The following is a 72089-nucleotide window of genomic DNA, read 5'->3' as shown; positions in this document are numbered from 1 at the left end:
GTTACAGGAAACAGGAGTAACTATAAAATGTCTGTGAGTGACCGTCAAGAGTGACATTTCATAGAATTACCTCGTGAAACCAGCTCACGTGAAACCAGATGCCACACTCAGATTTAGTGGAAGAATTGTGAGGAAATATCACTCACCCTCAAAAGAAGCAGCTTACAAAACTTATAGTCATTGATTCTTGAGACCGTGACCAGGCAGGATTAATAGAGGAGACCAATGAAAAATTGCACATTCCGTCATGAGTTTCTTTGGCGTGAATGAGCATCACAGAGACACTCATCAAACTATGGTGGCAAGTGCAACATAAACAAGCTTATTGTTAAAATACAACATAGTTTCACCTGAAATTACTGTGACAGTGAATTAATGGAAATTGGAGTTGATAAGGAGTCTTGCTGCAGTCATACTTACCGCAATCAATACACAACCTGAATAGGAAAGGGGGTCAATCACAGTGGTCAATCACAGTGCTCCCAGAACTGGTTTGTGAAGTATATACACTGCTGAACCAAAATATTGTGACTGCAGTCCACTCTGAGACCAGATGCTGCCTGGAGAAAGATCTCCCATATTTCAGAAGGTAGTTACAAGCAGACAACGAAAGAAACAGAGAAAATACTTTTGTGAACAACAAATACTATGCCATTTTAAATTAGTTAGTTTTAATAATTATTTTAAATAAACTAATTATTTTAATAATTGAATAATTATCAGTTTTAATAATTATGATCGACTGTTTGCATGCTACTGTCATCAGCCTCTACAGGTTGTTGAAGACTGGTAAAAGTACAAGGTACTTCATATCCACATCTCGTCACAGAACATGGAGGTAGGAGGCTTGCCTAGTCAGTAAAGCAGAATAGGCAGGTGATCTATGGTAGCTCTGATGACAGAATGCAGTACTGAAGCAGGCACAAGCATTTCGAAGAACAGTGTTCAGCACACATAGTTGAACATGTGGCTCTGCAGCAGATGACTCCTACGTGCTCCTATGTTGACTCAATGACATCTTCAATTACGATTACACTGGGCATGGGATCTTCGAGATTGGATCATGGAGTGATGGAAATGTGTCATCTAATTGGCTGCATCACCTTTCTTGTTACATCAGTTCAACAGCCATGCAATCACACAGGCCAGTGGGGCCAATACTACATTACAGTGGACATAGATAACTGTCCTTATCAAAAGACCAGAATCGTGCTACAGTGGTTTGAGGAGTGTGATAGTGAACAGAAGTTGATATCTGCACAAACACAAGTGCCTGAACTGAACCCGATGGAACACGTCTGCAATGTTATTGAGCGGTAGTTCCCTATTCAAAGACCAGCAGCCAGTAACTTCTGGGAATTATGTGAAGTTATTAGACATTTTGTGCCAAATACCTCAGGAAATCTATCAGGGACTTGTAGAAGCCTTGCCATGCACAATCACTGCTATATTCCAGATGTGGGTACTGTTAAGCAGGTCATCATAATGTTTAACTTCTATACTTGATGTATTATTTCATCTAGTATAAAATGTGGACACTGTGTGACCTCATTGACATTGCTCCTCAGATGGAAAGACTGTTCTAAAGGTACTAGCAGTGATACAAACAGCTCAGTTTCCTCATCACCTAAAAGACTGTAGCTCAATGCATTACTCTTTTTGGTAAGAAATGATTTTGCCATTATCTGATTATATGCAGCACAGCTGTGTTACATTTATCTTCATATACAAAGATGAGTCATGTTACTCTCTTTACATGTGAGCTGAAAGCTATCAATGTAATTGAAACTGTGAAGACCTTCATAGCCATCTAGCCAGAACTGATTTAAGGGTCAAGCAACTCAAATGACCCAAGGGGCTGCTTGTGGCTCTAAGCTGGGAGGGGTGCCAGTGGTGCCCATGAGCAAATCTTTTATTCAGTATGTATCATAATTAGTAGCGAAAACTGATAGGGGTGACAGTATATGACAACAGAAACAAAATGAGCTTTTGTGAGATAACTATGAATGTGTGGTTATGACTTCAATAGCGAATATTGTCTAGGTGATATTTATGTAAGTGAAAGATAAACTCTCCATTTAAGTTTTCAGACAATTGGGATCAAATTTCACCTATGGTCTTTCTTGACAAGAAGTACAATATTACTTCCACACATTATAGGTTACAATTTATCTTATATTTGTACCTGTTAAAAGAGGTGTTCCACGTGCCATTCTCACACTTGGAGGCAATAATGCATTCATCTATAGTATAGGAGCAGGGTACTCTCTGGGAGAGTGTCTCAAGGTCACAGTGTAACCTGATGCGCTACCCTCACCTGTTGGGCAATCACGTAAGGTACTTTCAAGTTCAGTATGTAACCTGATATGTGTCAGATGTCCTGCCCTTCTGCCACCCATAGCTCTCACGCAACTGTGTAGTACAATCAAGGTTAGGATGTAACCTGATACCCCAAATGAGACATCATTAACTTCAGGCAGCACTGGGAGTTATTCTTCAGCTGACACCTCACAAGATCTTACTGGTGAGCATGTTTGGAAACTCTCATGTTTCTCAGGGCTAACTTTAACCAAGGATGGGTCATTTCTGAGTGGTGACTACCTCTCAGTGTTGTCTGTTCTTAATGTCCCTTTAGTTGCAGTAGAAACCTATTTTTTGTCATTATTCTGTGACTTAGCTTAGTGAGGTAGCATCACCTCCCAGTTTGTGTTTCAGTTCAGCCTCCTGAATTTTATTCTTTTCCTGTTTACATATGTTTTATGTATTATTACTGCAGTGTTGCAGTGATTCCCAACCAGGACTGACATGTGCGTTGAAAATTAATTCTCACAGTGTTCTATAATAATTTTCATGAACCATTAATTACTACCACCTGCAAATAACAGCTTTCTGGCCCTGCTTGGAGGAAGTTCTCTAGCCAACCTTTCAATAGTATTTACACATGTGAGCTGAGTTCTGTGATGAATGATGGCACATAGATTTGTTTCCATTCTGTGCCATGGGCATGATATTTGAATTTGATTAATAGTAGGCATTTTTTATTCTGGTTTATAGGGACCAAGTGGGTGGTGTCCTTTCCAGCTTGTTAAATTTGTTACCTCAATTTGATAGTTTTTCTTATTATAATTTCTCCGAGCTCATTGCTTTCAGTTTATTTATTGTTATTATTCTGTTGGTGGTGTTCACTGACTGTACAGTCCACGAGTGGTCTCTTGCAATGATTCTATAACTGGTGCATGAATTTTGCAATTATAATTTCAGTCTCCAAACATAATTTTCTTGGTCATACAGTGCTACCTGATGCAGCCTCTTCTGTCCTCACCCTGTTTTCAGCTTGTCTAATTGTAATTATACACCCCTGGAAATGGAAAAAAGAACACATTGACACCGGTGTGTCAGACCCACCATACTTGCTCCAGACACTGCGACAGGGCTGTACAAGCAATTATCACACGCACGGCACAGCGGACACACCAGAAACCACGGTGTTGGCCGTCGAATGGCGCTAGCTGCGCAGCATTTGTGCACCGCCGCCGTCAGTGTCAGCCAGTTTGCCGTGGCATACGGAGCTCCATCGCAGTCTTTAACACTGGTAGCATGCCGCGACAGCGTGGACGTGAACCGTATGTGCAGTTGACGGACTTTGAGCGAGGGCGTATAGTGGGCATGCGGGAGGCCGGGTGGACGTACCGCCAAATTGCTCAACACGTGGGGCATGAGGTCTCCACAGTACATCGATGTTGTCGCCAGTGGTCGGTGGAAGGTGCACGTGCCCGTCGACCTGGGACTGGACCGCAGCGACGCACGGATGCACGCCAAGACCGTAGGTGCCTACGCAGTGCCGTAGGGGACCGCACCGCCACTTCCCAGCAAATTAGGGACACTGTTGCTCCTGGGGTATTGGCGAGGACCATTCGCAACCGACTCCATGAAGCTGGGCTACAGTCCCGCACACCGTTAGGCCGTCTTCCGCTCACGCCCCAACATCGTGCAGCCAGCCTCCAGTGGTGTCGCGACAGGCGTGAATGGAGGGACGAATGGAGATGTGTCGTCTTCAGCGATGAGAGTCGCTTCTGCCTTGGTGCCAATGATGGTCGTATGCGTGTTTGGCGCCGTGCAGGTGAGCGCCACAATCAGGACTGCATACGACCGAGGCACACAGGGCCAACACCCGGCATCATGGTGTGGGGAGCGATCTCCTACACTGGCTGTACACCTCTGGTGATTGACGAGGGGACACTGAATAGTGCACGGTACATCCAAACCGTCATCGAACCCATCGTTCTACCATTCCTAGACCGGCAAGGGAACTTGCTGTTCCAACAGGACAAGGCACGTCCGCATGTATCCCGTGCCACCCAACGTGCTCTAGAAGGTGTAAGTCAACTACCCTGGCCAGCAAGATCTCCGGATCTGTCCCCCATTGAGCATGTTTGGGACTGGATGAAGCGTCGTCTCACGCGGTCTGCACGTCCAGCACGAACGCTGGTCCAACTGAGGCGCCAGGTGGAAATGGCATGGCAAGCCGTTCCACAGGACTACATCCAGCATCTCTACGATCGTCTCCATGGGAGAATAGCAGCCTGCATTGCTGCGAAAGGTGGATATACACTGTACTAGTGCCAACATTGTGCATGCTCTGTTGCCTGTGTCTATGTGCCTGTGGTTCTGTCAGTGTGACCAGGTGATGTATCTGACCCCCTTCCTGGGACCATGAATTCAGGGTGTTCTTATTTCAATTTCCAGGAGTGTATTATGGACCTACATATAGTTAGTTACATGTGTTTCCTATATTTTCTAGAAGGCAACAGCTGGAATTTTGATACAATCAGTTTGTTAAATATCCTGAGCTTGGGCCAGTGGTGGGATGCACTGTGGATCAGTTGTCTTTATTTTGTCATTTCAATGGCATCTGACAAAATTCTATCGATCAGACCTTGATTAAATTGCACTCTGGAGACCTTTGCTATTGTCATTTATAGCTTTGGTAATGATGTTATTAATTCTCAGGTTTTAATGTAATTAAATGTTTTTTTGGACTCCCTAGTGAAGTTATTGGCACTAAGGCTTTTATACTATTAAATGTTATTAATCTTGCCAAGTCAATTTCACATTTTAATAAGAAATGACACGTTTCCTTTTTAAATAAACTGGCTGAAACACTTTAGTTAAATTACTTTCATGTTTCAGTATTGGTAAAGGTTAAACTGTTCTATTCAGCTACCATACCCTGAGTATTAACCACAGTATTTGTGATTCACACTATTTAGGTGACTGAAATTCGTCAGTAGGAAAAGGGAGAGAAGGAAACATAGTAGGTAAATATGGACTGGGGGGAAGAAATGAAAGAGGAAGCCATCTGGCAGAATTTTGCACAGAGCATAACTTAATCATAGCTAATACTTGGTTCAAGAATCATAAAAGAAGGTTGTATACATGGAAGAATCCTGGAGATACTAAAAGGTATAAGATAGATTACATAATGGTAAGACAGAGATTTAGGAACCAAGTTTTAAATTGTAAGACATTTCCAGGGGCAGATGTGGACTCTGACCACAAGCTATTGGTTATGAACTGTAGATTAAAACTGAAGAAACTACAAAAAGGTGCTAAATTAAGGAGATGGAACCTGGATAGGCTGAAAGAACCAGAGGTTGTAGAGTGTTGCAGGGAGAGCATAAGGGAACAATTGACAGGAATGGGGGAAAGAAATACAGTAGAAGAAGAACGGGTAGTTTTGAGGGATGAAGTAGTGAAGGCAGCAGACGATCAAGTAGGTAAAAAGATGAGGGCTAATAGAAATCCTTGGGTAACAGAAGAAATATTGAATTTAATTGATGAAAGTAGAAAATATAAAAACGCACTAAACGATGCAGGCAAAAAGGAATACAAACGTCTTAAAAATGAGATTGACAGGAAGTGCAAAATGGCTAAGCAGGGATGGCTAGAGGACAAATGTAAGGATGTAGAGGCTTATCTGACTAGGGGTAAGATAGATACTGCCTACAGGAAAATTAAAGAGACCTTTGGAGAGAAGAGAACCACTTGCATGAATATCAAGAACTCAGATGGAAACCCAGTTCTAAGCAAAGAAGGGGAGGCGGAAAGGTGGAAGAAGTATATAGAGGGTTTATACATGGGCGATGTACTTGAGGACAATATTATGGAAATGGAAGAGGATGTAGATTAAGACAAAATGGGAGATACGATACTGCGTGAAGAGTTTGACAGAGCACTGAAAGACCTGAGTCGAAACAAGGCCCCCGGAGTAGACAACATTCCATTAGAACTACTGACAGCCTTGGGAGAGCCAGTCATGACAAAACTCTACCATCTGGTGAGCAAGATGTATGAGACAGGCGAAATACCCTCAGACTTCAAGAAGAATATAATAATTCCAATCCCAAAGAAAGCAGGTGTTGACAGATGTGAAAATTACCGAACTATCAGTTTAATAAGTCACAGCTGCAAAATACTAACGTGAATTCTTTGCAGGCGAATGGAAAAACTGGTAGAAGTGGACCTTGGGGAAGATCAGTTTGGAATCCGTAGAAATGTTGGAACACGTGGGGCAATACTAACCTTACGACTTACCTTAGAACAAAGATTAAGAAAAGGCAAAACTACATTTCTAGCATTTGTAGACTTAGAGAAAGCTTTTGACAATGTTAACTGGAATACTCTCTTTCAAATTCTGAAGGTGGCAGGGGTAAAATACAGGGAGCATAAGGCTATTTACAATTTGTACAGAAAGCAGATGGCAGTTATAAGAGTCGAGGGGCATGAAAGGGAAGCAGTGGTTGGGAAGGGAGTGAGACAGGGTTGTAGCCTCTCCCCGGTGTTATTCAATCTGTATGTTGAACAAGCACTAAAGGAAACAAAAGAAAAATTTGGCGTAGGTATTAAAATTCATGGAGAAGAAATAAAAACTTTGAGGTTCGCCGATGACATTGTAATTCTGTCAGAGACAGCAATGGACTTGGAAGAGCAGTTGAACGGAATGGACAGTGTCTTGACAGGAGGATATAAGATGAACATCAACAAAAGCAAAACGAGGATAATGGAATGCAGTCGAATTAAGTCTGGTGATGCTGAGGGAATTATATTAGGAAATGAGACACTTGAAGTAGTAAAGGAGTTTTGCTATTTAGGGAGTAAAATAACTGAGGATGGTCGAAGTAGAGAGGATATAAAATCTAGACTGGCAATGGCAAGGAAAGCGTTTCTGAAGAATAGACATTTGTTAACATCGAGTATAGATTTAAGTGTCAGGAAGTCGTTTCTGAAAGTATTTGTATGGAGTGTAGCCTTGTATGGAAGTGAAACATGGACGATAACTAGTTTGGACAAGAAGAGAATAGAAGCTTTTGAAATGTGGTGCTACAGAAGAATGCTGAAGATTAGATGGGTAGATCACATAAGTAATGAGGAGGTATTGAATAGAATTGGGGAGAAGAGGAGTTTGTGGCACAACTTGACAAAAAGAAGGGACCGGTTGGTAGGACATGTTCTGAGGCATCAAGGGATCACAAATTTAGCATTGGAGGGCAGCATGGAGGGTAAAAATCATAGAGGGAGACCAAGAGATGAATACACTATGCAGATTCAGAAGGATGTAGGTTGCAGTAAGTACTGGGGGATGAAGAAGCTTGCACAGGATAGAGTAGCATGGAGAGGTGCATCAAACCAGTCTCAGGACTGAAGACCACAACAACTATTTAGGTATAAATAAATGTTGTTTTGGAAACTTATCAATGTTGCAGATGATGTTTGATCCCACCCTTTGTCAGTCCTTCCACTTGCAAGCAACTGTGGATGGAACTTAGCATAACACTGAGTATGTATCATGGGCTATTGGGTACCATATAAATGGTGGGAAACTGAAGGTCTCCATCCAATGTGCTGGTTCTAGGCCAGATACTGATCTGAAAACGGGGTCACAATCACCACTGGCCTAGGCCAATAGAATGGTGTACAAGAGGTGGTAAACCCAACCCCTCCCCCTTTCTCTCTCTTGACCACCAGAAAGATGTGCAAATCCCTCCCCACTCCTCTTACCTCACTAAAGCTTTGCATGAGCCTCATCATTTGTTCTCTGTTCATAGTAGTGAAAGGAACAGGTTTGGTTAGGAGCAGGGTGTTTTTTTTTTTTTTTTTTTTTTTTTTTTTTTTTTTTTTTTAAGAATAACAGGTGTGTAACATATTAATTTATGGTTTATAAACAATTTTCATTCTGATAGCAATTATCTTTCAATAGATTCTTTAGTTTTCTCCAATTAGTGTTCAATTAAAAAATATTTCCTTTGCCTGCAAAGTTTTTGCAGTATGTCATTTTTTGGTACTTTGATTAGAGAACCTATATACACTCAAAAAGATGCATCTTGAAGGAATTATCCAAAAGGGGCAGAAATCTGTAGATGTGATGTAAATGCACAGACAGTCAAAAAGGCTACAACTTCAGAAAAAAATTTATGAATTATTAAGAGAAACAGCTTCACAAAGTTAGCAACTCAATTGAGTGTTGGTCCTTCTCTGGCCCTTATACAAGCAGTTATTTGGTTTGGCATTAAGTGACAGAGTTGGTGGATGTCTTCCTGAGATATAGCATGACAAATTCTGTGCAACTGCCTTGTTAGATCATCAAATTCCCAAGCTGGTTGGAGAGCCCTGCCCATAATGCTCCAAATCTTCTCAGTTCTTAGTGATCTTGTTTGTCAATGTAGGATTTGATGAGCATGAAGACAAGTAGTGGAAACTCTCACCATGTGTGGGCAGGCATTATCTTACTGAAATGTGAGCCCAGGATGGCTTGTCATGAAGGACCTGCTATGAAAATAAATGGCACCCCAGAGCATCACCCCTGGTTGCAACCAGGCTTTGAATCTCACTGACTGGAGTAGGATTGTCTTCAGTGATGAGTCCCACTTTGAACTGAGCCCCGACGAGCAGCACAGCATAGCATGGCATGCCTGTACAGGTTGTTTACATCCAAGTATAAGAAGCAAATCAAAACATCAGATGCCTTGTACTCTGCCTCAGTCATTTGCTGGTTATTTGTCTTGGCATACCTATGCACACAGTGGCAGAATCTCCTGCAAATCTATCATTCGATAAAGAGCTCCATATTGACGTCGATCATAGTTGAATGTTGGTACATCTTTAACATGGCACCCACAAGAGCCCTGGTGCAGTGTAATAGAAGGCAGAATCCAGCATTATGTGCCCATCCATTCTCCCTAGCATTTCTAAAAAATGTCCACAAGGAAGCAAATGAGATACTCTCCTAAAACAGGGACAATGAACTTCTGCCAAGTATTCATCACACGTATGCCCATACTCCACATCTGTTTTGACAGTGTCTGTAAGTGAATGCAGCTGTACACAAATCGTGTACTGTGCTGTGGAACTTCCTGTTGATGACAGTGGTCTTTACTTATAGTTTCTGCTGTCCGCAAATATGACAGTCAACTGTTGCTCATGTACGGATCATTTCCTGTGACTTTGTTATATTGTTGGAATAAATTGCATCAACACACAATGCAAGTTGTTCAAACTCAGGAAGAAATCATCTTGCAGGATTACCCCTAACCTATGAATTCAAATGGTTAACACTAGATTCACATGAGTGTGCAACTTCAAATACCACTGCATATGGTACATGCCACTCTGAAATGGTAATATGGGAGCCAGTGAAGTCACTTCCCTGTGTAATGCAGGAGCTAGGACACACAAAAAACCCATATGAACTATCAAGGGGCAATGCTCCTGTTGGTGGGCATTCTTAAACTTTAAGAACTTGTTTGTCCCAGAAGGCATTTCCACATGTACTCATTCCTGGCTAGCACAACTAATAAGATGTTTTTCTAGACATTCGCTTGTAGAAAACAGGTTGAGGCATCTATGACAAAAAATTCAGCGTGCTTTTTAATCAACAGGTTGGAAATCGAGAAACTGACACAGTCACACACAAAAAAAGCAAAATTGTGCTGTGTGTTTTTATAATAGGGTAAAGTCATTTCCTCAAATATCATTATCATTTCCATCTCCTACTTGCCTACACCCTGGACCTTTAGAGAAACAGCTTCTGTATTGAACTACACAATAGACTGTGCTACACAATCAAGTGGTCACTTTTTGAAACCAAGTAATTTTCTCCTATTGCAACACAGAAGTTCAAAATTTGGCTAACTGTCCCTGCAACCTTCCTCCCTGATGGTGCAAAAGCATTGAATCCTGTGACTTCACCCTCTCACTCATCGATTCTTGAAATAGCAAAATCTAGAGCTCAGAAGTTCATGTGAGGTGTAAGGTGACTTAATGATGTCATATTGACGCCAAATTTCTCCACTGTTCTGCCCAGCTTTGCCATGGGCGTGTCACACATTGGGAAGGTCGTTAAACCCCCTTCTCTTGACACTTCTATGAGGGAAGTCAAAGCCATGATGCCCAGTGTTGGGATCTCACAGTTTTCTTATGGGTGGCCAAGGAAGACAATTCAAACACACTGCTGCTTATAATCAACACAAGAAGGTCTCAAGAAGTGTCAGATAATGTCAACAAAACCATCCCTTCCCTTTGGGCAATCATTTACACACATTTTGTGGTCAAACTGACAATTTACAGAATGATGTGCAACAGAATGACTTTTTGAGGAGGCTGGGAACCCCTGGTGTTTCGTCAGGATGGAAGCTGGGGAACGTGTGTTGTGTCACCAGATGCAATAAAACGAGATTAAATAATACTTCTTTTATTCTCCAAAATACTTCTTGTTGCCATGTCTTCTTTGGTAGCTGGTGGCTTCATAAGTCAGAGTGGATTCTGCTGAACCTAGAGGCAAACTAAATGCTGCCAAAGACTGATGCATCAGCCCTGAGTGCAAGCTGGTGACTCGGAGTGTGTTGGATAGCTCACCAGTTGGTTTGGAGGACACTTCCTGTTGGCTAGTCTGCTATGGATCAGGCTGTGGCCGTAACACCTGTATGTTTAGCTCACATGCAGTTCTCTGAGTACTATGTCCCTCCCAGCTCACTGCACATGTCATCCCATCATATGGACACCATGCTGAATGCAGATCCCAGGCCGCTGATTTGATAGGTCATCTGACCCGAACAATACTGAAGTTTCAGAGCTGTTAGTGCCCTGAACTAAAACAGTGTTGGTAGATTTGTGTACCGCATGTCAGTGGCAGTTTCAGTACTGGATGCTGATTCATAGTCATCCATGGTCATCATGTCAGGCAGCAAGAGCATGGCGAATATGGGAACAGTCTCCCACAAGATGTTACATGTAATAACCAGAGAATTGAATGTGAGTGACTTGAATGCCATCGATCCTCACTGACTAACTCTAGACTAGTGGGGTGGAGTATTTATAGTGCTGAGGAGTTGCTTTGCTGTATGATGTCATTTGTAATGACCAAATCGGTCTTGTTCATTGCAAATCATCAGTGGTCTCCAGCTTCGCTGTATTGGCTTAATCAATTTGTTTTATAACTGTTTCACCAAACCCCTGAAAGTTGTGTTCTGCCTGGTGCATCTAACATAATGTTATGAGAGTAACAGAGGCAGGTTGGTCAGCACTTGTCTTACACTTTTATGCTCAGGTCACACTCACACACAGAAGTGTTGATATCAGACTATTGATGATGGACTAGGTGTGTCAAAGTGTTTATGCCTGAAAGCTGGATTTTATTGATACTTCAATGAGCTTGAATAATAATGGGCTGTAGGGACACAGAAAAATTCTCTCTCCCCCCTCTCCTTACTATCTTGGTGTATAACTCTGCTAACACCCCCTGAATGATTCAACCCTTCTCTAAGGACATCATGGGGCTGCCCCACTGAATATGATCTGACCCCTTTGGAATGTACTCTAGCCACAATTTTTGTTCTGGTATGCTAGATGGAACCATTAGGAACAGTCAAAACTATGATGCAAAGTAGAAAAGGGCATTTATACATTCTCAGGCCCTTGTGTTTCACACCCTCTTATGGCACAATTGTGGAGGAGTGCAACATGGACAAGCACATGAATAAAAGAGCAAAGAGTTCATCTAATATCCCCCAGTTTGGCAACACTCTTAGTGTCACACCTATACCTTTGACAGGCATTTGAAAAATGTTCCTGTACAAAACAGGCATTCACCAATGACTGTGTGCCAGCACAGTGAGTGTCACTATATCACTGCATTGGTGCTTGTCAGCCACACACGAAATCTGCGGGGTTTCAAACGTATTGCCTATCCAACTAACATTAGTCTTCAGTGAATGCTTATCTCTCTATATGGACATTTTTAAAGTGCTCAAACAAGGTGCATGGGTGGCTGCGTGTTACCAAGGATGTTGCCAAACAGGTAGAGAGAACCTTTGCTCTTTTATTCCTGTGCTTGTCAATGTCACACTCCTCTGTGATCATGCCACAGAGTGTGAAACAGGAGGAGCTGAAAAAGCATAAATATCTTCACTGTCAGGTCATATTCAAATTTCATAAAATGGTTTTAAATGGTCCCTAGTGGTTCCACCTTGTATACCACAAAGAAACTTGTGATCACGCTACACTCCAACAGGATCGGTCAGATCTCATTCAATGGGGTTGCAAGCCAATGATGATCTTCTAAAGGGTTGAATCGAGTGTGTGTGTGTGTGGGGGGGGGGGGGGGGTGTCAGTAGTGGATAAGGTTGTCAAAAGTGGCATTCTGTTGAACGTAATACTGCAAGCTGTCATTTTTTACTGCAAAAAGCATGCAAATTAATGCCCTCTATGATGTCTCCTAACCCTTTAAAAAAAGCTTGGTTTCATATTGGTTTGATACAGCACACAATATAGATGCATCTGGTTTTTCAGCTATAAAAAGAAGCATTTTACTGTGAGTAATTACTTCAGTTCTAGCCCGAGCTGTGATAATAGCATCAGTTCCAGTCTTATAGCAGACATGAAACACCAGTCTGGGAAAGAAGTTGATTCCACTGCAAGGGCTACCCAAGTGTTCTCAACCTGATGCTAGAGATACTGCAGGTATACAGCTACAGCTGTTTTTTTTTTTTTTTTTTTTTTTTTTTTTTTTTTTTTTTTTTATGCATGTTTAGTGTGTGTCTGTAATCTGATGAATTTCATTTTGTTGCAGCTGGGAGTACACAGTCGCCTCTCATGTAGGAGAGTACATTACAAAAGCTAATGAAAGTAATAGGAACTTCAGAAGACGTCAGATGGCTCGGAATTGGTGAACCAGCAGCTTTAACATGCAAATTTTGTGGTTTTAAGTACACTCTTTTTATGTTTTTCTCTTTTTGGGTATGTTCATAAGTATAATATGGCACTCTTTTAAGTATCCGGACAGCTGGCTGAAAATGACTTACAAATTCATGGTGCCCTTCATCAGCAATGCTGGAATTCAATATGGTGTTGGTGCACCCTTAGCCTTGATGACAGCTTCCACTCTCGTAGGAATATGTTGGATCAGGTGCTGGCATGTTTCTTGGAGAATGGCAGCCCATTCTTGATGGAGTGCTGCACTGATGAGAGGTATCAATGTTGGTCGGTGGTGCTTGCAACAAGACAGCATTCGAAAACATTCCAAAGGTGTTCTATAGGATTCAGGTCAGGACTCAGTGCAGGGCAGTCCATTACAGGGATGTTATTGTTGTGTAACCACTCTGTCACAGGCTGTGCATTATGAACAGGTTCTCAGTCATGTTGAAAGATGCAGTCACCATCCCCAAATTGCTCTTCAACAGTTGGAACCAAGGAGGTACTTAAAACATCAAGGTGGGCCTGTGCTTTGATAGTGCCACACAAAACAACAAGAGGTGGAAGCCCCTCCCATGAAAAAATGACCACACCATAACACCATCACCTCTGAATTTTAGTGTTAGCACTACACACACTCGCAGACAACGTTTGCCCTACCCACACCCTGCCAACGGATCGCCATGTTGTGTACCATGATTCATCACTCAACATAACATTTTTCCACTGTTCAACCATCCAATGTTTACGCTCCTTTCACCAAGTGAGGCGTCGTTTGGCATTTACCGGTGTGATGTGTGGCTTATGAGCAGCCGCTCGACCATGAAACCCCAGTTTTCTCACCTCCCACCTAACTGTCATAGTACTTGCAATGGATCCTGATGCACTTTGGAATTCCTGTGTGATGGGCTGGATAGATGTCTGCCTATTAAACATTATGACCCTCTTCAACTGTCGGCAGTTTCTGTCAATCAACAGACGAAGTCGGCCTGTACACTTTTGTGCTGTACATGTCCCTTCACGTTTCCACTTCACTAGCACATTGAAAACAGTGGACCTAAGGATGTTTAGGAGTGTGGAAATCTCATGTACAGGCATATGACTCAAGTGGCACCCAATCACCTGACCACTTTGGAAGTCCGCGAGTTCTGCAGAGTTCCCCATTCTTCTCTATCACGATGTCTAATAACTACTGAGGTCACTGATATGGAGTACCTGGCAGCACAAAGCACCTAATATGAAAAATGTATGTTTTTGGGGGCGTCCGGATACTTTTGATCACAGTACGACCACTCCACAACCTATAACTGAAGTTGACTCAACGCCCAGTCCACCTGCAACAGCATGTCAAGGTGAGTAAAAAAGGAATATATAATTATCTCTCTCTTGATGCTTGATTCAAACTGTAGACAATCAAATGCATCAATGTTATTAGTAAATCACATAAGAGTGTTATATATAATATTTACACATGCATTCAGTGTTTGTGAAATGTTAGTTTCCCTACAAGATTTGGGCAGATACTGTGGTAACTGACATTTCACAACTGCAACCCATGACACAGATCTCTTAAGCCCAGCAATGGGCTCCTGTTATTGACGAGTGCATACGTATGTAATAATTCATATTTGTTCTTCTTACAGAAATAATCATTATAATTTATACTTGCATGCATTGCCTTTTTTTCTTTCCCCCTAGGTGATACCAATGACAATGCAACTATGGGGGGAGGGAATGAGATAATGCTGCAGCTGCTGAGAGCTAGTTGAATGAGCCATTCTTCACCCCATCCCAAGCCATGATGCCTTTTTTCCCTTCCTTCATTGTGAGTTATGCTGAATGATGCCACCTGTTAAGGGACTGATAATTATCTAATAATAATTCATTCTTCTCATCTACCATCTATTATTATTATTATTATTATTATTATTATTATTATTATTATTATTATTATTATGTATTTTTTGTTTCTAGTTGCACTTGTAAACAATACTGCAATGAGGGAGGAGGACAGTGATCTGTGTATGCTGCTAGGAGGCAATAAAGCAGTAGACAAGGAAATGAGGTCCTTGTATTTTAACAATATGGACTCCTATGATTTTTTTTATGTAAGTACCTATTATCATTATCATCATTATTGTAGATGTCTGCACATGTCTATTGCGTGTTTCTTTCTGGAATTGTTACATATGATACTCATCAATGTTATTTCATTGTCTTCTGTTGCTGGAATATTGGAACCATTCAGATGAAGGCTTGCATATGCAACTCCATGCCCTAGTCCATTTATTATGCACTTGAAGTGCCCACCAACACCATGTGATGGCCAGTTTATGTGCATTTACTGCCATCACACCCGCTCGGTCCATCAACGGTATGTCCGCCACGCCTGTAACTTTCTTAGCATCGACAATCACCTCAGCATCAACCGGCATCTTGTTCTGGATCTAACAGCAGCCCCGTCCCATCCTGTTAAATAGCATCATGTTAGCCATATGCTTGCTTTGAACAGTTATGTGGTTGCAGATGCTTTTGGAAACTCGTTAGGTAACTACTGCAGACTACCAATATATTGCTGCTTTACTTAATAAATGTCAACCAATTTTGCAAACGGAGCTTTCCAAGATCATTGCCAACCCATGGTATCCTGCCATTAAGTGCAGTGGAATTTTTGCTGTGAATTTACACTCGTTGTGTTTAAGAGAACAACTAAGTCAAAACATCAGTGATTCACTAGTTTTACCACTATCCTCACATTGCAATTACACTTACTTGCAAAATTGTCTTGTAGTTGATAAGAGAAGGTAGTCTGCACACACAACTGAGCATGATTGTGGTACTGGGGATAGTTAAAAACAAGCACCAAGAATTTCAAAAGTTTGTGTCGCAAGTGAAGTTATTCAATAGCCAAGGAAAGACTCACATGCACAGGGAGTCTTATCTTAGTACCAGCCAACCAACACCAGACTGTACTGAGAAACAAACTACCAAGAGAACTCCACATGTCAAGACAGAATGAATGTCGGAAGGCTATGGAGTGTAAAATTCCAACCTATTACTGGTGAAAGCACTGTAGGACATTGCATAATGTGTCACACACTTTATACGACATACCATATGAACAACAAGCAAAATCTGGTCAACAGTCAACACCTTAGCATAGACCATCAGAGAATAGGGAACTGTTTTGAAGAATACATACATTACTTCACATGCTAATAGCTTTTTATTTTTATTTATTTATTTATTTATTAAACCTGATCTGGTCAGGGCCATCAGGCCAACTTTAACATCGAATCACACATAATACCTTTTTATATCATAGTTACTTAAAAATATCAATTTCAACATAACAATGTAAGGTGAACAGGGGTTTTATATCCTTGGTTGAGGGTATCCATTGACGTTTGTCAGGATTATGCAGGCACTGGGTCCATGAGATACAGAAATACGACAACACAGAGTTTTTTACCATCACCACTTTATTTCCATAAGAACACCATAATAACATGCTTACTATGCCAGACCATCATAACTGAGTCTGATTTTCTACCAAGAATAAATATGGATTTGTCAAGACTTCATTGTGAATCGAAAAAGATATTCCACATCAAAACCACGTATCGCGAAAACAGTTCCGTTCATACCAGTGGTCAGTGACACAACTCAACTACTGCGTACATGGGGATGCATGTGTCAGGTGTACACTGGCACAGCAGTTTGTCAGCATTTCAAGATAACACCAACTCTCACTCGTGTACTTACGAGACAGTTGTGTCCACACCTGTAGCCCTTTCATCAACCCCCCCCCCCCCCCCCCCCCCCAAAGAAGATGAACAACCAAATATGGCTCAAAACTGAGCACCAGGAATCTGTTTTATATCAGTTGTCCACATCAGAAAGCATTCCATTGTTTATCTCACTTGCAGCAAAGTAACGACTGGTACCGACAAGCAAGCTTTTAAATTCACAATGCGGCACATGACATATGCTGTAGACACAAGACAAATTAATAAAAGTATGAAGAATCAATACTGATAATTATGTCTTGATTAACATTACTTGAAGATTCAGAAGACTTAATCCTATTTTCTGCTTGAATGGAATTTAACTCAGTGATCGTAGTCATTACATTTTTACATTTTCTTTCATATCCATATCAAATCTTTATACTTGGTAAAACTGGACAAGGAATGCTATGTGTCTGTTAATATGTATGATTTGTTATAGTAAACTGATAACAGTCTCATTAATGAAAGCTTTCCAGCTGCATAAAAAGTAGTTGGTGATGCAGAAGTTGTATCAAAAAGATCGCGTGATAAATCACAGTGGGTGGCATTTAAAATTAATAAACTACCATTTAGTTTGAGCTTGTAAGTTTGTTCAAAGGTACCAGAAGTTGTACATCTAAATGTAATATTGAGAGTCAAATTGGAAGAGCAGATTATATGTTCAGAACATCTTTTAAGAAAAGGCTGATACAGATGCACTATACTCCTAAGGCAGTCATCTCTCAGAGGAATATTCATAAACAAAACTTACTCACAGCTGTCGACTGAATCACCTAAGAATACTGCCACTTCTTCGTAAATTAACTTATGACTAAGTGATGCAGATTATGCTCCTTCAGAGATAAAAAATACCTTCAATCCTTGCTGATGAGTAAATAATCCTTTCATGTCATGAAGGCCTGCTAGTTGCCACATGACAGGGCAAGTAAAAATCTTATACATTTCAGAATTAATCTTTGATTTAGCAACTGGGTATGGAAACAGTAACATTTAGTTCATCTTCAATCATTAAAGGGTGTGTTGTAGTTAACTCTTAGTATGCATATAAATTATTAGAATTAACAGGGTAGATCGCAGTAGTTGTTGCATCCAACTTATGCTTAATTAATGGTAGGATCTTTAGGAATCAGTCTGAATTCAGTAGTAAACTGCTTAAACAATCATTGAAACTACTTTCTAGAGATGTCCTTAAATTAAGAGCCTCAGTTCAAGCATTTGATAGACTGTCAGTAATTCTTAACAACAGAGTGTTTAAATATTTAAGTGGGCACTTATAGCAATTAATCCTTCAAACAAATCATGGATAATTGTATTCATCTCACCACTAATTATATGTTGAAATGTGTAATGAATTGCTTTACAACCTGTTCAACAAAACAGTGTGGTTGGTAAAGGTTCTTTGCATATTTCTTAATACAGTTATTTCATTAGAGGGTTTACCCGAATTCATACTAGATTGTTGTTCAAGAGGCAAAATTTTATCTCCACATTTAATAGGTCTTGGACAGTTAAAGTAACAAAGACAATACAAAGGACACTTCCTCCAAAATCAAACCAGGCACATCTGAACTTAATCAAGGTTTCCTGCGGAAGTAGATTTACAAAACAATTAATATCTTTTTCACAATTAGCACATATGGACTCTACTTGCATTTTGGCAGTGACTTTTCATTTCCAAAACTGTGTCATTATCTCTGACTGAACAAATTAAATCAATTTGCTTTTTAAAAGAACTGAACTCTTGCTGAAACTCACTCAGGTTGTACGTAAATACAAATTTAGCATTATTTGTTGAAACAACAATGTGCAATTGTGGCTTGAGTAACACACCTGTTGTCTATGGTACTATTACTATAGGATTGTCATACCAAAAATTGGAATTACAGTAAACATGGTTAATCAGTTCTAAGCACTAGAGTTAATGAACATAAAACAAATATGTCTCTTCTCGTAACCAGTGGAATAATATTTAGTTACACTTGTGCACTTTGTGTAATGGCTGAAATCTATATTTGCACATGACCTTCACATATGCACATGGCTGAGAAATGAACACACACTTTACAACCACTCACACCACACAAGTCTATGAAGATTGTAGGGGTATCTGGAACTGGAGTGCTCAGTGTAAGGTGGGTCGGTCCCAAAGTCTGGACTGAGATCACAAGTTGCTCATTTCCTCAATTTAGGAACAGTTGGTCAGCCCATCTGTTTGTCCTTTCTTTCTTTTGTTATGGTTTTTGGGCGCAAAACTGCTGCAGTCATAAGCGCCCAATAGCAGCTTAGGGAAGGGTAAAAAGCCGAATGTTAAATTGGCAGCAACGGCATCGAAACTCAAGGAGGAAGGGAAACTAACAATGGAAGGAAATCTTCGAAAACTACTATTGAAGAGGGGAGGGGGGGTTGTTTTCCCCGAAAAAGAGCTTCAGATGACCAATGTCATCTCACTGACTGATAAACTCAAGGACTCAATAGGCTGAGCATGTGTCATCTTCTAAATGGGAAGACAGATCAGACGACAGCAGTAAATGGCCGCATAGCAGATTAAAACAGGGGCACTAAAGTAAAAAGTGTCTTATCAACAGTTGAGAGCAGCAGGGACAGAGCGGGGGAGGATTGCCACTTAAAACATGTTGATGGCTGAAAAGATAGAGCCCTATCCGGAGTCTAGTTACAGTTACCTCCTCTCGACAACGAGGCCGGGAGGAAGAGGTCCAAGCACAGGGAAGAGGTTTTATGTCCTGTAATTAATTATCAGGAAGAGTAGACCAATGTGTGTGCCACAAAACAGCAACATGACGACATAAAATGCTCTGTAGATTGGCAAAGCGAACCATGCAAACAGCAGGCTGAGAAAGAGAGACTGCAGCCTTGACAACTATATCGACAGCCTCGTTTCCACAGATACCAACGTGCCCTGGGATCCAGAGGAATGCCACAGAGATACCCCCCCCCCCCCCCCCCCCCCAAGTGGAGTGAGCCCTGAATCCGGTGGACCAGAGGGTGGATGGTATAAAGAGCTTGGAGGATGAGAAGAGAGCTGAGCGAATCTGAGCATATAATATACTGTAGCCGTTTATGGCCAAGCCAAGGTGGCACTGGACCCTCCATTTGTTTTATGAAAGTGGAAGGAAATAAACGAAGCAGTTAACGACAGTGGACTCCCAGTGGTAGTAGAAAATCCAAGGAGGCATGAGTCGGATGAGCAGGCATTGCAGACAGATGACTAGCGTAACAACTCAGTAGGACAGCTCGCCAATTGGACAGCAGAGGTTCAGCAGTCGCAGCGTAAAGGCTCTCCACAGCGCTAGTGTAAAAAGGGCCAGATGCTAAATGCAATCCATGGTGGTAGGGAGAAACGAGACGCCAAAGAATAGATGGCTGAGCAGAAGAGTAAACTATGCTTCCATAGTCCAATTTCGAGCACACAAAGGCACGATATAGGCGGAGGACTATTTGGTCCACTCCCCACACGGAGGGTGTTGAGGGATCACAGACAGTGAGCCGAAATATACGAAACATTGGAAGACCAGCACATTTTTGGCGACATCCGCAAGCAGAAGGTCAACACAGGGCCTAGACGTAGGGAAGGTGGAGGAAACTCCGTAGGATATTAAAAATTTACACAGACCATCTTATTGGGAGAAACTGGAAGCTGGTTTTGATGGTCCATGAGTGGAGGCGATCGAGACATCCTTGAAGACGCTACTCAAGAAGTCTGGTCCGTTGAGAGCTGTAGCAGATTGTAAAATGGTCGACAAAGAGGGAGCCCGAGACATCGGGAAGGAGACAATCCGTAATGAGATTTATGGCAATGGCAAACAGCATCACACTTAGCATAGACCCCTGGGGCACCCCATTTTCTTGGGAGAACGTACGGGAGGGAGTAGTGTTCACCCGCACCTTACATGTGCACTCTGTCATAAATTCACGAATGAAAAGGGGTAGTTGACCTCAAATGCTCCAAGAGAACAGTGTGCGGAGGATGCACGTCCTCCAACAGGTATCGTATGCCCTCTCCAGATCAAAAAATTTCGCTACAGTTTGGTGTTTCCTGAGAAAATTGTTCATGATGTAAGTGGAGAGAGCAACAAGATGGTCAACTGCAGAATGATGCTTTCGAAAACTGCATTGGGCAGGTGTTAAAAGGTTTTGGAACTCCAACCACCAGCCTAAACAGCAATTCACCATACACTCCAAAACTTTACATACACTGCTTGAGAGAGATATGGGGTGATAGCTAGAGGGGAGATGTTTGTCCTTTCCAGGTTTCAGAACAGGAATGACGATAGCTTCCCACCATCTTCTGGGAAAAGTACTGTCGGTCCAAATTCAATTATAAAGGTGAAGAAGGTAACGCAGACTACATAGATGCCATCTGGTCCTGGGGAGGAAGAGTGAGAGGAAGAGAGTGCATGTTGGAGTTCCCGCATAAAGAAAATAGTATTATAGCGTTCGCAATTTTGGGAGGAGAAAGCAAGAGGTTGCAATTCCACTGCTCTTTCTTTGAGAGAAAGACTGGCAGGTAATTTGAAGAGCTTGAAATCTCAGCAAAGTGTTGACCCAATGAGTTAGAAATTGCAACTGGGTCCACTAAGGTATCATGCACGACACTTATCCCAAGGATCGGGGAGAAACTAGACAAGCCGGACAACTGTCTAATTCGACTCCAAACTACAGATGAGGGAGTTAAGGTGTTAAAAGAGCTGGTAAAGACATCCCAGATTGCCTTCTTGCTATTGCGGATGATGTGACTGCATCGCACATGTAACTGCTTATAGTGGAGACAGTTGGTCAACATGGGATGGTGGCAGAAAACGTGAAGAGCACGTCTCTGCTCGCATATTCCATCACGACACACCTCGTTCCACCAAGGAACTGGGAGATGCCGGGCAAAGGCGAGATACGAGGTATTGAAAGTTCCGTAGCTGTAAGAATAACTTCCGAAACATGAGTGACCTGATAGTCAAGGCTAGGAAACTGCCGGTCATCGAATGTCACTAGAGAGGAGAAAAGTGTCTAATCAGCTTAGGAAAACTTCCAGTATCTTGGGCGCATAGATGGCAGTTGTGGCTGTAATCTAAGGGCACATGGAAAATGTATCAGCAAGAGCAAACCATTCAAAGTGCCGAGCTAGCTGAACAGTGGAGACTGAAAGGTCCAAATGAGAAAAGTTTGACATGGAGGCAAAAATGCAGGTTCCCCAGTGTTGAGGCAAACAAGATCCACTTAGTGGAAAAGGTCAATCAATAGGGAGCCTCGTGAACAAGGATGCAGAGATTTCCAAGGCGGATGGTGGACATTCAAGTCCCCAACCAGTAAATAGGGGGATGGGAGCTGCCTCCTTAGTCAGGAGGAGATCGGCTGTGGCCATTGGTGTGGACGATGGAATGTATATGGTACAAAGAGAAAAGGTGTATCCAGAAGGAGAAAGACGTACAGCAACAGCTTGGAAGGAACTGTGTACAAGGATTGTGTGATAATGGGTAGTATCATGGGGAAGAATCACAAGCCCCCATGTGCCAGAGTGCCATCAACAGAGGGGAGATCAAACTGGACCAATTGGAAATGAAGGAAGACAAAGCGATCATGGGGCTGTAGCTTTGTTTTCTGATGACAGAAGACGACCGGGGAGTAGGATCGTAAGAGAATCGACAATTCATCCCAACTGGAGTGAATTCTGTGGATATTCCAATGGATAGTTGACATAGGGTGGACAGAAAGGGGAAAAACACGCAGCACGGTTGCCGTCAACTCAACGACCACTGAAAGCCAGTGGAACGGCATTGAGATGAAAGCAGAAGATCCCGATCCATAAGTTGTTTGGGGGCAGCTCCTACTGCCAGTCATTGGCTGGTTGATCACCCGCCAGTGGCGCATCTCAGCGACACAAGACAGCCAAGGGCAGCTACCGCTGGGTGGCACTGTACATGAGAGACGCCGTGGTGGCAGAGGAGAGGAACTTTGTTCCTTATGAGCCTTCTTGGAAGCAGGATGTTGAGATGATGGAGGAATTTATGGTTTTGAGGTTGGGGTACATAAAACATCTTCATGCATAGGCTCTTTTTTTGGAAGTCCAGGCATCCGATTTTAGGGCCTGTGATAGTGAGGAGGTTGAACAGGCGATCTTTGGGCTGGCCGATCTGATGACCACGGCGCTAAAGGTGAGATCGCAAGTCTATGTGGCTACCTCCTTAGTAGGCCAAGGAGATGCAAGGACAGTGCTACATTTACCTGCTGGGAGCACAGTGGATTTTCTAGTGGCGAATAACTTACGAGCAGCAAAGGTACACACCTTTTCCTTCACTCTGATTTCCTGAATAATTCGTTCATCCTTGAAAATAGGGCAATCTGTAGAGGTCAGCCATGGTCACCCATATAGTTGATGCAACGAGGGGACAGAGGTGGACAATTGCCCTCATAGACATCCCTGCCACATGTAACGCATTTGGCCATTTTGGAACGCGACTGGTTAGTACAACTAAACCGCTGACACCGATAGCAGTGCGTAAGGTTGGGGATGTAAGGGCAAACTGAAATGATCTCATATCCCACTTTAATGTTTGATGGAAGTAAACACTGTCAAACATCAAGAAGAGATTATGGGTCGGTACCGAGTCCTTGTCAACCCTATTCATGACTCAATGTATGGCCTTTCGCCCTGGTCAGACAGGTAATTTTGAATGTCTTCGTTGGATAATCTGTCGAGTGAGCATGTATAAACTGCCCTGCATGATGAATTTAAAGTATGGTGCGCATCCACCCAAACAGGGAAGGTGTGTAGCAGTCTAGTTCACAGCAATTTTTGTGCCTGGAGGGCACTGACTGTTTCTAACAACAAGGTGCCACTTTGTAATCGGGAACAAAACTTTACGGGACATGCAATTGTGTCAACACCTTTCTGAATAACGAAAGGGTTGACTGTGGAGAAGTCTTGACCTTTGTCAGATCGAGAAACAACTAGGAACTTTAGCACTGATGAAAGAATTGTCCATGGGTGAGACTCATCTAGTTTCCTCTTGTGGGCATAAGTTGTAGAAGTAGAGTAAACCATTGCGAAAGTATCTCCCACGATTACTGGCCTCTCCGATGGCACGCTCCTTCCTCGTGGGGGCCCTCTCTGAGGCTTCTCCCACCTTAGATGATTGTCCACACCCCAGGTCACACCTACCAAGACCAATCGGCACATCTGGAAGGTACCAGCTCACGAATCATCCCTCTCTGGGCCTGGCTTTTACCTGAGGTTACATATGTGTCTCACTTGTCTACCTGGGGCAGGGAATTATGCGTTACCCCATCACCGGCTATGCATGGGAATGCATGGGTTGGCCTTCAGACACACACAGGGAGGAAAGAAAGAGAAAAAGAAGGAACAATGAAAAGGAAAGAAGAGAGGTCTTAAACGCCACCGTGGAGATGAGGGTACAGAGAAGAGGCAAGGAAAAGGGAAGGACAAAGGGAGGACAGATACTTTCCAGCAAAGACAGAGAGCAAAGAAGAGAAACTATGTCTTACAGTCACAAGCGTCCATCTAAGGAAGTAGGCACAAAACATACTACCAAAGAGAGGGAGGAGGGAAGGGCTGAGGGAAGGGGTGGAAAGGATCGGGGACAGGGAGGGATGTGGAAAAGGAAGGTATGCTGTCCCGAAAGAAAAGAGCTACACTAGCTTAGCGTCCAGTGCTCACCACAAACATATCCACAAAAGAGTTGTGGCCTCCATGGGTGGGTTGGTCCTCATTATTATCCTCTCACAATGTTACAGGAAGTCTACCCAGTAATGGCTTTACAAGTTTGGTATGAACGACAACCAAATGAAAAGACAGTTGGAGCTTAAGAGTGAGTGGTGATAACACCTCCAGGGTTTGGTATGGTCCTTTTGTAAGTTATTAAACTTTATAACCTGTAACTTCTCCAAAACTATGTTGCTCAGGTATACAAGATCTCCAGACTGATACTGTGGCACGACTGCTCGGCAGTCGTGTTGTTTCACTTGCTGCAGAAAAGGTTAATTATTTTGTCATTTCATTCCCTTCCATGCCTCCTTTGACTTGCACACTAATTTCTTTGAGTGTTCATTGCCAATTCCAGTGGTCAATTGTGCAAAGTCCGAGGGTGAATGCATCCTTCTTCCATATACAATTTCATACGGACTGAGGCCAGTTGACATGTGCATTTTTGCATTGTAATCACTCACAAAAGACACGCATCCCAATTGTCATGCTTGCTGCTTACATAGTAGCTAACAATCAAAGACTGTTCTGTGACCTCAGTTCATCCCTGTCCTTCAGGGTGTGCTGGTGTAGTTTTAGTTGCATTATTTGCATTAGCTTGCAACTCTGTTTAAGCAGTTCACTCGTGAAATTCAATCCTTGGTCAATGATTACACTTAATGCACTCTTTTTGTAAAAACTTCAGCCACTGTTTTGACATTCTGACCAGGTATCGATATCATAAGAAAATATCTGGAGAAGTGATTTAATATGGTCAATTCCCATCTTTAGTCTTAGGCAACAATCCAGTGACAGTGTGTCCCACTCTTTCGAATGTCTCTGGCAGTTCTTGCAATGGGGCCTTAGTTTTTCCCAAATGATTCCATCTGCTACAGGAATCACATTGTGAAACAAACTTAAAAACATCAGCTTTACAATTTGCCCACCAATATACCTCAGCTATTTTAATGTTTGTTGCTAAAACTGCAGCATCCAGATGACAAAAAATCATGCCACTATCATGATTTGCTCTCTCATGCTTTCTGGAATAACTATGTGGTTTCACTCACTAGTGATTTTGTACAGCAATCCATTTACTTCAACGAAACAGCCAGCATTTTGCACTGTGGCTCTTCTTCTGCAGCAACTTTTAACTCTTTCTCGTGACTTATTGTAATGTATACATGGACCTTCCAGCTCGTCACATCAGCATTTACATGCAGTCTGCCACATCAATTAATAACTTTAAACTGATACTCACTCAGTCTCAAAGCCCACCTTGTTAATCTGGAACTTGGGTCCTTTAATCTCAATAACCATTTAAGCATGGCATGGTCTGCAATCACTGTAAACTCTCTTCCTGTCGGGAAACATTTGTTATGTGTCATACGAAAAACCAAGCCACAAAGCTCTAGTATAATTACATTGTGCAGTAATAGCCTGGAAGTAAAGGATATTGGCTGTTCCTGGGCATCAATTTCTTGCCATAAAATAGCACAAATAGCAAAATTTGAAGCACCTGTTGAAAGAAAAATGGCTTGCTGAAATCCAGATAGGCTAACACTGGAGCTGTGGCTAGGGCAGTTCTAAGTTCTTCCTTTGCCTTTTAAGTCAGCCAATTAAATGTGGTTCTTTTTTTAGTATCTGCATAACTGGACATGCTATATTTGAATAACTGGCAAGTAACTGTCTACAGAAATTTCCCAATCCCAAGACTGACTGTATTTTTTTTTTTTTAATTCTGAGGTACAGGAAAGTTTTTGGATCAGGGCAGGCATCTTAATTGGTTATTAAACATCCAAGACAGTACACTTGACTTTGTGCAAAATGGGATTTAATTACTGACAAAGAAAGGTACACACTTCTTATAAGCTTGAAAACTGCATGAAATCTCTCATTATGTCGCTTCATATTTTCATCAAAAACTACAGAGATATGGTCAAGAACAATAGGGCAGAGGTGGTCGCGGTCAGGGTTCCGTATCAGTCAGGTCTTCAGGAAAAGAAAGAAGGCGATAAATACAGCAATGAAGATAAACGTGCCAGAATTCTCTAGTGGAACATCTAAATTATAAGTCATTCCAGGAGTTACGCCTTCCCAAGATGATGATGACGCTGTGTGCATCTTCTGCTCCAGGAAGCTATCAGAGCACACAGAGTTGTGGCTTGAAAACTGCATGAAATCTCTCATTATGTTGCTTCATATTTTCATCAAAAACTATTACTTTGTCGCAGTTGTGTTGGTGTGAGCCCTCATAAAACTGAATCCATTAGATGCTGAGAGGTGGCTTGCACACTGCGAAGACCATACAGCACACGCAAGTATTTACACAGTTCTGTTGCTGTAACATACAAATATTTCACCTGATCATCTGAATGCAAATATCAGCTGATGACATCCACTTGTTAGATCACAAATTGAAAAAAATCAACATCTGCAAAGGTAATTTAGCATTTCTACCATGTTTGTTAAGGGGTAAATGTCTGGTGTGATTATTGCATTCAGAACTTGGTTATCCAAGCAACAATGACAATCTGTTAAGATTGATGGATCAGCAGGATTTCTTGGTTCTATAATTCTGGCTTCTCGTAGTTCTTTAACAATTTCTTCTACCAGCTCTCTTTGCCTGAATCTTATTCTGTAAGGTTTCTAAGTGATCAGTGCTGCATTTCCAGTATGTATATGATGCTGAACAAATCAAGGGACAAATAAATTTGGATGTTCTCTGAAAAGATCTGCATACTCCAACAAAACAGGCACTAGAATCATCTGTTTAACTCTGTTAATGTTCTATCTTCCACCAAATCTTGTTCTTTAGTTCATTATTAATTTTGATCCCTTGTTGCAATTTTTCTGAACCACTAGAAAACTGTCTTCATAATTATGACATTTGATACTTCAGTGGGTTTCTGTACAACATCAATTTCACTTATGCTTGATATTTTGACAACTCAATTTCCTCACGGCAATACAGCTTTTACGTTGCTCATGTTCATTGTTATCGAGACTAGCTACATACCGTCCAACCATTGTAGCCATGCCTACACTCCTGGTGACATAACAATGCATTTTGCCCAGCAACTCGCATATATTCAACTGCTCGGTCAACAACAATTGGGGTACTTGACGTCAACAAGGTTTTTTTTTCCTGCTCCCTATGGAATTTTCTGACACTGACCAGTTTGCACATCAACTCAGGGTTTGAAATGATATATAGGTCAAGTTGATCAATCCCACAACGTCAGTGCTGGTGTTCCTTTGTGTAGGATCTGAAGAATGCTTTCCTAGGTTGTAGTTTCTACACCTAATCTCTTCCTCCTGTCTGTGACATTTACTTCTGCCCTATGTAGCAAACAAGAAGTCCAATCCAAGTACACAGCCGAAATGTGTTTCATTGTGTTAAACTCCTTGGGTATTTTTCTTGGCCTAAACATAATTCTACATCAACCCTTGTGTGGTTATGGAACCTCCCACTGTTTAACCCATGTACTTTTAAGTGTGGTGCTCTTAACTTATTCCTTTTGTGAGTGTAAACCCACCACAGTGATGTCTGTGCTCCTCTGTCAATATGCAGCTTGATTTGTCATTCACAATATACAGCACCTATCACACAACAATCATTTTTAATGTGATTTTTGGTAAAACTGACAGCAATCACAGTTTCGCACAGGAGGCAGATGACCTGGTAAAGCACGTAGTCATTTAAGGATCTGCGAAGTTGCCGGTTGCTTGCTTTATTTTAAAAATTGCAATAGTCCCTCAGGACCTGACCCTGTACCCCACAAGTGTAGCATGTTCATTTCTTACAATCTTTATGTTTATGACCAGGATTATTACATCTGTAACATACTGCAATGGTGAAATAGCAAACCCCTCCTTTTTATACCATTTGGCCATCCTGATGCTTCCACATAGTCAACAGCTGCTTCTAGAATGTTTTGCACTGCTACGGCATGACTGCTTTGTTTCCTTCCTCACCATACAGCCCGTGGATGAATAAGTCTACAGCTCTATGGCTGACTTCTAACAGCCTAATGTGATTTCATCTTCAACCGGTTCATATGTTGGACCAGTTGTTCTGAATTCTGTTGGAAAACTGCTTACTAAAGAATCTGGTACAACTGTCACTTTGAATTCATTGTAACCTTCTGATTCCATACAAGTGGGCTTCGCATTAATGAAATCTTTCATAGCTCCTTGAATTCTTAATTTAGCAGCTGCTAATGTATATGCATAAGTCCATGAACCCAACAAGACTGCTCCGGAAGAACACCTATATTTTCCACCAGTTTTCTGCTAAATACTGGTAACAATGGCAATAATGAAAAATTCTTTATGGGAACACCACTACAAGAGCTATTGTTTGACAAGTGATGTGGAAGGCTCCTGATTTTAACTGTCGAATCTCATTTTGCAAACTGTTCATAACAATTTGGTTATCAACCATGTTACACAGGTTGGGTTCTGCCACACTGATTAATGTACCCCAACAAAATCACTCTAGTACAACAAAAGTTTTACAAATCCATCACTGCTTTTCATATTGTAGCCAAATTTGAGTAGATTAACCTGAATTCCAGTGTTGGATGAGCCCGTGTTACCAGGTGATGTCCTCGCTGCTGCTGCTGATTCACCATAGAGAAATGGCAGGAACTCTGAAATTCTCAGAAGTTCACACATTGCTGCACCTCCTCAAGAGTGTAGGATTTTGATAACTGATCATTATCCGGCTACTTGTACTATGTAGTTATCGATTGTTTGTCCTCTGCTGAGGGCTTTCCTTGATGTTTATGAAGATTATGCACACACTGAGTCCATGAAATATGGATATACATGAACATGGAGTTATTTACGATCACTATTTCATTTCCATAACAACAGTATAACAATGTGCTCTCTATGCTGACCCATCATAACTGTTTCCAGCGTCCTGCCACAAATAAATATGGGTTTGCCAAGACTCCTATCTGAGCCAAAAAAGACAAATTCCATCTCAAAACCACACACATTGATAAGAGAAATGTCTATGCAGGCAGCAAGAAACGCAATTCTACTATTGTATGCATGGGAGCAGTCTGTGGGTAGTATCTACCGACTCTGCAGTTTATCAGCATAAAAAAAACCAACAACAACAATAGCAGATATAAAAATAATTTATAGCTGTGCAAAATAGATGTTTTCTGACATAACGAGTTCGGTGGAAAAAAAAATTTAAAAATTTAAGGAAATTTCACTGATCTCATCCCCACCATGCTTCTCTATCACTCTCCCTTCTCGCAGAAGTGCTACAGTCCAGTGTAATGTCTGATGCTGATAATGTTTAGGGATTACAAGTGAACACCACAGGCTGCATTCAAAGAAATGAATATTCACACTGTTGGTTGAAAAAAGTGTCTGCAATCTAAAATCCCTATACAACCACATGAAGTCCATTTGAGAACTATTTCTTCAAACGTGTGCCACATCAAAGAAAGTGAAAGTAATCTAATATCTATCAGCCAAAATTGGTAGCCTCCTGGGGACCGAAGGGATCAATCCATACACTACGAGAATGGTGTTCAGTACGCATCAAATCTGCAGTGGTTGAGAACTGTATATCTGCAAGTCATCACCTGAATCACATTGTTCAGGCTGCAGCCTCAGTCTTTTGTGGTTCTGTAGTTAAAGCAATGGAAATATGATCAACAGACAGCAATATAAACAGCATGAGAGCTTTCATCTAGGTATTCCTATGAATTATTTTATTTAATGCCTTTAGATTTATGAGAATTTCTAAGAACAGTCTTCATTACATCATCTCACCTCCCATCTTTTTCCACCAATTTTTAAAACAAGCAAGCTAATTCAATAACCCTGAACTTGTAGCTTCAAGTATCTGCATTATTTGCTTTTGACATTTTAAATATAACTAACTATTGTGCCAGCTATATTGTCAGTGTTGCAGCACATTGAACTTCCTATCAGGTTGGTAGTTCAACAAATATACATGCATGCTTTCACATTCTGAAGTCAGTCACTAACTTCTCTTGTCAATGGCTGGGTTCTCAGCAGAAATCTCAGATGATAAAGTAATGGTACAATATTTTGTATCACAAAACCCTCAATAAGCAGTATTCAAGGTGTGACTATAAAATAATAGGACTGATCCTATCTTAGTGTATTGTACACACATTCTAAAGGTGAACGACCAAGAGCTGAGAAGCATAAAGCCTTCCGAGTTGGCTGTGGCATCTCTAGTTTCTGTAGACAAATCAGTGTGGCCATTTCCTTTGTTTGTGTAACAGCTGTTTTTTGTTTTGTTTGAAAAATGATAAGTGCAATAATACAGCAACAGATTGTCATGAGATTTTACGTAAAACTTGCAAAAAAGGCTACTGAAACTTACCTTTTACTAAAAAAAAGGTATGGCACAGATTGTTTATCATGTACATGAGTTTTTCAGCAGTGTAAGCATTTCCATGATGGCTGAGAAGACGTTTAAGAGGACTCGCACTCAGGAGACACCTCAACATCAAAAACGGACAAAAATATCAAAAATGTACGTAATCTGATTTGACCTCTACATCTACATCTACATGACTACTCTGCAATTCACATTTAAGTGCTTGGCAGAGGGTTCATCGAACCACAATCATACTATCTCTCTACTATTCCACTCCCGAACAGCGAGCGGGAAAAACGAACACCTAAACCTTTCTGTTCGAGCTCTGATTTCTCTTATTTTATTTTGATGATCATTCCTACCTATGTAGGTTGGGCTCAACAAAATATTTTCGCATTCGGTAGAGAAAGTTGGTGACTGAAATTTCGTAAAAAGGTCTCGCCGCGACGAAAAACGTCTATGCTGTAATGACTTCCATCCCAACTCGTGTATCATATCTGCCACACTCTCTCCCCTATAACGCGATAATACAAAACGAGCTGCCCTTCTTTGCACCCTCTCGATGTCCTCCGTCAATCCCACCTGGTAAGGATCCCACACCGCGCAGCAATATTCTAACAGAGGACGAACGAGTGTAGTGTAAGCTGTCTCTTTAGTGGACTTGTTGCATCTTCTAAGTGTCCTGCCAATGAAACGCAACCTTTGGCTCGCCTTCCCGACAATATTATCTATGTGGTCCTTCCAACTGAAGTTGTTCGTAATTTTAACACCCAGGTACTTAGTTGAATTGACAGCCTTGAGAATTGTACTATTTATCGAGTAATCGAATTCCAACGGATTTCTTTTGGAACTCATGTGGATCATCTCACACTTTTCGTTATTTAGCGTCAACTGCCACCTGACACACCATACAGCAATCTTTTCTAAATCGCTTTGCAGCTGATACTGGTCTTCGGATGACCTTACTAGACGGTAAATTACAGCATCATCTGCGAACAACCTAAGAGAACTGCTCAGATTGTCACCCAGGTCATTTATATAGATCAGGAACAGTAGAGGTCCCAGGACGCTTCCTTGGGGAACACCTGATATCACTTCAGTTTTACTCGATGATTTGCCATCTATTACTACGAACTGTGACCTTCCTGACAGGAAATCACGAATCCAGTCGCACAACTGAGACGATACCCCATAGCTCCGCAGCTTGATTAGAAGTCGCTTGTGAGGAACGGTGTCAAAAGCTTTCCGGAAATCTAGAAATACGGAATCAACTTGAGATCCCCTGTCGATAGCGGCCATTACTTCGTGCGAATAAAGAGCTAGTTGCGTTGCACAAGAGCGATGTTTTCTGAAGCCATGCTGATTACGTGTCAATAGATCGTTCCCTTCGAGGTGATTCATAATGTTTGAATACAGTATATGCTCCAAAACCCTACTGCAAACCGACGTCAATGATATAGGTCTGTAGTTAAATGGATTACTCCTACTACCCTTCTTAAACACTGGTGCGACCTGCGCAATTTTCCAATCTGTAGGTACAGATCTATCGGTGAGCGAGCGGTTGTATATGAGTGCTAAGTAGGGAGCTATAGTATCAGCGTAATCTGAAAGGAACCTAATCGGTATACAATCTGGACCTGACGACTTGCCCGTATCAAGCGATTTGAGTTGCTTCGCAACCCCTAAGGTATCTACTTCTAAGAAACTCATGCTAGCAGATGTTCGTGTTTCAAATTCTGGAATATTCCATTCGTCTTCCCTGGTGAAGGAATTTCGGAAAACTGCGTTCAATAACTCCGCTTTAGCGGCGCAGTCGTCGATAACAGTACCATCGGCACTGCGCAGCGAAGGTATTGACTGCGTCTTGCCGCTTGTGTACTTTACATACGACCAGAATTTCTTCGGATTTTCTACCAAATTTCGAGACAATGTTTCGTTGTGGAACCTATTAAAGGCATCTCGCATCGAAGTACGTGCCAAATTTCGCGCGTCTGTAAATTTTAGCCCATCTTCAGGATTTCGCGTTCTTCTGAACTTCGCATGCTTTTTCCGTTGCCTCTGCAACAGCGTTCGGACCTTTTTTGTGTACCACGGGGGATCCGTTCCATCTCTTACCAATTTATGAGGTATGAATATCTCAATTGCTGTTGCTACTATATCTTTGAATTTGAGCCACATCTCGTCTACATTCGCATAGTCAGTTCGGAAGGAATGGAAATTGTCTTTTAGGAAGGCTTCTAGTGGTACTTTATCCGCTTTTTTAAATAAAATTATTTTGCGTTTGTTTCTGATGGATTTGGAAGAAATGGTATTGAGCCTAGCTACAATGACCTTGTGATCACTAATCCCTGTATCAGTCATGATGCTCTCTATCAGCTCTGGATTGTTTGTGGCCAAGATGTCAAGTGTGTTTTCGCAACCATTTACAATTCGCGTGGGTTCGTGGACTAACTGCTCTAAATAATTTTCGGAGAATGCATTTAGGACAATCTCGGAAGACGTTTTGTGCCTACCACCGGTTTTGAACAAGTATTTTTGCCAACATACCGAGGGTAGGTTGAAGTCCCCACCAACTATAACCGTATGAGTGGGGTATTTATTTGTTACGAGACTCAAACTTTCTCTGAACTGTTCCGCAACTGTATCATCGGAGTCTGGGGGTCGGTAGAAGGAGCCAATTATTAACTTAATTCGGCTGTTAAGTATAACCTCCACCCACACCAATTCGCACAGAGTATCTACTTCGACTTCACTACAAGATAAACCACTACTGACAGACACCAACACTCCACCACCAATTCTGCCTAATCTATCTTTCCTGAACACCGTCTGAGACTTCGTAAAAATTTCTGCAGAACTTATTTCAGGCTTTAGCCAGCTTTCTGTACCTATAACGATATCAGCTTCTGTGCTTTCTATTAGCGCTTGAAGCTCAGGGACTTTTCCAGCGCAACTACAACAATTTACAACTATAATTCCGACTGTTCCTTGATCCAAGCACGTCCTGTAATTGCCAAGCACCCTTTGACATTGCAGCCCATCCCGCACTTTCCCGAGGCCTTCTAACCTAAAAAACCGCCTAGTCCGCGCCACACAGCCTCCGCTACCCGTGTAGCCGCCAGCTGAGTGTAGTGAACTCCTGACCTATTCAGCGGAACCCGAAACCCCACCACCCTATGGCGCAAGTCAAGGAATCTGCAGCCAATACGGTCGCAAAACCGTCTGAGCCTCTGATTCAGACCCTCCACCCGGCTCTGCACCAAAGGTCCGCAGTCGGTTCTGTCAACGATGCTGCAGATGGTGAGCTCTGCCTTCATCTCGTAAGCAAGACCGGCAGCCTTCACCAAATCAGATAGCCGCTGGAATCCAGAGAGAATTTCCTCAGATCCAAAGCGACACACGTCATTAGTGCCGACATGTGCCACCACCTGCAGCTGGCTGCACCCTGTGCTCTTCATGGCATCCGGAAGGACCCTTTCGACATCAGGAATGACTCCTCCCGGAATGCACACGGAGTGCACACTGGATTTCTTCCCCTCCTTAGCCGCCATATCCCTAAGGGGCCCCATTACGCGCCTAACATTGGAGCTCCCAACTACCAGTAAGCCCAACCTCTGCGATTGCCCGGACCTTGAAGGCTGAGAATGATCCTCTGAAACAGGGCAGGCAGCTGCATCTGGCTCAGCCAGAGACAGTGCCTGAAACCGGTTTGTCAGACGCACCGGGGAGGCTTTCTGGTCAGCTTCCGGGGACGCCTTTCGCTGCCTGCCACGCCTTGGAACGACCTCCCAATCAACCACAGGCGAGGGCTCAGCCCCACTGCGGGCAGCAACCGGGGCAACCACAGCGGCAGACCGATCTGGGGACAGACGGGATGAGGTTGACATCCCCGTGATACCCGAGTCCGGCTCCCCACAGTGGTGCCCATTGGCAACAGCCTCAAGCTGCGCGACCGAAGTCAGCGCCGATTGCAGCTGTGAGCGAAGGGATGCCAAGTCAGCCCTCATCCGAACACAGCAATCGCAGTCCCTGTCCATTCTAATCGATGTTTAACAACAGTTACTGAAACACGAGTCGGTGCCTAGATAACGCAAGCGGAACACGCAAAGAATGTATCAACTAACCTGTACAAATGCCTAACGACTGCACTACAATCTGCTGAATTTACGATTACAGTAACTAAAACTCGAAATTGCACCTCCTATACGAAACTCACACGCAATTTGAATAAGAATCTACGAAGTAAACACTAAAGCGCGATGCTACAACTGTCAAATACTATAATACGCCCGAAATACACGAATTAAACAATGCAAGTACCCAAAAACACGCAAAGAAATTAATTAAACTATGTAACAAATAAGTAAGCTAGGGTTATACGACTTGCTGCTGCAGCTGCTTATCCAACGGCGGCAGGGAGCACACTGACTGGCCAACCGACTCTGGCCGTTCACAACAAAAACAGAAGACAGACGACTACGCAAATTTGCACTATTCAGGTACTAAGGCGCGATGCTACAACCCTCAAATACTATAATACGCCCGAAATATATGAATTAAACAATGCAAGTACCCAGAAACAAGCAAAGAAATTAAACTATGTAACAAATAAGTAAGCTAGGGTTATACGACTTGCTGCTGCAGCTGCTTATCCAACGGCGGCTGGGAGCACACTGACTGTCAGCCGAGTATTCAATTAATTGCTGAAACTGTGGAATTGATGAAGAATGTATAAGACAAATTTTACATAACCAATTTTTAACACAAGAAAAGTGTGTGCGTAACTCCCACTGAAAATTCTCAAAATCTAACAAAAAGAAGCTTGTGAAAATGCTTTTATTGACACTTTGAATACCATTTAAAATGATTGTAATTTCTTGGAAAGAGTGATAATATGTGACAAATCTTGGTTTTTCCACTTAAAATCCAGAAACTAAGTGCCAATCCATATACTGGAAGGCGAACTACACCAATAGCAAACAAAGCTCGAATAAGCAAATCAATTTCAAAGTGATGATGATTGTTTTTTTCAATGTTCATGGAAATGTATATCTTCACTGGGTTACTGAAGGTCAAACTATTAATCAACATTAGTATCTTCAGGCTCTTGCTCAACTCCATGAGAAAATAAAAAGAATATGACCCCACCTGTGAAATAAGTAATTGAATTCTGCATCATCGCAATGCAGTGGGTCACACCACATTGTCTGTTAAAAGGTTTCTAGCGTAGCACAGCATCCCAGTGTTAGACTACCTACATTATTTGCTAGACCTATCACTATGTGACTTTCTGTTCCCAAGGTCAAATCTGCATTAAAAGGAAAAAAATTTCAGTCCAGTGAAACAGTGAAAGACAAAGCAGCATGCATAATCAAGGAGCTCACAAAGGAAGACTTCCAGCACTGTATCCATCAATGGAAAATTCCATGTAGCATTGTAGGGATAGAGAAGGGGAGCATATTGAAGGCATACACACAGGCTGTCTCTCCTAAGAGTTGTCAGGAGCATTCTTTCTGGTGTTTTGGGAGATATTTGCAACTTTGTTTTTACAATGTGTAGCTGACGTCAGCCCAAACAAATGCTGTTCACTGTGTCCTTCGCACAGCACCCAGTGTCAATGAAAATTGTCAATTTGTTTCCTGTTACAAGCAAAATGATTTTGAAGGGTAATTTTGGTACCTGTTTGACAGAGCGGTCCCAAATTATTCTAGTGCAATATCTGTTTTACCGATATTTATCAACAGGGACAGCAAAACACATGGTATAAATAGTACTCCTGCAGCAATAACACTGCACTGGCCAGCACTAACTGCTAACATCATGCTGGTTATCATATATATATATATATATATATATATATATATATATATATATATATAGAGAGAGAGAGAGAGAGAGAGAGAGAGAGAGAGAGAGAGAGAGAGAGAGAGAGAGAGAGAGAGATGATGCACAGTGTGGCTCTGAGGCAAGTGAATGACATATTAACCTTGGTTTCATTGGTGTAGGCAACAACAAGGTAATTGAATCCTGGAGGATTCTAGAAAAATAAGTACATAAATATTCCCTTAAATTTCACAGTTACATTTTGTGGTAATTATAAAATTGCATGCTACATTATTGGCTAATCTATTATGACAATAAATCTTATTACAAAGGTATGTTGTGTATTAATTTAAATTTTACCTTCTTAAACTGAACACCAAGGCTGGTTTACACTCTGCAGCAGGAAGGGGGCTAACATATTACATGTCTTCAGTGCACAGGAATGACTGGAGAAACTAAAGGGGAATCACACTGATAGTACACTGTGTCAAGGTACATGGAAAGAAACTGAACAAGGGCCAAGAATCAGATGAGTAAGGAACAGCATGGCTTCACACCTGGGAGGTCAACTACTGGCCTCACATTTGCAGCGAGGCATCTCCAGGAGCATCACTGAATTTGGGGAAGACCTTTTGAGAGCCTTTCTCAACATAGATAGGGCATATAATAAGATCTGCAAAAGAAAGGTCTGGGAAGCACTAAAAAAGAAGGGAATGGGAAGAGAGAAATGAAGTTCCTCAGGAGTAGGATACAAGTAAAGGTGACAAGAGGATGAGGAATGAAAGGGCAAGGGAAACAGTTAAAGAGGAACCATTCTCCGCATGATAGAAATGTCAAGGTTAAGATGATATGGGCACTTAAAGAGAATGCAAACAAGAGGATACCCAAGAAGCTACACAAAATGAAGATGGGAAGAAGAAGGCCAAGGGCTATAGGGCTGAAAGGTGTGGAGGAGCAGGCGATGAATGGACCAGAACGAACACAGATGGTGGGAAAACAGAGCTAGATGAAAAGGCTTATGTTCCAAACAGACCCAGCTTGGTGGCTGGAAACTGGTCAGTATGATGATGAAACTGACAACAGCAGCAACAGTTGAGTAAAAAACAAAGCTTTCACCACAAAAACTGTGTATTGCTTGTGCTAATCCCATTTGACAATCTTTTCACGCAAGATCCATACTGCATACTTTGGCACCTCAAGGAAATTAAATTGCAGCTGTGACGTACTGTAACAGAGGTATAAGATGTTTTCACAATACATTCAGTTCTTCTGGGCTTAGAAAATATCACTTACACAATCAACTTCTTATGAAGAAGTGTGCCACTTGCTGGTAATGCAGAGATGCATGGAATGGAACTGTGGTGAGAGTTGGAGGCAGCTCCCTCAACAGGTTACGTCAGTTTGAGGCCTGTTAATTCAACGACAAAGAGTGCTTCAAGCTGTAACACTATGAAAAATGTGACTTAATTGCCAAAAACTGAAGATCTCTTAGTTTGTCAGAAACAGAGCATAATCGGCACTAGTTGGGATCTTCTAATATGTAATGATTAATCTGCCTTTGACACTACATACTAGCAAAACCACAATTAAAATAATACATATCTTTATGTATTTTCACTTGTGGGTGTATTTGTGCAAGGAAAATAAGCACAGTAATTGAAAAGTGTCATAATAAATAATACAGATTGAAGAACAAACAACTGTGATGTACAGAGACTAGTTGATCTAATCAAAAAGACTTACTCGCAGAATTCATTTGATGTCGCTGATTAATACATGCACTGATTGATAATTCCCAAAATTCATCAATTCTGAAACTTTCAGGAACACATCTACTAATATAATCACAACGAAGTCCATTTTACACTATCTGTACAGAGTCACATTGTTTTGTTAATGTGCAAGTCTTGAAAGTACAGCCATTCTCTTGGAATAACAACCCAAGATAACGTCTTCAGAGTTGTACAACAACTTTAACTTTACATAAGGTTTCCTTTACAAAGAAAAATTAACTGACAAACATTCTCCAGAACTTTCAACAGTGCACTTCTTTTTTGCCAAATTTTACTTTTAGCTCATGGAAATTAAATAAAGTGGATATTTCCTGTAAACTTTTATCACAAACATCCTTTCATTGTATCTCAAGTGCACTATCCCACTGCTCTACCATTAATACCTTCACTCTCACTGTGCCATCTCACATCGTAACCTTTTTAGTTGCAACAAGATATTCACACAATCAAACCTTTACCACTCATTCAGTGTCTTTGAGTAATTCAATTTCACAAAGACAACCTTTAAGTTAAGGGCTAGATTCTCCCTCAATTACAAGAAATATATTATCAATATCATTAATGCAAAAGATTTTAGTGTAATTGCTCAAGTTTGACATTTAAAATATTTTCTAACCTTCTCCGGCATAGAATAGGAAGTTACAAACAAAATTTTAAGTACAGACCACCGGAATACTTCCGTGACCAGCTTTTCTGAACTGCGCAGATGGGAGTTATCCTTACAACACATTCTCGACTCCTAAAATTATAACAGCCTCAACCTATGATAACCTACTGAGCCCACACCCTGCATCCAACAGTTTCGGCCTCCTGTTCTATTACTTGATCCCAATCCACATCCCCTCACCCTCACTGTGCACCACTCTTAGCCAAAGTACCCAGCAACAGTGTTTTCCCCTCTCTGCTCCTTTCCTATTCCACTCCTCCCCTGCCCCTTCCCAAGCCTCCTAATGACAACCTTGTCCTGCCACCTAGACGCTGCACCCAGTGCCAGATAGCACTCTTCTCCTCCCCCCCCCCCCCCCTTCCCCATCCATATGCTGGTATCACTCCTTCCCTGCCCCACTCCAAACTGCTGCTTTTGTTCAGTGCAATAGTTGCAGTCTGACCAGAGTGGCCAGAGATAGTAGTCGTGTGTGAATGTGCCTGCTTGTGTGATTGTGTGTGTTTTCCTTTTTTTCTGAAGAAGGCTTTGGGCAAAAGCTCAATGTGTAACGGTTTTTTCACTGTGCCTGTCTGCGAGTCAATACATTATCTTTACTGTGAGTAGCAACCTATCCTTTTCATATATGTTAAAATTTTAAATACTTTATTTATCAAACACGAAATACAAGGCAGGTTTAACTAATGTTTATGTCTTATAAAATGATGTATATTTTGTACAACAGATGAAATATGACATATCACTTTTAGCCCTGTGTGTGAATTTCCCAGGCTCCAAAATCTTTTATCTTGTCAACATCACACAAGGACAGCTTTCTTCCATAGGAATGTAAATATTATCACATTTTTGGTCACTGGAACTGTTATGTATCATCTTGATTTCTTGGTGGGCGTATGTCACTGTTCCGTTTTATACAATCTACAAGCCACCGTATTCCCTCATTTATTCCATCTCTGAAACAAAAAGCAACAAGAGAGAACTAAAGTGCCTTTCGGAATCCAAATTACTGTTTTGTGGAAAGAAAGAAAATATATATAAATTATGTGAAATACACTAAGTTACTGAGGACAGAAACAAATACCTGGTGACAATTGTAAGTGGCAGGAAATACATTTTTCATATCAAAGACTGACATAAAAGTTAACCACGAAGTGCACAACATTTCTATGCAACAGTGACTGACATTACTTGTTTACTATGTGTAAGTAAGAAGATTCTGATGTTTACATCAAATCCCGTTCCCTTATGATTGTCAGGATAAAACAAATCTGTCAACACAAGCAATTAAATTTTCCCCTTATTTTTCCAAATGAATACATACAAATGTATAAATGTAGGTACTAAAGTACATCAAATAGTAGAATTATTTCTGGATATTAAGTTTATTAGGAAGTCCCCCCCCCCAGTCAATTGTTCAATGTGACAGACCTCCATGCGGGGTATCCGGATCCAATTACCGCTACTGCCTGGGATTTTTTTCTTGGTGGGAGAACTTGACAGAGGTACGCTCAACCTCATGAAGCTAACAGGGTAGCAGATCCTAGATCAGAACATTGACAATGGCCAGAAGTGGTGTTCTGTCCACATGCTCCTATGCACTGTATCTGATGACAATTGCTGAGGATGACATGGCTGTTGGTCAACTATTGAGAGTCTTTAGAGTCTGATCAAGTCCTCCCCTCCCCCCACCCCTTCGCTTCCAAAAAAACATTTATATGGCAGCGAACTTTGCTGACTGACAACATCTCAGGATCTAGACGCCATGCAGCATGAGAACTTCTCATAACTAGAGGATGAATTTTCTCTGCAAGAATGTCATTTATAAACATTATGTAACCAACTCACGGGTACACGCCTTAATACAACCAATTTAAATTACCAGTTGCATATGTCAACTCCTGCGACTAGACAGTACCTTCTCCTTTCATTTAACTTTCAATATTTTTGTGAATTATTTCATGTCTGGTGGTGTTTTCAGTCCAAAGACTTTGATGCCAATCTCCATGCTAGTCTACCATTTGCAAGCCTCTTCAGCTCTATATAACTACAGCAATTTTCATTCATTTTAACCTGTTTACTTAAGCCTGGGTCTTCCTGTAATACACCCTACCTCCCTCAATTTCCCTTCATTACTAAATTGAGGACTCCTTGATGCCACAGGATGTGCCCTTTCAACTTTTAACTTTCTTTTGTCAAGTTGTACAATAAAATTCTTTTCTTCAGACTTCATTTCAGAACCTCATTAGTTATCCATTCTACTTATCTAATGTTCAGAATTATTCTGCAGCACCCCTTTTCAAAAGTATCTACTCTATTCTTGTCTGCACTGTTTATCATATAAATTTCACTGCTATACTAGGCTACACTCCTTCAGAAGTACATTTATCATATATTTATAGTATCTTAAAATTTGGGAGTCAGAAATGCTTTCCTCACTATTGCCAATCTGCGTTTTACCCTCTTGAGACAAAGCATTCTGACCATCTGTTTAATGGTTGGTCCACATTTGGAATTAAGTATAACAGTGATTCCTCTGGGTATGTATTCAACCAGCCCTCGGTAGGTTTCTAGAGGTGTTGGGCACCAAATGATGAAGCACAGGTCAAGTTATTCCATAAATTATAAGCCAGTGGTTCATGGGAGCAGACCTGGTGTCTAACGGCATTCCAAATATGTTCCACTACATTCAACCGAGACAAATTTGCTGGACACACACACACACACACACACACACACACACACACACACACACACACACACACACACACACACACACACACACACGAGTTCAATGACATGCTCCTCGCACCACAGTAGAGTAATTCTGCCTTTGTGCCACCCACAGTCATCCTGCTGGATGATGCCATTACCATTAGGAAAGACACTGAGCCCAAAGGGAAGCAGGTGGTCTGCAATAAAGTTCACATAATACAAAGTTGACATGTTGCCTTCAATTACTACCACAGGTCCCATGGAGGCAGACATGAATGTCCCCCACAGTATAATGTCCCCTCTGCAAACCTGCGTCTATGGTGTGGTACATGATCTCAGCAGCTGTTCGCCTAGATAACAGCTTATCCAGACGCGGCCATCGACCTGGTGCAATCAGAAATTTTATACATCCAATCACAGTACAATCTCAATGATCCCGTGCCCACTGCAATTATAACTGATGATGTCATTGGGTCAACATGGGAACGTGTAAGGGGGTTATCTGCTGTGTTAAACATGGTGTTCCAAAGTGCTCTGAATGGGACTTCCGGAAATGCTTGTGCCTGCACCAGAGTTGTACTCTGTCATCTGGTCTGCAACAATTAGCCATCGTTACAGAGCAGGCAAGCCTCTGACCCATGTTCTGTGATTAAGCTTAGATGTCCAACACTTCATCACCTACTTGTGGTTTCACCATTCTTTGCCACTTCCCATAGCTACTCATAGCAGTAGCACACAAACAGCCAATCAGCTTTACCATTTCAGAGCTGGCCGCTCCCGAGTGCAAAGCCAAAACAATCTGCCCTTGCCTATGTTGCTTAGGTCAGTGAGTTGTTTACAGCCCATATTGTTGCTAGAATGATTCCTCATTCGTTTCTGCTCTTCTTATATAGTATTATTACTGCACCACATGCTTGCACCAGGCAGCACAAATCTTGCAGTGGACGGTGGTCAATGTTTTTGCTCACAGGTGTATAACCTCTCTACTTCAGCCATCAGCAGTTATTTTGTTGTCCAAATACCAAAACTCATCTCCTACTTTTAGTTCCTCATTTCCTAAGTCAATTTACTCAACATTGGCTGATTCAATTCAACTAGATTCCATTACCTTTGTTTTACTTTTGTTATTGTTTGCCTTATAAACTCTCTTCAAGACACTATTCATTCCATTTAAAAGGCCATTTGTGTCCTCAGCCCTCTCTGACAGAATTACAATGTAACTGGCAACTCTTAAAGTATTTATTTCTTTTCCTCTCCCGAATTTCCCCTTCGTTTCCTTTACTGCTTGCTCAGCATGCACACTGAACAACACGGGGGACAGCTACAACCCAGCCACAGTCAGTACCTTCCCAATTAATGTTTTTCTTCCATGCCCTTCCACTAATGCAATTGTCCTGTACAAGTTAGAGATAATCCTTCGCACAATTTATTTCATCCTTGCTACCTTCAAGCTTTCAAAGACAGTATTCATCAATATTGTCAAAAGATTTCTCTAAATCTACAAATGCTATGAACATAGGTTTAATGTTTCAACTTATCTTTTAAGATAAACTATGCAGTCAGTACTGCCTTATGTGTTGCTACATTTATCTGACATTCAAATTGAATGTCCTTGATGTCTGTCGACTTCTACCAGTCTTTTCACTTTTCCATAAATATTTCCTATCAGTATTTTGCAACTATGACTTATTGAACCAAGGATCCTGTAGTATTCACAACTGACTTTGTACATCTGCCATGACCTGGAAGGATATGATTGGTCAGAACTACATCTGGATTAAGTATCTTTCTTCCTGTAATATTAAATATATTTCTGTACTAGAGCTGACATAGAGCTAACCTCTCATTTGCATTAACGTTAGATAACTGTGAGAAAAAATGCTTATTTTAGAAAGCAACATTTTCTGACAAAGTAAATCAACTGACCATACCTACATTCCCATGAGCAAAATTGAATATTTTACAGATAGCAGCTATTGTTACATTCCTAATTAAATTTAGCGATCACAGATTCAAGTTGTTGCTGTTAAATACTTTGTGGTAGGAAGGTTAGGGAACTAAATAGGTTATGGGTTCCACAGTCAAGACATGAGTCATCTGAAGTTAATGAGATCATCCATAAATTTTACCGAATTATGAATGTTTGTAGGAGTGGCAAATATAAAGCACTGAAAGCAATATTGATGCCAGAGCTAATAAATAATGTAAATGAAGGTAAAAGCATACAGGTCAAACTGATATGTCAGTCAGAGAGCTGACAAGAGTCATGGCTCATATGTAAATAGAGAAACAACATCTATATCTGACATTTTCAAGATGAGATTTTTTTTTTTTTTTTTTAATTTAAACTTGGCGAACTAAGGCTGTGAATGATTAAATGTTTTGTAATCTGTATTCTTGTGGCTGGCTGACCACAAGAATAAAAAATAAATAAAGAGGAGATGCCAGCCACTTTGCAACACACTAAAACCTCCAGCCTAAAAGTTTAGGCCACAGTCCAGGCACATCACAAAATGTAAAAACCTTAGTCGCACTCGTCTCATCATCTAAAGTAGAGGGCAGATCCCCACCAATATATGCTTCTGCCCTTGCATCACGATATAAAATGCACTCCATTAAAATATGGCAAATAGAGATGTGCACGCCACAAGCATCACAAAACGGGAGTCCCTTTGTCGTAGTAAAAATCTATAAGCGAGAGGGCAGTGCCCAATCCTAAGATGCACGAGGGTCACTTCATCCCGCCTGAGCAACTGGCAGGAGGAACGCCACAGCCAGGTTGTTGACTTCACAAACTGCAGCATATTGGCCATCACTGCCAGCCATTTCTCATCCCACAACTGCATGCACTTTCTGTGTAGTGTCAAAATGACAGCCTGCAAGGTAATAGGACACTGTGCCACACCATCTCCTCTGCAGGCCTCCTCGGCAGCCTGATCGGCCTGTTCATTTCCCCATACTCCTACATGACCTGGCACCCAACAGAATGACACCTGCTTACCCTGCCGTTGGAGCAACTACACTTGGTAGTATATCAGCCGGACTAACTGCTCAGATGGGTACAACTTCTGTGACGATTTTAAGGCACTAAGCAAATCGGAGAAAATCAGAAACAGTTTGCCCAAAGTATGATTCATTTGTTCCAGTGCCTTCAGTATCGCATGGAGCTCATCTGAGAAAACTGTATACTCATCTTCAAGGCAAATCCTCGTGACATGGTCAGGGAACATGAGAGAGCAGCTAATTGAATTCCCTTGCTTGGAGCTACCAGTGTACACTATTGTGAAATTGTGATGCATATCTAAAATGTTAAAAAACAGAGATTGAAATGTAAAATCTGACGTATGATCCATCTTAAAATCTGTCAAGTCTAAAATAAGCCTGGACCTCTGGAGAAGCCAAGGCGGAAATCTGCTCCCACCACGTTGTGAAACACGAAGACTGGCCACACCCATCTCTAGAAGGCAATCCTGTGCACAAATACCATAGGGTATCATTGCCTGTTGGTAGTTATGAAAAAGCCTTTCCAGTGGAGGCTGAACAACGGTGTGGTAGGTGGGTGTGTATGATGTGGACAGTGTTTTATATGCCTGGCACATCATAAGTAGCAGTCGCTTTACGTGAACTGGCGGTTCACCAGCCCCAGCACAGACGTTTGTTATGGGGCTTGTTATGAATGCCCCAGTGGCTAACCGAATCCCTTCACGATGCACCATGTCCAACATCTTTAAAGAAGAGGGTCTCGCAGACCCATACACCGTGCGCCCATAATCGAGCCAAGATCGCACAAATGCCCTCTAAAACCATAGCAGCAACTCCTGTCTGCTCCCCATTTACTGTGGCTAAGATATTTTAAAATACTTAAAGCCTTAAGTGAATTTTTCCAGTTTCTTGAGATGTAATAACCATGTAAGCTTAGAGTCAAATATGAAGTCCAGAAACCTCACTGTGTCTTTACAAATAAGCATCCCTTACCCTCAACTCAGGAAAGTTTTAAATGAAACAAGAATGGTTAAAAAGAACACACACAGACTTCTTGGTGAAAAACTTGAAACCACTCTTCTGCACCCATTAATCCAAATGTCGAAGAGTTAGTTGCAACTGACATATTGTCTTCATGAGGCTTGGTTGGTTGGTTTGTTTGTTTAAAAGAGGGACCAAACTGCTAGATTCCTCATTCCGATTAAAATAATTCCACATGGGTGGGAATAAAATAATTGAGACATACAAAACACAGCTGGAAGAAAGGAGAAAACAACAAGAATGACAGAAGGGCAACAAACTCTAAAATGGACAAAATCAGACAAGAAAACCACAGAGACACGCAAGAAACACGAAGAAGAGACAAAAACAAGAGCGCAGATTACCATGGCTGGCTGACCATGAGAATAAAAAGGAGAAGCCAGCCACTCTACAACACATTAAAACTGCCCCCCTAAAGGCACTAGAATGGAGGACACAGAGGGACAAAAGACACACACTTCAACTTAGCTCAAATGATAAAACCCACCCTCATGAATAAAATGTAAAACTAAAGCTGGTGTTGACTCATTGTCACCCAACACCGAAGGTAGGCTGCTGGGAAAGTTTAAAGTCCACCGCAGAGTGGCAGAAAGTGGGCAGTCCAGCAAGAGGTGGACGATCGTCCTTTGTGAGCCACAACGGCACGGAGGTGGGTCCTCCGCAGAGGAGGTAACCATGCGTTAGCCACATATGGCCAATGCGGAGCTGGCAGAGGACAACTGATACCCTGCGAGAGAACCGCATGGAAGAGTTCGGTACAATCATAGTCTCCTTAATGACATGCAATTTCTTGTGCGTATTGTTATGCCATTCCGTCTTCCAAAGCCAGCACAAGACAGAACGCAGGTCAGTTTCAGAGATGCCCGTCTCCAGAAGCAGTTTCTGTGTATCCTGTTTGGCCAGCTTGTTGGCAAGTTTGTAGCCTGGGATTCACACAAACACCACTGAACAAAGGGACCATTCAAAGGCATAGATGGACTAATGAATGGGTCCAACCAAAGGATAGCGAGAGTAGCACTGGTCAATGGCTTGTAGGCTGCTCAAGGAGTCAGTACACAGGACATGAGTCGACGTGCTCAAAAGCACGAGATATGGCCGCCAGCTCTGCAGTGAAAAGACTGCAGCCTTCTGGCAAGGAGTGCAATTCAACATGTCCTCCATGAACATACGCAAAGCCTACATGACCATCAGCCACCAAGCACCAAGCCGTCGGTGTAAACCACTTCATGGCCCCAGTACACATCGAGAATTGAAAGGAAAGTCATAGCAGAGAGTCGCAGGGTTAAAGGAGTCCTTATGGCCATGCAAAAGGTCCAGAAGAAGCTGTGGCCTAGGTGTACGTGAATGGACCTCGAGGAGAGGTCGTAATGGGAAGGAATCCAGTTCAGACAGAAGGTACCAGACGCAAACTGCAAATGTTAAGCCCTGACCTGGGCCACCGATGCAGGAGATGTACTGCCGTGGTTGGGAAAAGGAGATGGTAATTTGGATGCACATGAAAACTACAAACGTGTGCAACGTAACTGGCGAGCAATTGTACATGCCTAACCTTCAATGGAGGGACTCCAGGTGCAGTGGTTCAAGTAAACACAATGCTGAGGGTGCCGCCGAACCATAAACCAGACACCCATAATCAAGGTGGGATTGAACAAGGGCTCTGTAGAGCTGCAGCAGCATAGAGATCTGTACCTCAGTTGGTGTTGCTCAAGCAGAGGAGGGCATTGAAGTGCTGCCAGCACTTCTGCTTAAGCTGACGAAGGTGAAGTAGCCAAGTCAATCAGGCATCAAAAACCCGTCCTAAGACTCAATGTGCCTCCATGACAGTGAGTGAATCGTCATTAAGGTAAAGTTCTGGTTCTGGATGAATGGTGCAACGCCAACAGAAATGCACAACACACGACTTCGCGGCTGAAAACTTGAAGCCGTGGGCTACAGCCCATGACTGCGCCTTGTGAATGGCTCCCTGTAGGTGCTGCTCAGCAACACCAGTACTGGAGGAGCAGTATGAAATGCAGAAGTCATCTGCACACACAGACGGTGTGACCGACAGCCCTACAACTGCTGCTAGACCATTAATAGCCACTAAAAATAGAGAGACACTCGATCCGGAGCCCTGCAGAATGCCATTCTACTGAATACAGAGGGAACTGTGGGAGGCATCAACTTGGACACAGAAAATACAGACCAACAGGAAGTTTTGGATAAAAATCGGGAGTGAGCTGCAGAGAGCCCACTCATACAATGTGGCAAGGATATGATGTTGCCAGATCATGTTGTATGCTTTACGTAAGTCAAAAAAAGACAGCAACTAGATGTTGGCATCTGGAAAAGGCTGTTCGGATGGCAGACTCGAGAGACACAAGATTATCATTGGTAGAGTGACCCTGGCAGAAGCCACCCTCACATGGAGCCAGTAGGCCATGTGACTCCAGGACTCAACCCAATCGCTGACACACCATATGTTCCAGCAGCTTACAGAAAATGCTGGTGAGGCTAATGGGCCAGTAGGTTTGAGCACTGGAATGATTATGGAAAGACACCATCGTGCCAGATCCACTTGAAGATGACGAGGAGATGTCTCTTGTAGTCAGATGAGAGATGTTTAATCATCTGATTGTGGATCCGATCCGGCCAAGGAGCTGTGTAGGGGCAATGTGCAAGGGCACTGAGGAGCTCCCACTCTGTAAATGGGGTGTTATAGGGTTCACTGTGGCATGTAGTGAGCAAGAAGACTTTTCTTTCCATTTGCCGACAGTGTGCAAAAGGCTGCCGAGGCCGAGGCTCGAGCATAGTGCTCAGCAAAGTGCTCAGCAAAGTGCTCGGAAATCGTGTTTGCATTGGTAGATCACATGCCATTGATGTTAATGCCAGGGATACCTGTTGGGGTATGGTATCCAAAAAGACGTCTGATCGTCCAGACTTGAGAAGGTGAGATATGGCACCCAATAGTCGACACATACCTCTCGTAACACTCCTGTTTCCGACATTTTATAAGCTGGCGAATGCGGAAACAGAGCCGCTTAAAGGCTATTAGGTGCCCTACAGAAGGGTGCCACTTATGTTGCTGTAGAGCTCACCAACGCTCTTTAATCGCCTCAGTGACTTCCGGCAACCACCAAGGGACTGTCTTTGTCAGGGACACCCTAATGAGGGATCACATTTTCCACCCACAGAAATGAACGTTTTAGTGACCTGCTCGATGACAATATCGATGGCACTATGTGGGGGAAATTGAGTGGTGACAGCAGAGATGAACGCTTCCCAGTCTGCCTTGTTTAAAGCCCATCTGGGTAGGCATCCATGGGCACGAAACCAGGGGAGTGACAGGAAGATGGGAAAGTGGTCACTACCACACAGGTTGTCATGTGCGCTCCAGTGCACAGATGGAAGAAGGCTACGGCTGCAAACCGAGAGATTAATGGCCGAATATGTGCCATGTGCCACACTGAAATGTGTGGGAGCACCTGTATTTAAGAGGCAGAGGTCGAGTTGTGACAGTAAATTTTCAACCTCCCTACCTCAGCCAGTAAGCATGGTGGCACTCCACAAGGGGTTATGCGCATTAAAATCTCCCAAAAGTAGGAAAGTTTTAGGGAGTTGACCAATCAGAGCAGCCAATATTTCAGGGGTACTGCACCATCTGGAGGAAGATATACATTGCAGACAGCTATTTTCTGTGCTGTCCTTATCCTGACAGCCACAGCTTCAAGAGGGTTTTGAAGGAGCACGGGTTCACTATATACCGAGTTCAGGACAGACACAAATTCCATCTCGCATACTATTATAGTCACTATGGTTCCTGTAATATCCTCTATAGCCACAGAGGGCAGGGGCTCCACACTGCTGGGAACCAGGTTTCCTGGAGGGCAACAAAGAAAGCAGGTGTAAAGCTTAACAGTTGCTGTAGCTCAGCCAGATGGTGGAAAAAACTGCCGCAATTCCACTGAAGGGTTATGTGATTGTGAGACTGGGAAGGCATGAAACACTCAATTAGGCATCTACGCCTCAAGGTGACCTGCTGCCACCAGATGAGTACCTGTGTGATCAACACCATTGCGTCTGAGGGCCCAGCAAGATCTAGGTCCTCAGCGGATGCCAGAATCGCCACCTCATCCTCAGAGCTTGCAGGTAGTGGTGGTGTGGGTGCCACTGCAACACCTTGGTTCTTGAGGGTCTTTTTCTTTTTAGGTTTCTCTCACTGCTCCTAAGGTTTGTCTAGCTGGGGGAGGTTCACTGATTCAGTCTCAGGGACTTAGCATGACTGTGAAGCCCTACGATCAAGCTACCTGTGGTTGCTTCAGCGGCTGGCGGGTGTCAGCTTTGCCACTGGTAGGAACCTGGGAAGGGAGTGACCCAAGGGATCCCTTCCTGGTAAGACGAGCTGAAGAAGACTTCTCCGGCTGAGAATCGGGGGGAGGGGTGTTTCTCTGGACGCAGCGAATGGGGGATAGTAGAATCGTTATCATAGCGGCAGCATAGGTTGACATATGCAAAGGATATAGCCTCTCATATTTTCTCTTAGCCTCAGTGTAGGCCAGTCGGGCCAGGGTCTTTTATTCCATTATAGGAGGCAGGGCACTGGGAGTATTGGGATGTTAATGATGTCCACAATCCCGACAGGCGATGCTGGAAATACAGCGGGAAGACATATGGCCAAACTTCCAGCACTTAAAGCACCGCTTCATGGGAGGGATATATGGCTTTAAGTCACAGTGGTAGACCATCACCTTGACCTTCGGGTAACGTGTCACACTCTAAGGCCAAGATGAAGGCACCGGTAGCAACCTGATTATCCCTCGGACCCTGGTGGACGCGCCGGACGAAATGGACACCTCACCACTAAATTGCCACATAGCTCATTGTCAGACTGCAAAAGAAGGTCCCTGTGAAATACGATACCCTGGACACTATTTAAGCTCTTATGGGGCTTAATGAAAACGGAAACATCCCCCATCTTGTGGCAGGCAAGTAGTGCCCGTACCTGGGTAGAGGATGCTGCTTTGATTAATACTGACCCTGACCACATTTTGACAAGCCCTCCACCTCCCCAAACTTGTCCTCCAAATGCTGCACAAAAAACTGAGGTTTCATTGACAAGAAAGATTCCCCATCAACTCTAGTACCATACGAGGTACCTGGGTGAATAAGCTTTGCTGCCATCCTTAGCCTGGCGTTCCTCCCATGGTATGGCCAGGGAGGGGGTGGGGGGGTGGGGACAATCTGAGGTCTTATTTCTTAGCATTGAACTTAGACTTTGATCGCTTAGAGACTGCTGGTATTTGACCACCAGCAAGAGATGACATACAATGCTTCATGGTGTGTCATCTGCTCTGATACCACCCACTCCGACCAGGGGCCCTCTCCACCCAGCCACAGCAGAGGCCACCGTGGCCATTCCCGGGAGTCCCAAAGCCCGAGGGTGACGAGCATTTACTCCTTGGCATACATGGGGAATTAAAGGCATATGCATCAGCAGCGTGACCCCTGTGAAGACAGGGGGCTACAATCAACAGGGTACATGTTGGTCCCAACACAACAGACTGGCTACTGTGCTGGGTATCAGGTGCAAACAAGCTAAGAAGTCCATTATTGTTGACAGTGCAGAAAGTGATACAGCACAGAGGATGGAGGAAAACGCACCCCTCACACAATAGCAGTAAATACTGCCACAAAACAAATTAGCAACTGTGCACAGAATACTCAGCTTGCAATAAATAGCGAAAAAACCTATTGCACTTAAACTCCGCAATGTTCGAATCACTAATGTGTATAGCCTATTTGTCTATCAACAATGAACGATTTGGTACCAATACTGACACCAAATCATTAGAATTGTGGTTGAAAAGCAAAGTAAACTGGAATAAACATACTGAACATTTTATTTCAAAACTGAGCAAGACCTACTACCTTCTATGCTCACTAAAATCCTGCTGTAGCAAGGAAACAGTAGGGCCTAATGAACATATATCAAGCCTACTTTCATTCTTGCCTTAAATATGGGGTCACTTTCTGGGGAAACTAATGCCACGAAGACTATTAAACTGCAAACAAGAGCCATTAGATGCATGTATTGGTGCAAACCTAGAGAGTCATGTAAACCTAAGTCTAAGATCTCTCATGTTCTTCTTTACCATGTATCTACAGTCTGGTAAACTTTATTTTCTTTAAAATAAAAGTTATAGGTAAGAACAGTAGATTACAAAAAACAGCGACATTCATTGTCAGTCTACCAGACAAAACAAAAACTTACACATGACCCAGATTATCTCTGGGTCAAAACTATACTTTCCATGTGGCAGATAAACTTTATTACAAACTTCCCAGAAACATAAAAGCAGCTGCCAGATTGAAACATTCAGAGAGTCTTTACAGTCATATTTCAGTATTAATCCATTGAAGGATATTTAAATTTATTAAGTGCACTATATGAGTACTTAATGTATGAAGTGTATTATTATAACCTGAAATAAGTATGCATAGAAATAACTTTCACCTATAAATTTATAAATTGACTTGTCCAATGACTTATTTATGAGCTGCTTTCTACATTACAGGACCAATACAATACAATCTACAGTCTACCCATTACTCTGCCCCTTCTGATAACAGCATTGGCAGAATGTGGAGAAGTCCTTACACTAGAAGTATTTAGGCCTCAAAGCTAAAACACAGGAGTACTAAGGATCAAAGACCATTAAAAAATCCCACAAGATGGATTTGTAAACATGGATATCGCACAATATAACCTAAGATGTATTACACTAACCCTGTTAATGCAGACACTGGCATCACCATACAATCCCTACGACCAATAAGATGTGCACTTTTGTTGAAGATTGGCTTAACTTCACGAACACCCATACAGTCAGGGATATCTTGTTTATTTGCCAGAACAAGAAGAGGTACCCCAATCAGGCTTTCACTTGAAATCATCTTATCTGTAAAAAGAGAGAGAAGACAAATGACAATAACAAACTAACAGTCTACATTGCTAAGAGTACTATTTACAATCTCTGCCCAATCTCAAGGCTTCCTTTCTATGTTTTAATTCCCGTATGACCACACTTGAAAAATTTAGTAGAGTTTTGGTTAGAGGATTATATGCACTCTAGAATATTTTGTTTTGAACACAAGCTGATTTTTTTCCCATTTAAATTATGTTACATATTTATCCATTACAAGCAATTACACTTACAGATGTGATGGTACACAGCAACTTAATACACAACTAAAGATATTCTCGACTATAATATGTCTCCAACACAGACAGGCGAAGGAGGGAACGGCAAACCACCTCTGCTAGGACCTTGCCTAGTAAGACGGTGTGGGTCTCCCACATTGTCCCCTATGCTCTATCGAAGAGTATGGGACATCATCATCATCATCATCATCATCATCATCATCATCATCATCAGTCAGTCAGTCACTGATTTATTTATTTCTCTCTTTTTCTTTATCTAACTTTTTGCTGTGATATCTTCTCTTGTCAGTGAGACTCTTCAGATGTCAGACTTCAAATACAGGTATTCAGTACTTGACCACAGGCAGGTTCTTAGACCAGAGGTCATAGTGCACCAAGTAATATACTACGTAGCCTGCCTGGTTAGCCGTGCAGTCTAACGAACTGCTTTCCAGGTCTGGGTGGGAAGGTGTGCAGGTCCCTGGCATGAATCCGCCCAGCAGGTTAGTTTCGAGATCTGGTGTGATAGCCAGTCTGCGGATGGTTTTTAAGGCGGTAATCCATCTGCCTCAGCAAATGAGGGCTGGTTTCCCTTATTCAGCCTCAGCTACACTATGTCAGTGACTGCTACGCAAAAACTTTCTTCACGTACACATACACCATAATTACTCTATCATGCAAACATTCATTGGAGTTACAGTTGTCTGGCGTGAGACATTCCCTTGAGTGGGGGACGAGAGTTTGTCGACTGGGGGTCAAACTGCACAATAACCCTGGGTTTGGTGTGGGACGGAGGTGGGGTGAGTGGACTGCTGTAGCCTGTTGTGGGGTTGTGAACCACTGAGAGCTACGATGGCGATGCAGCCTCTACATTGTTTCTAGGTCCCCAGTTCCATACTTTAGTACAATATAGCACGTAGAATAATATCATATATTGGTGTGTTAATCGACTTTCAGGGTTATGATCAATCATTAAATGAGTTTCTTAAAACAAGAAACTTAATGTGAATCTTATTTGTTATCCCCTAAACTTTATGTATAATTTGGTTTGACTGCAAATATTTGCATTATATTTGTTATTTAATTTTTTTTAGATTTATTATCATAAAATATCCTACATCACTGTACATTCTAAATACAAAAAAATGATGAAAAGGACCAATAAAATAAATGTAAATTAGTTCTTATCAGTGATGTTTCCAGGATCCCAATCTCCAAGCTCTTATGATGCTTCTGGGTTCACTTTCTTCAAGACACCTTGATTTTTTTTTCTCATCCTGTACAGTAACTGAATATTAGGCTTACATACTGATGAGTATATGCCTATGAGTCATCAAACAAATGCTCCTCTGCAAATAATACCTGTTTGTCACATATCTAAAATGCAGAGAACTACTGAAATCTAGAAACACACAGGGGACAGCTACAAAGACAATCACCATACACACAGATACAGAATGGGCACTGATGTAAAAATTAACTTCCAAGATATAATAACGACCTGAAAAGGCTGAGATGATCACAATAGTGAATACTCTGCTAAAATTGTTATATGTACAGTCCATGCATAACAGAACTCTATGACCACATTTGTTACAACATTGACATCTCTCACATAAGATGTTCCCACGAAAAAACTTCCTGTTAGTTCAAATATGTGCGTGACAAAGGAAAGATACAAAAATGTTCATATCCGAGATTCAAAATAGCTATGTAAATTCTAAATTTCGCTCAATTACTTAACATACTTCTTTCCACTGGCACATACACTATTTTACAATCACCATCATAATATTTCTAACACACAAATATTGTAATCATTGACTGCTCACCAAAAGCTTCCTTTGATGCAGGAATCCGGTCTCTGTCTGACGAATCTACTATGTATATCACAGCATGGGATTCTGCATAATACTGTAAAGAAAATGTCATTCAATCATCTTTCAATAAAATGTATACAATGTTCGAAATGAGAGCATATACGTCCATGCGCTGAAAATTTCAATATAACTGGACATTACCTTGTCCCACAGAGACTGGAGTTCCTCCTGACCGCCCAAATCCCAAAAATTAAGTCTGATTCCAGCAATGTCTATTTTGCCAATGTTTAAACCTACTGTGGTGGTTATTTTGTTGGGACTTATTCCCTTATATTTTTTCGTGAACTTTGTCTTGGCAGCTTCGAGGTATGTCTATGCAAGAGGGGCGAAAGAATGTTTCCATAACTTTGTTTCTCACAACGTGACATACAAACAGAACTCATAAAATTGATGACATGGCAAACTCAAGCAGATGTTATATTTATTTGCATCTATGTCATTACAGGAAGACAAATACACTGTTGTTGTGTATTTATTTAAATGTGCATACTTACGGATTTACCCGCATTATCAAGTCCGAGAATAAGAATACAGTATTCATCTTTTTGTACTAGATATTTGTAAAGTCCGTAAAAAAGGGTATACATAATAATTGAAATGAACTGTTTACAAAAGAGACTTCACTGACATCTCCCCCATCGTGGCACAATCTTAGTACAGCACTGAAGACTGAACTCGGCCGCAACTTAACATTGCGCGTAGTATTGTTATCTTTGGAATCGACAGCCACTGGTATTCACCAAGGAGGTTAGAATATATGGGAGTTTCTCGCGACAGTACGCACTTGGCTGTTTTGACGTTTACTGACCGGAAGTTGTTTTCACGTGACGAGGCATCCTGTTCGAAGACGCCATTTATGTTGATGTTTGCCTTGTGCTCTATATAACTGCTTTCGTTGTTTGTTGCTGCTTCTTGTTATTTCGTTACTGCTGTTCCGTTTTGTTAGTGTTTCTTGTTATTGTTTACTTTGTTTTAGTAAACATGAGTAATTCCCACGAAACGCTCTATAAGTGTGAGGAATGTAGTTCAGAGTTTATAATGCGAAAGAACCGCTACGCTCATATGAGGAAAGTTCATGAACTTGATATCCATGTGTCTAAAAAAGGAAAAGGCAGTGAATTGTGACCCCAGTGCGGAATTGCATTTATGAGATGCAGTTCATTAAAACGTCATCAAATAACTGCGCATGGCATGAAGTCGGAGGAAAACAGTCGGAAATGCCGCATTATTTGCCCACAGTGATCTCTCTCTCGTTTCTCACCTATGACACACTGAGAACACATATTCAAGAGAACCATGACGTTAGTTTTGAGTGCCAGGAGATAGAATTTGATTGTCTTGCAGGTTTGTTTTTTATATTTATTGTGTTAGTCACGTTTAGTAAATTTTGTTGGTCCCAAGTACATGACTTAAAAATACTGCCTTAACATTTTTTCAGACTTTGAAGAGTCGAAAATTTCTTACGAAAATGTAAACCATGTTCGTTATGTAATGAATTGTTCGGAGCAGGAGCGATTAGAAAAACGTGTTCGATATTACCACTGCCATCGTTCTTTCAATTTCAATTCTAAAGGAACAGGTGCCAGGTGTGTCAAAAGTATGGGCACGAATAAAATAGGCAAGTGACAATAACAAAGGACAAATGCTGCTTAAAATTTTTTCCAAAACATATGGGACACACCCAAGATATTGGAAGAACATTTCTGCATAGGAACGAGAGGGCAGAGTTGGCAGGTAAAATGGATTATGTTACACTTGTGTACATGAAATTCTCAAATTTATTTGTGTGAACAGACGTAGGGTCTATCAATGTGCTTCATTTTTATTTCCTTTTTTTTCTTTTTTCAGGACGGCTGTCACAGGGTGTTCCTGTTGGATGAGTTTTACAAGATGTCCGAAGTGCACCAATCGCTACAAGTGTGGAGAGAGTCCATCTCCTTAAGAAAAAAGATTTGCATAATATAAAAAGGGATTTTGATATTGGTTATGCAACGAAGAAGCATCAAAATGATGCAGTGAGTGTGAAATTGTGGGTTCAAGAAATGAAGAGACAAAGTGACAACCCAGTACTGTATTTCAAGCAGCAAAAACAAGTGGATCCTAATTTTCAAGATGAAGATGTCATTCTTATTATAATGACAGACTTTCAGGCCGAACAACTTCTAAAGTATGGAGAAGATAAAATATGTGTGGATGGCACTCATGGCATGACTGCATATGATTTTCAACTTTTTACTATTGTTGTTGTTGAGATATGGTGCTGGAATGCCAGTTGCATTTTGTTTTTCAAATAGGGGAGACATGTGTTTACTGTCTTTTTATTTCAAATATGTGAGAGAAAGGGTGGACACTGTAAAGACCAATGTGTTTATGTCTGACGATGCACCAGCATTTTGTAATGCATGGTCAGCAGTAATGGGACCTGTGCCAAACCAGTATCTGTGTTCTTGGCATATACAACGGAACTGGTCTCAGAATTTAAGGAGAATTTCTGGGGGTAGTGAGAAAAAATCAGCAGTGTTTAGTTCACTAAAGCGACTTCAGACTGAGCTGGATATAGATGTTTTTAGTTGTAGTCTGGAGAAAGTGGTGGAAGACTTATTGAATGATCCGGATACTGCAGAATTTGGCAGGTACTTTCTTAAAATGTATGCCAGCGAGTGGAAAAGTGGGCGTATTGTTTTAGGCACTGATTGGGCGTTAATACGAACAATTACTTGGAGTCCCTACATAAAGTTATTAAATACAGTTATCTAGAAGGGAAAAAGTGCAGAAGGCTGGACAAGTCATTAAATGCTTTATTATGTTTAGTGAGAGACAAAGTATATGAGGGCTTAGTGAAGCTCTCAAAACGTGCTCTAGGGTGTCAAGAGTGAAAGCAAGCCACAACGATAGCTCAGATATAACAAATGGGATGATTTTATGCAGGAGTGAAGGGTTGTGGGAAGTGCTTTCTTCCACTGGTTGTGAAGTGTATGTTGTAAAAAAATTCAGAACTGATATGCAAAAGAAAATGTTCACTTAAGTGTAACCCCTGCAACATGAGTGTGCATTCGTATAAATGCAGCTGTTTAGACATTTTAAATTTTAACATATGTAAGCATATACATGCATGTGCCAAATCATTGTCTGGTGCTGTCCAGAAGAGTGAACACTGCTGCTTGCCCTCTAGTGCAGACAATGAATATGTGTCAGCATTGCTTTCTGGCAATTCAGAAAAATCTGCTGACACATTTGAACAGGATGTGATGTCTCACTGTGAAACTATAGTTGCACTCAGCAAAGGAACACAGTGTGGACCGGAGACTAAGGCCAAAGTATTGAAGGATCTGAAGAAGATCATTGGCAATTTTAATAAAGATTTTTCTTTCTCACAAGAAAACACAGTATATGTGAATGCGAAGATTGAATCTCAGGCTAGATTTTCTTCCACAAAGCAGAGAAGGATTTTGTGAGGGGTGATTAAGTGATTTAAAAAAAAAAAAAAGTAAACTCCAGGTTGGAATGTCAACAATATTAGGAAAAAAATAGTTTGCCACTCACTGTAAAGATGACATGTTGAGTTGCAGACAGGCACAATGTAAAGAATGTTACACATTTAGTTTTTGGCCAAAGCCTTCTCCAGAAAAAACACAAACAGATTAACACTAAATGTGTAACAGTCTTTACATTGTGCCTGTTTGCAACTCAACATGTCACCTTTACAGTGAATAGCAAACTATCCTTTTCCTAATATTGTTAATGCACATAAAGGTGGCCTTGTACATTATGGCAATTTGTGTGTGTGTGTGTGTGTGTGTGTGTGTGTGTGTGTGTGTGTGTGAGAGAGAGAGAGAGAGAGAGATATTCCATGTACTTGAAGGTGAATAAAAATTTAAATTTACTTGTGCATTCTTTGAGTTTTGTTAATCATGGTATACTAAAATAATGCTGTCCCACCATCTTGGCTCATTAAAACTGTATTCTATAATTCAGTGATATCTAATTGTGTAAATAAAACTGAATTGCACAATGAAACATTATAATTGATCTGTATCAGCGTTTGGTAAAGGATTTGAGTTAACAAAAGACAACAAAGAAAGTAATGGAATTTGTCATTATTTTACTACTGTGTTTGAGCACAAAAATCAAGGATTTAGTGTCATGCTACAGCAAGTCTCAGTTTCTAGGTAAAAGAAAACTGGCTGAAATTCTCAAAAGTGCTTAAATGTCATGTCTGTTATGACAAAATAGTTTGCCTGTGTTGCAACATTTTTTTGTCTTCTGTGGATAGTTATAATCAAATTTGGTTTTGATGGTCTGAAATAACTCTTTAAATGCATTAATCAGCGATTTCTTGTAATCCCACCTGTGAGTCTACTGCAGATAGCGCTGTTTCAAAAGAGTTTAATGTTTCCTTGTTAGTGATCCCTTTTGTGAATACATAATTAGAATGCTAGGAAACAGCTGGTTGATTATTAGTTCTCTTCGTATAAAGTCCCATGACTAGTGCTCTGTTGGCAGACGTCATTGAGTCAACTAAAGTCATCTCATAGTCCCATGCATTTAGATTTGGGGTAACAGTGTCAAGGCAGGCATCACCTCTGCTTGGTAAATGACAAGCTACAAATAGTCCATAAATTGTTAATAGATTTATAAATTTTCCTCCTTAGAACTCTCCTTGCAAAAGTGTACATTGAACACCCAGTGCAATTTCTGATTTCAAGTGCATAAAATAGCACAGCCAAGATTCTATTTGGATGAGAAAATTTTCAAAGTTGCCATCTGGAGAACGTTATACAGGGTGTGGTAGATACGTAATGAGACTCAGTCTAGAAAAACAAATTTATTGATCCAAGTTGTACAAAACGTTAATATTCTTCAGAGTACTTGCCTTGGGTGTCGACACGACGTTGCCAGCGCATTTTCCAAGCTTCGTAGGCCCCACTGTAGTCCGTTTGAGTTATCCCAGTTAGTGCCTTCGTGACAGCACGTTGGATGTTCGGAATGTCGTCGAAGCCCTTCAGGCATCTTTTGACCTTCGGAAATAGGAAGAAATCAGGATGACTCAAGTCAGGGCTGTATGGTGGCTGTGGCAGAACTTCAACTCCAATTCGGGTCAAGTAGGAGGTCACGAGGAACGCTGTGTGCGCCGGAGCGTTGTCGTGGTGGAGATGCCAGCGTTGAGCAAGGTCCTGCCGCTTCCATTTGACGGCTCTGTGCAATCGCTGATCGCTGAAGGACTTCTTTGTAGAATTCGGCATTGACAGTCTTCTCCTGAGGGACAAACTCTTTGTGAATTAACCCCCGCTTGTCGAAAAACACAATCAGCATTGTCTTGATGCGGGACTTTGACATTCTTGCTTTGTTCGGCAGCGGGGATGCCGGTGTGTGCCACTCCGAGCTCTGGGCTTTCGTCTCCAGGTCGTACTGGAATGTCCACGATTCGTCGCCTGTTACTACGTTGTCTAAAAAGTCTGGATTATTTTCCAAATCATTCAACATCTCACGGCAAACCACTCGTTGTTGCTTTTGTTCGACGGTGAGCACTCAGGGAACCAATTTTGCGCAAACTTTCCTCATCATCAAATCTTGCGTAACAATTTGGTGAACCGTAAATTTATTCACGGAGACCTCATCGGCGATCATTTTGAGACTTAAACGACGGTCGGAGTCCAGGAGTTCTTTCACTTGGGCCACCGTTTCATCCACACGACTCGTTGAAGGGCGTCCAGATTGTTCCATGTCTTCAACGGATTCCCTCCCGTTTTTAAATTTATTAAACCACCGGAACACTTGAGCTCTTGATAGGGTGTCTTCTTTGTAGGCCTCCGTAATCATAGCAAAAGTTTCCGAAGCAGTTTTGCCCAAGCGAAAGCAAAATTTGATTGCTTACCGCTGTTCTATCGAGCGATCCATCTTCAGCGTTTTCACAAGTGTCACGCGCACACAAACAACGTAATACGCGACGCTCGACCCTCACTGCACCAGAGCTCCGACGCGACTGCGAACTGGTTCTATTGTTAGCTCAGATCCCCCACCACGTGACGTACAGGTGGAGACCGCCCTGCGAGCGACTGGTGCGCCGCGCGGCGGCCAGTCTCATTACTTATCTACCACACCCTGTACTAGACAACAATTATTATAATAAGATTTAATAAGTCCAAAGCAGCCAACTCAAAATCTAGGTCCACACAGTAGCTTTTTAAGTATATTTCTTTAACACTATAGATTTTCTGTTGGTATATTTAGATACACCACCAAAGGAAGCAGGTGTTCTGCACCATGCACTTATTGAATTTAGGCATTCAGTTCAGTTATACTAACCTGCTTCTTGTGCTGATAACCAATGTTTACACAGACACAGTGAAATTGGCTTCACTTCTATAAAAAGTGATAACACGTTAAGTTTAGACACAGGCATTATGGGAGTAACTTTCTGAGCAGTATGTGACCCGTTTACACTTAATTCTTCTTTCTGTTTGTCACAGAAAAGATTATTTCACAGGAATATTGGCGACACTCTGGAATAAAAAAAACAATACATCACAATATTTTTGGCCATGTAACATTATCCATTACGTTATATCTAAGATCAGGGTAAACACTTTCAAGATTTTCAGCTGTTAAGTTGTTATGTTTAGGGAAGCTGATGACGTTTTCTAGAGTTGTACAAATTATGACTGTTCAGGTGCAGCCATGATCTTTTTTCACCATACAGCATTCCTTAGGCAGGTTTTCAGCAGGGCTGGAACTAACCTGTGGCTAATTAAAACCCGCTTTTCGTCGTCCAAAATATTAAAAATACTTCATACTCCCTGGTTTGGTCCCCCTACATGTGAATGCGAAATAAATCGAGGTAGCAGACTTATGAGCGGTATAACCTTGTGTTGAGCTTTTAACCACATTTATTTTCCATATTTTACGCACATTTCGTTACAACAACTAAGATCCACAGAAAGAAAGAAAAAAAAACACTAATCGGCAGAATATTTCAACGTATCTGTACGCACATATATCAACTACGTAAATTTCAGTATCGGCCTACTGCGGAACTTTTACACTATTCTGTTTATTGAACATGAAGGACTAAAACATAAGATGGAAATTACTTTGTGATTAACTAATTCCTTCAATATTCACGTGTGCAACACAGTGATCTCCATACTGATGCAATTGCATGAGAACCGTCCTCGCAGCAAAGTGCTTACTGAAGGGACAGTCACGTGACTTCCGGCAGCCAAACATCAAGTGCGTACTGCCGGGAGACACTCCCTAGAATATACCTCTGTAGTATCAACCTTTACCTGTATTTACTATTTAGCGTAGGAAGAACATACCTGGAAAAGTTATTATTGACACCAATCTATTTGTTTTGTCGATCATTGATTAACTGGTGCACAATATCATTCTTAATAATGCGGAGTCACCCACAAAGAAATTGTCAGTAAGATAAAATGTTATTTGTTTGGTGATTTGGCTATTCATATTTCGACACATATTGTTTGTATTAATTCAATGAACATGTTAGTTAAGATAAATAGGAAGGTAGGAATTTCGGACAATGCAGCGGTAGAAAAATTGTTAATTTCTTAAGAGTATGACCCCCCAGTAAGTAACTACTTTTAGTTCAAAATATTTCATTCCCCTCCAGTAGCTGTACACAGAAAATGTTAACTCAAGGGAAAATAATGTATTTGCCGAAGCAAAGGTTATAGATGCACAACTGTACATCTTGTAATGACTCCTCATAGACTGTCATGCATACAGATTCTTGTAAAAGTTCAGTCTCGTCTACCCATGGCCATAGCCTCCTCCACCTGCCCTTGAACAACAAAGATATTTAGGAAACATCACAAGCAAGACCTTGTGGGACTTGTTGTGGACCAAGTTAATCCCTTATTGCAAATTAGAGTCATCCACCAACACTGATGCCAAGAAGTCAAGTAAGATTCTAAAACTACAGCAATACAAGAAGGAGAAGTGCTATTTCACGATGCGCCCTGGTCTTGTCCTCAAGAGCTGCTTACCGTATAAATCAAGTGTCAATGATACACACATTTTAAGCGTATAAATTAATCATCTGCTGTGGTTCCCTTAGTCTACTGCAAGCCATCCAATCCATGTTGCCAGCAGAGAAATCTGTCCAGTTTGTCTCTCCTTCACCTCCAGCACATATGGAAGAAGTTAAAATTCAGCTGGATATCATATCACATGGGGGCAACATACTGGCAGATGCAGCAACCAATGAGACCTGAACAGCACAGCAGTACAGAAAAACACTACAAGGTCCCCCTACTAGATTAGATTTACTTTCATTCCAATTTATCTGTAGTGAGGAGGTCCTGCAAGATGTAGAACATGTCAGAAAAACAATAATACATGACAGATATTTACAACTAAAACAAATACGCTAATGTACCTTCCACAGGTACCAAGTAGAATGATCGTCACTTTTTTGGAAGGTAATAAATATATAATAGAACTACTACAGTACTTATTTACAATGAACACATTACTGCACTGAAATGGTACAGAAGTTAGATTGTACTTTATGTACACACACACACTGACTCCATGACACTACGGTCCTCTGAGGACCTTGGCCTCCTCAGTCACAGATTTCCAATCATCTCAGTCTTCAGCACCCCTGCGCCACCTCCTCACTCCCAGTCCTCTCAGGTCTGCTTCCACATCTTCCAGCCATCTCACACGTGGTTATCCTCTCCTCCTTCTACCACCAGGATATCCCATTATCATCTTCTTTGGGAGCATTTCTTCTGTCATGCACTGGACCCTAACCATATAGCCTTCCCACTTTGATTGAGGTTACCAAATCAGGTTCTTTGTATAGAGCTCTTATTTCTTCATTAGTCTTAATTCTCCATATCTCACCTTCTTTTACAGGTCGAAAAATCTTCCTCAGCACTTTTCTTTCGGATATATTTAGTTTGATCATGAAAGCCTCTGTCAGTACCCATGCCTCGCTGCCATACCTAAGAACTGATTTGATCAGTTTTGTACAGTGGCAGCTTTATTTTCCTACTTAGGTTCTTACTTTTGAGCATGATACCTAGTGCTCTGTATAATCTATTGGCAGCCTTAATTCAATTTGTTAAATCTGCATCCACTTTGTTTTCTGATGTTATTACTGAGCCAAGATAAATAAAGCTATCTACTCTTTCAAAGTTGTACCCTTCTAACAGTAGACCATCCATATTTCTTCTATTCTCTCAGTTACCATATATTCAGATTTTGTCTCACTAATTTTTAAACCAAGGTTCTTGGCAGTGGCTTCAAACTCTTTGAAGGCTGATGTTAGTGCCTCCATAATTCTAGCACTTACTACTACATCATCTGTGTAGGCTAAGATTTGCAGAAGTCTATTGTAAACATTGCCTCCTGAGTTTGTGGTTATTCTCTAATACCAGATTGAATAGTACTGGGGATAGTGGGTCTCCCTGTCTTAGTCCTTCTTCTGTTGGGATTGATCTTGACAGACATCCCTGAACTTTAACCTGGCTTTTGCTGTTTTCCAGGGTCATCTTAGTTAATTTTCTTAGCTTCTTAGGAAATTTGAAAGTCTGCATTGTTTCCCACAGTGCTGATCTTTTAACTCTGTCAAAGGGCTGTTTAAAGTCTATGAAGAGCTGTTCTAATCTTACATTATATTCGTAAGTCTTCTGCAGTATCATACATACTGTAAAGATATGGTCAGCTCTAGACCTCCCAGCTCTAAAACCTGCCTGGTACCCGCCTAGAATCTTTTTTGCTCTTCTACTTACTTTCCTTGTTATAGCTGTAGAAAGGATTTTGTATACAATTCTAAGCAAAGATATTCCTCAGTGGTTCTTACACTGCATGCATGATCCTTTCTTATGTGTAGGGCAGATGGTTGCTAACATCCAGTCCTCTGGCATTTTCTCTGTTTCCCAGGCCATTGCAATTATTTTGTGTATCCTCTGTACTAATATTTCACCTCCATGTTTTACCATTTCTGCCATTACCAGGGCATGTCCAGGAGCTTTGTTATTCCCAAGTTGCTTTATAATTACTCTTAGCTCTTCTATCGATGTTGGTTCTGTGTCCACTGCATCATCACCTCATCCACCTTTTGTTCTTCTTCAATTTCTTCTCCAGCCCCTCCCTTTCTTTCTTTAGCTATGATATGTTTGTTTGACAGTAACACTTCAAAATGTTGTGCCCACGTTTCCATTATTATTTCCTTTCCAACTATCAAACTGCCTGTCTCATCTTTCAGCATGTCCATTCTTGGCTGATATCCTCTCTATTTGTCCCACCTCATGAAAGAATTTCCTCCCCTGCTTATTTTTAAAGTTCTTCTGTATTTCATCCATCCTTTCCCTTTCCTCTACTCTCCTGTTAATCTGCACTAAATTCTTAGCTACTCTTCTCTTCTCTTTAAACATAGCCACATTATTTCATGTAGGTATCTGTAACATTCTTTGTCGAGCTTGATTTCTATCATGTAGTGCCTTTGACATCTCCTCATCAAACCATCCATTTCTTTTCTGTTTTTCTCTTTCTCCAAGTACCTCTTGAGCTCTTGTATTTAAAGCTATCTTAGTTTCCTCCCATAGTACATTGATCTCCTTTCCCTCTATACCACTGATCTTTACCAACTTCTCTTGCACTTTGTTCCTATACTCTTCCTTTTTCTTCTGATCTTTGAGCTTCTCCACATTGTAGACCTTACTTTTCTCCAACCCAGCTCTTCTGGCTTTAACTGCAATCCTTTCTAAGGTTTCGATTGTTACCAAAATATGGTCTGAGTCAATATAGGCTCCTCAACGGCTAATCACATCCAAAATATCTGAGGCATGCCATCCATCTGTCAGTACATGATCTATTTGATTTCTCATCGACCCATCTGGTGATATCCAAGTCTCCTTATAAATGTCTTTGTGTGGGAAACATGTGCTTTTAATCACTAGCCCCTTGGCTAAAAGCAACTTCAACCAGTTTCCAATCATTGTTATTTGATTCCAGTGTTTACTATGAAGACCTACCACTGGCTTGTTCTCTTTCTCCTTACCGACTTTATCATTACAATCCTCCAGTATAATTCTGACATCATACTTTGGCAGATTATCATATACATGCTCCAATTTCTCATAAAATTCCTCTTTCTCTTCTTCAGCTGCATCTTCCATTGGGGCATGCACACTAATCAGCGACAAGTTGGAGAATTTTCTGTTCAGCCTCAATCAACATAATCTGGGGTTTATTGTTTCATATTCCACCAAGGTGTGACTGACAGACTCCTTTACCATAAAACCTGTTCCCGATCTATTTTCTTCTTCCCTGCTATTGATCAAGGTATAATGCTGGAGATCAACCACCTCTGTTTGTTTCCATCTTATCTCTTGCAATGCTGTAACATCAATTTGGTTCCTCAATAATTTCTCCTCATGCTTCTTACTGGCCCCTGCCTGGAAGATACTTCGTACATTCCATGTTCCGATACACCAAAATCATTGCTGTTTGACACGCCTTTGTTGTCGTAAGTTTGAGACAGTCTGGTTCTCTCTGTGAATTGGATGCTGAACAATGAGTTTTTTTTTTCTGATATGGGGTTGTTAGCCCCATGATCAGCTCTCAACCTGGAGGACCTGAATTTGTATCTGGTTTATTCCCTTAGGGAGACTGGCTTCACGATGCCTCTAGAGCCCTCCCTGCCCTATATTGTAGGGAACTGAAAATGAAAGGGAAAAAGGGTAGGCATAGGATAGGCCAGGAAACAGGCATGATAGGTCGTTGTGGGACACACTTCATCTAGCTCCTCCCCTTTGGCCTGTCTGGCATGGGTAACCCTGATAGTAGCTACACTACTGCCGGTATAGCCCTCCGGATCCAAAGCACACAAACCTCCTCGCCTGCATGGACAGTGCTATGTTAAGGCAGTGTCCACTGAGGAGGACACACACACACAAAAATCAGTTGGTTCTATAGAGAAATTAATCATTTGAGTAGAAGGAGTTGGCCACCAATAAATCCTTTAGGCTTCTCTTAAACTGAATTTCATTGGTTGTTAAGCTTTTTAATGGCTGCTGGCAAGTTATTGAAAACTTGTGTTCCTGAATAATGCACACCTTTCAGTACAAGAGTCAGTGACTTTAAATCCTTGTGAAGATTTTTCTTATTTCTAGTATTGATTCCATGAATGAAGCTATTGGTTTGACAAATTTCATTAAGGAATACATATACTGAAAAGCAGAGTTAGTATCCCTAGTTCCCTAAACAGGCCCCTGCAGGATGTTATTGAGTTCACACCACATATAACTCTTATTGCATATTTTTGTGCAACATAAGCATAGTATGCCAGCTTTTCATTTTTATATCCCCTATGTCTGACAGAATTGTCATTGCAAATAGAGATTTGTTTAGAAGCTTCAGCAGTTTTGTGGTGTGCTCCTCTGAGTTGAATTTATTATCAAGCTGTAATCCCAAGAATTTAGTTCTGTCTTCTTCTTCTATCTGCTTGTTATCATATGTTAGGCATATACTCGTGAGACACTCCTTACACGTTCTGAACTGCATGTAGTGTGTTTTTTCAAAGTTTAGTGACAAAGAATTGGTTAGGAACCAATGATTAATGTTCACAAATATTTTATTAGCCAATCTTTCTAAAACTACGCTTAATTTGCTAATTATTGCAATGTTTTTATCATTGGCAAACGAAACAAACTTGCCATCTGGTAATGTTACTGATGAAAGGTCATTGATATACACAAGAAAAAGTAAGGGCCCTAAGATGGAATCTTGTGGGAACCCACATGTAATTAGTTCCCAGTTGGATGATGCCTGATAGCTTAATACATGTCTCTTTCCTAATAACACCCTTTGTTTCCTGCCAGAGATATAAGATTTGAACCATTTTGCACCATTTCCTGTTACACCATAGTATTCTAATTTACTTAAAAGGATATTGTAATTTAACAGTCAGATGCCTTTGACAGATCACGAAATATACCAGTTGCCTGCAATTTTTTGTCTAATAAATTAAGTTCATTTTCACTGTAAGTGTAGATGGTGTTCTCAATATCAGAACCCTTTAGAAATCCAATCTGTGACTGTGACAGTAGGTTATTTGTGATAAGACATCTGTAAAGCTAATTGTACACAACCTTTTCTAAAAATTTTGAGAATGCTGTCTAGAGTGAAATTGGATGGAGTTCTTTATCTCCCTTTTTAAATAGTGGATTAACTTCAGCACATTTTATCCATTCAGGAAATATTCCACTGATAAATGACTGGTCCCCCCCCCCCCCCCCCCCCCCATGAACCATGGACCTTGCCGTTGGTGGGGAGGCTTGCGTGCCTCAGCGATACAGATAGCCGTACTGTAGGTGCAACCACAACGGAGGGGTATCTGTTGAGAGGCCAGACAAACTTGTGGTTCCTGAAGAGGGGCAGCAGCCTTTTCAGTAGTTGCAGGGGCAACAGTCTGGATGATTGACTGATCTGGCCTTGTAACAATAAGCAAAACAGCCTTGCTGTGCTGGTACTGCGAACGGCTGAAAGCAAGGGGAATCTACAGCCGTAATTTTTCCCGTGGGCATACAGCTTTACTGTATGATTAAATGATGATGGCATCCTCTTGGGTAAAATAGTCCCCCATTCGGATCTCCGGGCAGGAACTACTCAAGAGGATGTCGTTATCAGGAGAAAGAAAACTGGCATTCTACGGGTCGGAGTGTGGAATGTCAGATCCCTTAATCGGGCAGGTAGGTTAGAAAATTTAAAAAGGGAAATGGATAGGTTAAAGTTAGATATAGTGGGGATTAGTGAAGTTCGGTGGCAGGAGGAACAAGACTTCTGGTCGGGTGACTACAGGGTTATAAACACGAAATCAAACAGGGGTAATGCAGGAGTAGGTTTAATAATGAATAGGAAAATAGGAATGCGGGTAAGCTACTACAAACAACATAGTGAACACATTATTGTGGCCAAGATAGATACGAAGCCCACACCTACTAGTACAAGTTTATATGCCAACTAGCTCTGCAGATGACGAAGAAATTGAAGAAATATATGATCAAATAAAAGAAATTATTCAGATAGTGAAGGGTGACGAAAATTTAATAGTCATGGGTGACTGGAATTCGGTAGTAGGAAAAGGGAGAGAAGGAATACGGACTGGGGCAAAGAAATGAAAGAGGAAGCCGCCTGGTAGAATTTTGCACAGAGCACAAGTTAATCATAGGTAACACTTGGTTCAAGAATCATAAAAGAAGGCCGTATACATGGAAGAAGCCTGGAGATACTGACAGGTTTCAGATAGATTATATAATGGTACGACAGAAATTTACGAACCAGGTTTTAAATTGTAAGACATTTCCAGGGGCAGATTTTGACTCTGACCACAATCTGTTGGTTATGACCTGTAGACTAAAACTGAAGAAACTGCAAAAAGGTGGGAATTTAAGGAGATGGGACCTGGATAAACTAAAAGAACCAGAGGTTGTATGGAGTTTCAAGGAGAGCATAAGGGAGCAATTGACAGGAATGAGGGAAAGAAATACAATAGAAGAAGAACAGGTAGCTTTGAGGGATGAAGTAGTGAAGGCAGCAGAGGATCAAGTAGGTAAAAAGACGAGGGCTAGTAGAAATCCTTGGGTAACAGAAGAAATATTGAATTTAATTGATGAAAGGAGAAAATATAAAAATGCAGTAAATGAAGCAGGCAAAAAGGAATACAAACGTCTCAAAAATGACATCGACAGGAAGTGCAAAATGGCTAAGCAGGGATGGCTAGAGGACAAATGTAAGGATGTAGAGGCTTATCTCACTAGTGGTAAGATAGATACTGCCTACAGGAAAATTAAAGAGACCTTTGGAGAGAAGAGAACCACTTGTATGAATATTAAGAGCTCAGATGGAAACCCAGTTCTAACCAAAGAAGGGAAAGCAGAAAGGTGGAAGGAGTATATAGAGGGTCTATACAAGGGCGATGTACTTAAGGACAATATTATGGAAATGGAAGAGGATGTAGATGAAGATGAAATGGGAGATACGATACTGCGTGAAGAGTTTGACAGAGCACTAAAAGACCTGAGTCGAAACAAGGCCCCTGGAGTAGACAACATTCAATTGGAACTACTGACGGCCTTGGGAGAGCCAGTCCTGACAAAACTCTACCATCTGATGAGCAAGATGTATGAGACAGGTGAAATACCCTCAGACTTCAAGAAGAATATAATAATTCCAATCCCAAAGAAAGCAGGTGTTGACAGATGTGAAAATTACCGAACTATCAGTTTAATAAGTCACAGCTGCAAAATACTAACGTGAGTTCTTTACAGATGAATGGAAAAACTAGTAGAAGCCGAACTTGGGGAAGATCAGTTTGGATTCCGTAGAAATGTTGGAACACGTGAGGCAATACTGACCCTACGACTTATCTTAGAAGCTAGATTAAGGAAGGGCAAACCTACGTTTCTAGCATTTGTAGACTTAGAGAAAGCTTTTGACAATGTTGACTGGAATACTCTCTTTCAAATTCTGAAGGTGGCAGGGGTAAAATACAGGGAGCGAAAGGCTATTTACAATTTGTACAGAAACCAGATGGCAGTTATAAGAGTCGAGGGACATGAAAGGGAAGCAGTGGTTGGGAAGGGAGTGAGACAGGGCTGTAGTCTATCCCCGATGTTATTCAATCTGTATATTGAGCAAGCAGTGAAGGAAACAAAAGAAAAATTCGGAGTAGGTATTAAAGTCCATGGAGAAGAAATAAAAACTTTGAGGTTCGCCGATAACATCGTAATTCTGTCAGAGACAACAAAGGACTTGGAAGAGCAGTTGAATGGAATGGACAGTGTCTTGAGAGGAGTATATAAGATGAACATCAACAAAAGCAAAACGAGGATAATGGAATGTAGTCGAATTAAGTGGGGTGATGCTGAGGGAATTAGATTAGAAAGTGAGACACTTAAAGTAGTAAAGGAGCAAAATTTTGGGGAGCAAAATAACTGATGATGGTCGAAGTAGAGAGGATATAAAATGTAGACTGGCAATGGCAAGGAAAGCGTTTCTGAAAAAGAGAAGTTTGTTAACATCGAGTATAGATTTAAGTGTGAGGAAGTCATTTCTGAAAGTATTTGCTCGGAGTGTAGCCATGTATGGAAGTGAATCATGGACGATAAATAGTTTGGACAAGAAGAGAATAGAAGCTTTCGAAATGTGGTGCTACAGAAGAATGCTGAAGATTAGATGGGTAGATCACATAACTAATGAGGAAGTATTAAATCGGATTGGGGAGAAGAGAAGTTTGTGGCACAACTTGACTAGAAGAAGGGATCGGTTGGTAGGACATGTTCTGAGGCATCAAGGGATCACCAATTTAGTATTGAGGGCAGCGTGGAGGGTAAAAATCGTTGAGGGAGACCAAGAGATGACTACACTAAGCAGATTCAGAAGGATGTAGGTTTCAGTAGGTACTGGGAGATGAAGAAGCTTGCACAGGATAGAGTAGCATGGACAGCTGCATCAAACCAGTTTCAGGACTGAAGACCACAACATCAACAACAAATGACTGGTTACACAGATAGCTGTGGGTGTGTCTGCTGATGACGCAAGGGATTCAGAGTTGGCACAGTGCACAGAGGAAATGCGGAGTGGCTAGAGGAGAAAATGTAGCTTGTTGCGGTGCCACCATGTTGCTCAAAGTCATGAATTGTGTGTTCTGTGCATGAGAAACATTGTGGAGGCAGTCCTGAATGAACTGATGGCAGTCATGAGTTTCTATGAGTGCAGGAGCTGCTGTGTAAAATGGGTTGACCATTGGTTTGAGCCACCGAAGAGGTGGGGCAGAGTGGCCACTAACCATGTGAGTCAACATGCTGCTGAGAGGTTGGGAACCAAACACAAATGACAGAGGTAGTCT

At 41.5% G+C, this 72089-nt stretch overlaps 1 protein-coding gene and 1 long non-coding RNA gene across 2 annotated transcripts; one reads left to right on the top strand and one right to left on the bottom strand.

Moving 5' to 3' along the window:
- Positions 1–40033: 40033 nt before the first annotated feature.
- Positions 40034–55910, bottom strand: LOC126350350 (ADP-ribosylation factor-related protein 1). Its single transcript, XM_050002507.1, has 5 exons — positions 55699–55910; positions 55346–55516; positions 55157–55238; positions 52911–53082; positions 40034–40362 (listed from the first exon to the last, which is right to left on the bottom strand). The coding sequence occupies exons 1-5, from the start codon at positions 55789–55791 to the stop codon at positions 40272–40274; spliced, it is 609 nt and encodes a 202-aa protein (XP_049858464.1). The 5' UTR covers positions 55792–55910; the 3' UTR covers positions 40034–40271.
- A 112-nt stretch (positions 55911–56022) lies between these two features.
- On the top strand, positions 56023–59095 carry LOC126350366 (uncharacterized). Its single transcript, XR_007565185.1, has 3 exons — positions 56023–56548; positions 56643–56938; positions 57053–59095. It is a non-coding gene; the product is annotated as an uncharacterized LOC126350366 (long non-coding RNA).
- The last annotated feature ends 12994 nt before the right edge of the window (positions 59096–72089 follow it).

This window comes from Schistocerca gregaria, chromosome 1, assembly GCF_023897955.1.
Source record: "Schistocerca gregaria isolate iqSchGreg1 chromosome 1, iqSchGreg1.2, whole genome shotgun sequence".
NCBI classification, from domain to species: Eukaryota; Metazoa; Arthropoda; class Insecta; order Orthoptera; family Acrididae; genus Schistocerca; species Schistocerca gregaria.
This window is presented reverse-complemented; position numbering and strand designations above follow the sequence as displayed.

Excerpts from the sequence above, each read along its gene's own strand:
- LOC126350350 (XM_050002507.1), bottom strand. The coding sequence starts at position 55,791 with ATGTATACCCTTTTTTACGGACTTTACAAATATCTAGTACAAAAAGAT. Across the intron at positions 55,239-55,345 it reads TCCAGTCTCTGTGGGACAAG|TATTATGCAGAATCCCATGC; the intron begins GTAATGTCCAGT and ends TTTTCTTTACAG. Across the intron at positions 40,363-52,910 it reads CCAGTGTCTGCATTAACAGG|AGATGGAATAAATGAGGGAA; the intron begins GTTAGTGTAATA and ends TTTTTGTTTCAG.